Source organism: Lygodium microphyllum, chromosome 13 (genome assembly GCF_053477565.2).
Source record: "Lygodium microphyllum isolate KBCC chromosome 13, Lygodium_microphyllum_v1.1.10, whole genome shotgun sequence".
In the NCBI taxonomy this organism is placed as follows: Eukaryota; Viridiplantae; Streptophyta; class Polypodiopsida; order Schizaeales; family Lygodiaceae; genus Lygodium; species Lygodium microphyllum.
The window spans coordinates 16,134,146-16,206,234 of NC_141147.1; the positions used below are offsets into that span (position 1 = coordinate 16,134,146).

At 40.4% G+C, this 72,089-nt stretch overlaps 2 protein-coding genes across 8 annotated transcripts; both read left to right on the forward strand.

Moving 5' to 3' along the window:
- The first annotated feature begins 12,347 nt into the window (after positions 1-12,347).
- On the forward strand, positions 12,348-14,389 carry LOC148026373 (uncharacterized). The gene is made up of 3 exons (XM_087690672.1): positions 12,348-12,636; positions 12,775-13,258; positions 14,383-14,389. Exons 1-3 carry the CDS (start codon positions 12,348-12,350, stop codon positions 14,387-14,389), a joined length of 780 nt encoding a protein of 259 aa, XP_087546798.1.
- Positions 14,390-15,600: 1,211 nt separating this feature from the next.
- On the forward strand, positions 15,601-45,562 carry LOC148026374 (Leucine-rich repeat protein kinase family protein). 7 transcript variants are annotated; one of them, XR_015692829.1, is made up of 14 exons: positions 15,601-15,886; positions 16,136-17,103; positions 17,493-17,757; positions 18,002-18,134; positions 18,210-19,083; positions 19,192-19,612; positions 34,074-34,249; positions 34,472-34,634; positions 34,723-34,947; positions 35,045-35,398; positions 43,392-43,493; positions 43,622-43,895; positions 44,865-44,959; positions 45,037-45,562. XR_015692829.1 is itself a non-coding variant. In XM_087690814.1 (13 exons), the coding sequence occupies exons 2-13, from the start codon at positions 16,391-16,393 to the stop codon at positions 44,879-44,881; spliced, it is 3,717 nt and encodes a 1,238-aa protein (XP_087546940.1). In that variant the 5' UTR covers positions 15,601-15,886; positions 16,136-16,390; the 3' UTR covers positions 44,882-45,562. The 7 variants fall into 7 exon arrangements, 5 of the variants coding, with proteins under 5 accessions (XP_087546940.1, XP_087546941.1, XP_087546939.1 ...); XR_015692830.1 differs by having other exon boundaries at positions 44,871-44,959; XM_087690814.1 differs by having other exon boundaries at positions 44,865-45,562.
- The last annotated feature ends 26,527 nt before the right edge of the window (positions 45,563-72,089 follow it).

The following is a 72,089-nucleotide window of genomic DNA, read 5'->3' on the forward strand; positions in this document are numbered from 1 at the left end:
TAGCTAGGCGGAAATCATAGACAAAACATTTTTGTGGCAAAGCAAGGAGCAAGCTGGTTGCGGAGTGGGACTCAGCAAAAAGGCAAGCGTAACGATTTTGTCATGAAGAGGCGTGAGAACCTCGGAAAGGCTTGAGCTTAAAGATTTTGTCATCAAGCAGGACTCCGCAAAAAGGAGAGCGACTCATGCCCCTTTCGACCGAGCATCGTGAGATGTGGAACTCTAGTTTTGACTAATCTATACTACATTATTATTTGAGCTACAGGTTCGGGAAAGTGTCGAACCACCACAGTGCTCCCGAACCTGGCTCCCAAACCAAACCAAAGTGACCATTAATGTCACATGATTAGGAGCAGAATGAAAGGTAAGTGACCATTAATGTCACATGATTGGGAGCAGAATGGAACGTGGTCTCCTTCCACCACCTTCTCTTCTTCTCTCACTCTCACTCTCATTCTCGCTTTCACTCTCACTCTCACTCTCACTCTCACTCTCACTCAGGAGGCAGCAAGTGCAAGTAGCAGGAGGCAGGCCAGCAACAAGCAGCAGGAGGTCAGTCTCTCTCTCTCTCTCTCTCTCTCTCTCTCTCTCTCTCTCTCTCTCTCTCTCTCTCTCTCTCTCTCTCTCTCTCTCTCTGGTTGACGTATGATAGACGTCAGAGAGTCTGTCTCTCTCTGACGTGTGTGCCAGTCACGTCGCAGCGTCGAGATGCTCTGACGTGTGTGCCAGTCGCGTCGCAGTGTCGAGACGCCAAGAAACACGTCAGAGGGTTGGGCGGGGGTTGGTCTCTGATAGCTTCAGAACGTTTTGGACGGCAGGCCAGAGAGAGAGATTTACGGTGTGTGTGTGTGTCTGCACTGTGTACGTAGGTACTTCATCAGAAACCTGCATTGAGAAAGGGCGCCCTCCCTCTCTCTCTCTCTCTCTCTCTGTCCCTCCGTCCTTTGAAGAAAGAAGAAACCAACTTAGAAGCAAAAGGACCACTCGTCGTTTCCTCAGAAACAAAAGGACCACTGGGCGCCAGTCTCTCCGTTGTCGTCCTTTGCTCCTGATACTCTCCATTGCTTCAGGATCCGTCCTTCCCCTCCCGACACTTCCCATTCGATACAGGCACGGTGCACTGCGTCACGTTTAGCTTGGCAAGGATCACTCCTGACCACCTGTGGCATGTGCATCGAGTAAAACGCTCTCTCTCTCTCTGACGTCCGTCAGAGAGAGACTCTCTGACGTGTCGTAACACGTCAGAGGACGTCAGAGAGAAATCTGGCGTGTTACGAGAGTCTCTCTCTGACGGACGTCAGAGAGAGAGACGTCTCTGACGTGTTACGACACGTCAGAGAGTCTCTCTCTGACGGACGTCAGAGAGAGAGAGAGAGAGAGAGAGAGAGAGAGAGAGAGAGAGAGAGAGTAAAGCTGTGTTTACTCTCTCTCTGTCTGACGTGTCGCGTATATTCATCTGCCATAGTCTTGCTAACTTTAATCATTCAGAAATTTTCAGTTATTGCTACTTTAAAATCATGAAAGAAGACTTCTCACAATGACCATATATTGAACGTACAAACTAAACCAGATGACAGATATACAAACTAAACACAGCTTTACTCTCTCTCTCTCTCTCTCTGACGTCCGTCAGAGAGAGACTCTCTGACGTGTCGAGTCAGCTCTTCAATGATTATAAAGCGCAATTCTTTTTTTTAGATTATATTGGTTTGAACAAATTAAATGGACCTTTGCTCTCTCTCTCTGACGTCCGTCAGTCAGAGACTCTCTGACGTGTCTGATGTGTCGCACGTGAGAGAGAGAGAGAGAGAGAGAAGCGCATTTATTGGTTTAGTTTGATGTATTTATTGGTTTAAATAGTTAGTTTAGTTAGTTAATTAGATTGTTGGTTAGTTAATTAGGTTATTGGTTTAAATAGTTAGTTTAGTTAGTTTTGGTTGTTTATTTTAGTTTTGTTAGTTTGTTTTGTTAGTTAGTTTGTTTGTTTGTTTTGTTAGTTAATTTAGTTAGTTATTTAGTTAGTTTTGGTTGTCTGTTTATTTAGTTAGTTTATTTAGTTTATTTGGTTTTGTTAGTTTATTTAGTTTATTTGGTTTAGTTAGTTTATTTGGTTTAGTTAGTTAGTTTGGTTAGATTTGTTTAGTTAGTTAGTTATTTAGTTTAGTTAGTTTGTTTAGTTAGTTGATTAGATAAGTTAGTTTGAATTATTTTTGTGTGTTAGTTACTTTGCATTTAGTTTAGGGTTAGTTTATTTTATTTAGTTTACTTGGTTAGTTTAGTTAGTTGTGTTAGTTTAGGGTTAGTTTATTTAGTTAAATATGAAGTAAGTTAGTTAGTTAAATAGGTTGTTAGTTAGTTTAATTTATTTAGTTTAGTTAGTTATTTAGTTTACTTGGTTAGTTTAGTTAGTTGTGTTGGTTTAGGGTTAGTTTATTTAGTTAGTTAGTTAAATAGGTTGTTAGTTAGTTTGATTAGATTTGTGGTTAGTTGGTTTAGTTAGTGTTGGTTGTTTATTTAGTTTAGTTGTTTTATTTAGTTAGTTATTTAGTTTATTTAGTTCATCTCTGTTCGTCATCTTTGATTGAATCAACAATCCTGTTTAGTTAGTTGTCGAATTAATTAGTTAGTTTAGTTAGTTGTGTTGGTTTAGGGTTTGTTTATTTAGTTAGTTTAGTTAGTTAAATATAGTAAGTTAGTTAGTTAAATAGGTTGTTAGTTAGTTTGATTAGATTTGTGGTTAGTTGGTTTAGTTAGTTTATTTAGTTAGTTTAGTTAGTTAGTTAAATAAATATAGTAAGTTAGTTAGTTTGGTTAGATTTGTGGTTAGTTAGTTTAGTTAGTTTTGGTTGTTTATTTAGTTTAATTGTTTTATTTAGTTAGTTATTTAGATTATTTAGTTAATAGTTTAGGTTTAGTTTGTTTATTTTAGTTTTAGTTGAGAGAGAGAGAGAGAGAGAGAGAGAGAGAGAGAGAGAGAGAGAGAGAGAGAGAGAGAGAGAGAGAGAGAGGTTGCTTTGCTTGGTATTGTCTAATTTATTGGTATTTTCTAATGTATTTATTGGTTTAAATAGTAAATTAGTTAGTTAATTAGGTTGTTGGTTAGTTAATTAGGTTATTGGTTTAAATAGTTAGTGTTGGTTAGTTTGTTTAGTTAGTTAATTAGTTTGTTTTGTTAGTTAGTTAGTTTAGTTAGTTGAATAGATAAGTTAGTTTGAATTATTTTTGTGTGTTAGTTACTTTGCATTTAGTTTAGGGTTAGTTTATTTTATTTAGTTTACTTGGTTAGTTTAGTTAGTTGTGTTAGTTTATTTAGTTAAATATATAGTAAGTTAGTTAGTTAAATAGGTTGTTAGTTAGTTTAATTTATTTAGTTTAGTTAGTTATTTAGTTTACTTGGTTAGTTTAGTTAGTTGTGTTAGTTTAGGGTTAGTTTATTTAGTTAGTTAGTTAAATAGGTTGTTAGTTACTTTGGTTAGATTTGTGATTAGTTAGTTTAGGTTGTTTATTTAGTTTTGTTAGTTTTTTTAGTTAGTTATTTAGTTTATTTAGTTATTTAGTTAGTTTTGGTTGTTTGTGGTTATTTGATTTAGTTTGTTTATTTAGTTATTTTTTTAATTAGTTAGTTTAGGGTTAGTTTGTTACTTTACATATAGTTTAGGGTTAGTTTGTTTTTTTATTTTAGTTTATATATGTGTTATGGGTTAGTTACTTAGTAGATTTTACCTTAGATTAGTTGCTTAGTTACTTTAGAAGATTGTGTCTTAGTTTAGGGTTAGTTTGTTTTTTGGTTTTAGTTTATATATGTGTTATGGGTTAGTTACTTTAACTAGAAACTTAGTTAGTTAAATAGGTTGTTAGTTTTGTTGGCTTACTTTAGTTACTTAAGTTTGGCTGATTAGTTACTTACCTTACTTGGTTTAGTTTGTTTAGTTCGTAGGTTCTTTAGTTAGTTTATTTAGTTAGTAGTTACGTTAGATTGTGTGTTAGTTTGTTTTTTTGTTTTAGTTTATATATGTGTTAGTTACTTTAGAGAGAGAGAGAGAGAGAGAGAGAGAGAGAGAGAGTTTAGTTTTGGTTGTTTGTGGTTAGTTAGTTCAGTCAGTTTATGTAGTTATTTTATTTAGTTATTTTTGGTTGTTTAGTTGGTTTAGTTAGTGTATTTTGTTATTTAGTTAGTTTTGGTAATTTACTAAATAGGAAGTTACTTTAGATATAGTTTAGAGTTAATTTACTTTTTTGTTTGTTTATATATGTGTTAGTTACTTAAGAGAGAGAGAGAGAGAGAGAGAGAGAGAGAGAGAGAGAGAGAGAGAGAGAGAGAGAGAGAGAGAGAGAGAGAGAGAGAGAGAGAGAGAGAGAGGGAGGTTTGCTTGGTATGGTTTAATTTATTGGTATTTTGGTTTATTTTGTGCAGTTTGTTTGTCAGGATTGCTATTTGAGGTCGGTGATCTCTCTCTCTCTCTCTCTCTCTCTCTCTCTCTCTCTCTCTCTCTCTCTCTCTTTCAGGTTGTAAATTTGTTTTGATATATTTATTGGTTGTTAGTTAAATAGGTTGTTAATTAGTTTGGTTAGATTTGTGGTTAGTTAGTTTAGTTAGTTTTGGTTGTTTATTTAGTTTTGTTAGTTTGTTTAGTTAGTTATTTAGATTAGTTAGTTTTAGACTATAACTTAGTTACTTTATTTAGTTAGTTAGTTTAGTTAGTTGAATAGATAAGTTAGTTTGAATTATTTTTGTGTGTTAGTTACTTTGCATTTAGTTTAGGGTTAGTTTATTTTATTTAGTTTACTTGGTTAGTTTAGTTAGTTGTGTTAGGTTAGGGTTAGTTTATTTAGTTAAATATATAGTAAGTTAGTTAGTTAAATAGATTGTTAGTTAGTTTAATTTATTTAGTTTAGTTAGTTATTTAGTTTACTTGGTTAGTTTAGTTAGTTGTGTTAGTTTAGGGTTAGTTTATTTAGTTAGTTAGTTAAATAGGTTGTTAGTTACTTTGGTTAGATTTGTGATTAGTTAGTTTAGGTTGTTTATTTAGTTTTGTTAGTTTTTTTAGTTAGTTATTTAGTTTATTTAGTTATTTAGTTAGTTTTGGTTGTTTGTGGTTATTTGATTTAGTTAGTTGATTAGACTATAACTTACTTTATTTAGTTAGTTTTTTTAATTAGTTAGTTTAGGGTTAGTTTGTTACTTTACATATAGTTTAGGGTTAGTTAGTTTTTTTATTTTAGTTTATATATGTGTTATGGGTTAGTTACTTAGTAGATTTTACCTTAGATTAGTTGCTTAGTTACTTTAGAAGATTGTGTCTTAGTTTAGGGTTAGTTTGTTTTTTTGTTTTAGTTTATATATGTGTTATGGGTTAGTTACTTTAGTTTGGCTGATTAGTTGCTTACCTTACTTGGTTTAGTTTGTTTAGTTCGTAGGTTACTTTAGTTTAGAGGTTGGTTACTTAGTGCATTGGTTGGTTGGTTAGGTGTATAGAGAGGGCGAGTTAAACTTTGGTAGTATAAGACATGGTGGTTTTTGCTGTTTTAAAATTTTAAGAATATTTTATATATCCCTCAAGGCTAACGCGTCTTTTTGTCCAGTACGGAGGCTTCTACAGCAAACAAGAATATGTCTGTAGAAGATATTATACAGTGCACTTCTAACGTGCAAATGAATGCACGCAAAATAAAGGAGGCCACAAGGAAAAAGGCTGTTCGTCGTGCATTTAAGCATATTGCAGGGCATGATAGTTCCGTTGGTTCCTTAAGGTTTATTCGTCGCCTGGATGGGATCGAAAAGCAAGTGAAGACACTATTTTGACGTCAAAAAGCTTCGATTTCAATTTTTGAGAACATTGGTGACCGACTACAGAGGATTGAGAGACTGTTGGACGAGAAATATGAAGGGCACCTTGCTGATGCAGTAACTATACAGGGCGAGTTAGAAGAGATCAAGGGTTATATAGGTGACATTTATGAGCATATTCAGAAAAATTGGTGCCCGCGTGCTGGATCTTTGAACGATCAAGAAGAGAAGCTGAAAGATATTCTTGATAGTACAGGTCGTATAGAGGATGGAGTATGTGAGCTGATTGCACACAAGAACGAGAGCTTAGTTGCACCGGAGAACATTGCTCTTGATGTGCAACTTACTTCTTTGAAAGTTTATTTGAATAGATTTTCAGCAATGTTAACGCAGATGAATCGCCGTGCAGGCTCATCTTCTGGCACTGGAGATCATTGCCCTTGATATGCACTAGAGAACGTTGCATCTTTGAATAGTGGTTCACAATAGGTTTTTGGCAATGTTAACCAGTGCTTCTTTGTCGTGGTTTGCTTGGTATATGTAATTCTTGCAAGACTTCTTAAATGAATTGTTTGATGAAAATCTTCATTTTGAAACACATCATATGTGTCTTGCAAATTATAAAACTACTTTTAATCCATTTTAATAGTTCGTCTTTCTCTCTGTTTCTCTATGTTTCTCTCTTGATTACTGAGCAATTTTGCTAATGAACTTTTGTAACTTAGATTGGACTAGATACATAGAATGATTGTAGCTTTGATATGTTACGACGTTTTGTATAGTTTGCCTTCCTCGCTCCTCTCTCTTTGTGTCTCTCTCTCTGCGAATGTGAGTTGGTAAGGTATTGTGTGTCCTATGGGATTGACACCAATAAGTATTTCAAGATTGGGGACACCTTTCTATATAGGAGATGCTCTTTTCTCTCAAGATTGTGCTGATGTACGTGAATGAAGATCGACATGGCATGGCCTTTAGACAATGTATGGTTGGTACTTGGTGAGCGTCATGTGTGCATGATAGCACTCATGTGTAACGTACATATATTCTTTCATGCATTTAGGGTTTGTGGTTGCGAATGTGAGTTGGTAAGTTATTGTGTGTCCTATGGGATTTACACCAATGAGTATTTCGAGACTGGGGATATCTTTCTGTATAGGACATGTTCTTTTCTCTCAAGATAGTGAAGATGTACATGATTGAAGATTCATTGGCAGGGCCTTTAGGCAATGCGTGGTTGGAACTTGGTGAGTGCCATGTGTGCATGATAGTACTCATGTGTAGCGTACATATATTCTTTCACGCATTTAGGTTTTGTGTTTGCGAATGTGAGTTGGTAAGTTATTGTGTGTCGTGTGGGATTGGCACCAATCAGTATTTCGAGATTGGGGATACCTTTATGTATAGGAACATGTTCTTTACTCTCAAGAAGGTTGTGAATGTGTCTATCACTTATGTCTTGACGTTTGGTGTAGCCATGGAACAAAGCGAAGCCATAGGAGATATTCCCGACGTAGTGCTTTCGACTCCATTGAATGTAGTGGATTCAGTTGAAATAAACAAAATGGCAACAACATCATCTCTTCGGCGCTTGCCAGCTTGGGTTCATTCGCATGGGTATGGAAGATAGTTTTGTTAATTGTGATTGCGTCAAAGTGCTACTATTTATATTTTTGAAGATGATTGTTTATATGTTTCATTGCAGCCAACGTATGAGCTCTAATAGAATGAATGTGCGAAAAATGAAAGAGGTGGCAAGGGGACAAGAGATACATGTTGCTAAATGTACAAGAGCTGCAAAGATTCGAAGAAACACAAGGGCTACTTCGGGTGCTTCGGACTTTAGAAAACTTGAGGCCAAGATGAATGAGTTGATGGAAATGCAGACGAGTTTATGTACGCGTGTTGATAGTGCGCTTGCCATGTACTCAATGGAGTTACATGAACAGGCTAAAGGTCTGTATGGTGTTGTTAGCGAGACCAAACACACGCAGGGTGTTCTCCAGCAAGTGTCGACTGATCTGGGTGGTGAAGTAAGGGCACTTTCAGCAATTATTTCTGAGACAAGCAGATTAATGAATCTGCTGGTGAACGATATGTGGGCTTCCGTTTGGGGGCTTGGAGATGACCATGAACTTGTGATCTGCCAGAGGGGTTGTCGGTTGCCGTTCTTGCAGTTTCAAATGAATGTTAGTAGGTTTAATGCTTTGTTGCAACAATTGAGCCGTCAAATGAACGGTCGCATCTAAGGAGACTATGTATATACAAAAATTGCTTAGGGTGGAACTTATAGGTTCAGATTGTGTTGCGTATTTTAAAGTGCATGGGCTAGCACTTTTTATGATAATATTTGCTTCTTTTTTGTAAAGCCTACATGGAAAGTGCTAAGATGTGTAACACTTTTGATATAACAAAGCGTATTTGAGTAAAATGTATTGAGTATGTATGACGTGATGTCTCTTTCTTGATATTTACATGGAGCAGATTTGATACTCCAATGATGGTTGGTATATTTAGATTTGATATATTGTGTACATCGAATGTACGCAATATATTTAGTTTAGAAATCAAACCATGCCTTTGATAAAATGTATTGATAGTCGTTTCTGCAGTTGCATGTTTACTTTCTTTTGTTAATTACCAAGGTTACTTCTATCTTAGTAACCAGTCTCTCTCTCTCTCTCTCTCTTTAATGGGCTGGTGTAGCGTCTTTTTAGACAGATACATTGACTGGGTTGTAGTGGTTTTGTGTCTTGATATTTACATGGAGCAGATTTGATACTCCAATGATGGTTGGTATATTTAGATTTGATATATTGTGTACATCGAATGTACGCAATACATTTAATTTAGAAATCAAACCATGCCTTTGATAAAATGTATTGATAGTAGTTTCTGCAGTTGCATGTTTACTTTCTTTTGTTAATTACCAAGGTTACTTCTATCTTAGCAACCATGCTCTCTCTCTCTCTCTCTCTCTCTAATGGGCTGGTGTAGCGTCTTTTAAGACAGATACATTGACTGGGTTGTAGTGGTTTTGTGTCTTGATATTTAATCTTAAATTTAAATGTGTGCATATGTTGATAATAGGTTTTGTGGCCAAGTGATCAATATGGGGTGTTCGCATCGAGCAACTGGGAGAGACTATGTGTTGCGTGTTCGTAGGGACATGCTTACTTCCACGAGGTATGAGCGACGGCAGGTTGCTAGACTCAGGGCTCGGAAAGGGATTTTAGATCGTGGTAGATCCATTCAAAGAGACATTGAAAACCATTCGTTCCATGAGGAGATTCTAAATGGTCATTGTGAACTAGGCCAACCACAGTTTGGTATAGATGTGGCTAATGTTTTGCCATCACCGGATAGAACCATTAGGGGATTTCAAGCCTAGCGACAGTTTGGTGTGGATTTGACGAATGCTTTGCCATTAGTGGGTGGTTGCAATGGTCTTAATCATGTGACTTTTGAGTCACATGTTAATAATGCTTCAATGTCTATATGCCAACATGGGGGAAATCTTGGCGGAGTCGTTTGTGAGAGTGTGTCTCGCCGTGTTGAATTTGTAAATGGGGATAATGAGCCAGTTGAACAGCATGTTGGTTTAGATTTCGGAAATCACCACAATGTGGAAAATTCCGTGGCTAATGAGTCACGTGTTCATAATATTGCTGTTTTTGATCCCCAAAGTGGTGGATTGTGCTCCATTTTAAATGCTTTGCCTACAACGGATGTTCACCCGGCAATGTCAATACTACTATTTCAAGAGCCGGATGTGCATTCCATGGGGAGTCTTTGTATGATGTGTGAAAGGTGTTCAGCTAAGTTGTGGAGATGCGAGACTCGGGTTTAAGGGTCGATTTTGTTTGGAAGGCACTGTTGTCGAAATGGAAAAGTAATGTTGCCGCCACTGCAACATCCACCGCAGCCATTGCATGATTTGTTGCATGGCATGCACCCTCAGAGTAGGATATTTAAAAACAACATACGAGCATACAACAGCGCTCTTGCATTTGTATCACTCGGAGCTAATGTTGATGAGCTGCCCATTATCGGGAATGGTTACACCTTTAGAGTGCATGGCTCTGTTTATCACCGTATAGGTACTTTGCTTCCTGATGTGCAGCGTCAAGAAAGGCCAAGATTTGCACAACTGTATGTTTATGATACCGAGCATGAGTTGCTTAATAGATTGGGGGTTATGCATGATTTATTACCAAACTTGCTAGGGGAGCTTCAATGTATGATGCATCGACACAACATATATGCACGTGCTTTTAGGTCAGTGGGTTTGCAATTGCAAAATAACCCCGTGGAGGAACTAAGAATGAGTATTTTTGGTATTCAAAGAACCAGTAAACAATACTCTGCTCCTGCAGCAACTGAGGTTGCAGCTATCATGCCAGGGCAGGGTGATGAGGGTACTCTTGATCGTCGGGATATTCATGTTTACACTCGGGGTGGTCGATGTGTTGCTATTTGAAACTTGCATAGGGCATATATGCCAATGCTATATGTCCTCCTTTTTCCTATGGGGGATGATGGTTGGCATGTAAAGGTTCCCTATAGTAATGTTAGTATTCCTGTTAACATATATGAATTGTCCAATAAAAATTGTGTTATCCAGATGCAGTTTTATGCATTTCGTCTTCAAGTGTGTGAAGATACTGAGGTATGCATATTGCGTGCTAGTCGACTATTGCAACAATTTATTGTTGATGCTTATTGTAGTATAGAGCAATGGAGGTTAACTTGGTGTCGCCAGAATCAATCAGTGTTATGATCGGAGGCCTATAAAGGCTTGGCAGACATGGTGGGGGCAAACGATGATGGGACAATGCCGATTGTTGGTGCCTCTATTGGCAAGAGGATAGTTTTACCGTCGTCATTCACAGGTGGACCAAGGCACATGTATCAATTATATCAGGATGCCATGGCTATAGTGCGATGTAAGGGAAAACCTGACCTTTTTATAACAATGACATGCAATCCAAAGTGGTTGGAGATTACTAATGCTTTATTGCCTGGGCAAAGTGCTTATGATCGTCCGGATTTGACTGCTCGCGTGTTTCATAAAAAGCATGCTGATTTGATGTGTATGTTGTTGCGGAAGGATCTCTTTGGAAAGGTTGCTGGCTATGTTACTGTGATTGAATTCCAAAAGAGGGGGCTACCACATTCTCATACTTTGCTAATTTTAGAGTCGTCTTTCAAGCCTTCTGAAGCATGTCACTACGATAGACTGGTTTGTGCTGAGTTACCCAATAGAGTTAAGTTTCCAGCCTTATTTGAGACAATTTCAAAGTGTAACATTCATGGCCCCTGCGGAGGATTGAACCCCAAGAGTCCCTGTATGGACAAGGGTAGATGTACTAAAGATTACCCACGAAAATTAGTGGGCACGACGACAGTTGATAGTTCTGGCTATCCCGTTTATCGAAGACGAGATGATGGAAACTCTGTGATCATAAATGGTAATGTCATTGATAATCGATGAATTGTTCCATATAATCCATTCTTGAGTAAAAAATACAACGCACACATAAATGTAGAGGTTTGCTCGACAATTGCGGCTGTGAAGTATTTGTATAAGTATGTGTACAAGGGGCATGATCATGCAACCGTCAAATTTTCTATTGGGGTTGATTCAATCCGGAATGGTGGCGATGCTCACGAGGTGGACGAGATACAAAGTTATTTGGATGCACGATATGTTTCTGCCTCTGAGGCATGTTGGCGGATCTATGATTATGCATTGCACGATGAAAAGCCTGATATACAGCGTATGCAGGTACACTTACCTGGTGAGAACTATGTGGTGTTTCGGGATACAGATAGTATACCAGATGTTGTGTAGAATGAAGACCTCCAAAAAACTACTCTTACTGAATGGTTTGTGTGCAACCACATTCATCCAGAGGCTAGGACTATTCGTTATCAAGACTTTCCAGTGTATTGGGTATGGAATGCACGACATAAGATGTGGACTAGAAGGAAGCGTGGGAATACATGTGGTCGGATGTATTTTGTGGCGCCTACCTGTGGTGAGCTCTACTATTTGCGGATGCTTTTAACAGAGTGTCGGGGATGTACTTCTTTTGAAGATTTGCGTACTGTTGATAGCGTGATCTGTGATACTTTTAGGGATGCTTGCATTGCAAGGGGCATGTTAGAGAGCGATGATGAATATGTTGTGTGCTTAAAGGAAGCTGCCTCTGTGCAAATTGGTGCTCAACTCCGAACTTTATTTGTTGCAATTTTGGTCTTTTGTGAGCCAGCTCGGCCTGGCCATCTATGGGAAAGATTTATGGTGCCAATGGTAGAGGATATCATGTATAGATTGCAGTTACAGCACGTGCATGCCTCTCTTGGTGTTCTGCAGTATGAGGCATCTAACATGGCTTTGTTGCATCTACAAGACCTTTTACGTCATGTAGGACGAAGACTTTGTGATTTTGATGGGTTGCCTGAACCTCATCAACCAAAATCACAACTGCATGCTAACCCTCTTTTGCAAGATGAATATGCATACAACATATCAGAACAACATAGGGTTTCTGAATCCATGGAGGGAATGTTGAATGAAGGACAAAGAATTGCCTTCGGTGCAGTCATGGAAGCTGTTGATACAGATACTGGGGATGTATTCTTTTTGGATGGTCCTGGTGGGTCTGGAAAGACTTTCCTATACAAATGTTTGCTTGCGAAGGTACGCAGTGGTGGTCGCATAGCATTGGCAACAGCATCATGTGGTATTGCTGCCTTGCTTTTGCCAGGTGGTCGTATAGCTCACTCGCGGTTTAAAATCCCAGTAGAATTAAATAATCGATCCACTTGCAATATTCCTGTTCAAAGTGACCTTGCTCGGTTATTGAGACAAACAAGCCTTATTTTGTGGGATGAGGCTCCTATGACCCATCGATATGCCTTCGAAGCGGTTGATAGAACTCTAAGAGATGTTATGAGCTGTGATAAGCCATTTGGTGGAAAAGTTGTTCTGTTTGGGGGAGATTTTAGACAAGTCTTGCCTGTTGTGGTAAAGGGAACACGTGAGGATATTGTTAATGCTGCATTGTGTTACTCTGATTTGTGGCGTTACATAAGGGTGCTAAGGCTATCTGGCAATATGCGAGTGTCGACAGCTGGTAGTGTGGTGGACAATGGGTTCATCTATTGGATTCAAGGAATAGGAGATGGAGTGGGTGTTACCGAAAGTTGTGATAAGTTGTGTGTCCCACCTGACATGATATTAAAAGGGCACTCTATCGAAACACTGATTGATAGTGTCTACAGTGACGTGTCCAATGTGGGTGACTACACGTCGTATTTTAGTGAGCGAGCTATACTTGCCTCGCGGAATACAAAGGTGGCTACTTTGAATGATCGTGCATTGCAACTAATGCCAGGGGAGGTCAGACAGTATTATAGTGCAAATTCAATTGCAGAGACCGACGACTCATTTTTGTACTCTGTTGAGTATTTAAATACATTAGACCTTGGAGGTGGATTTCCTCCTCATTTATTGCTGCTGAAGATAAATGCACCTATTATTCTTCTTAGAAACCTAAATCCAGGAAGTGGTATGTGTAATGGTACGCGATTGATATGTAGAGCTTTCAATAGGAAAGTGATAGATGCTTAGATAATAACAGGGGCAAATGTGGGTGAACGAGTTTTTATTCCCTGTATTACTTTTGTTTCGAATGCTACACATTTGCCATTTACTATGAAGCGGAGACAATTTCCTATCCGGTTGGCATTCGCTATGACAATCAACAAGTCACAGGGGCAGACTTTGTTCATTGTTGGGCTTTATCTAAAGGCACCAGTATTTACACATGGTCAACTGTATGTTGCATTTTCAAGGGTAAAATCTTCGCATGGTGTGAAAGTGCTATTGGGTGAAGAGGATGGGGGTATGACCACAAACATTGTATATAAGGATGTTCTTCGAAAGGTGCAGTAATGTGCATTACTTTCTTTGCGGAGATGTAGTTATTGACGACCATGTAGGGACATTGGTTTTTGCATATATATGACCATGTAGGGACGTTGGTTTTACATATGTGTGAATTGCTCTCTATGCCCTGTTTGGTTGGCATATACTCTTGGAAGTATAATTTTTTTATATTTCACTGTTCATTTAACTTTTGCAGATGCCTACCCTAGAGTGGCACTATTACCTAGCTTCTGACTATCAAAAGGAGCTGCAATGCACATTACTCACTATAGCTCCTGATAATATCATAAGAAGGACACTTGCAAGGGTCATCGAGCGTTTATATGATGATGTTAATATCGACATCAAGCTCCCAGTTTTTATTGAAGTTGTACATTGTGGATACACGCAATGTTTTCGGGTGCATATGTACGAGGTTGACCATAAGAAGAGATTTCAACTCTCCCATACAGATAAGATACCGAGGCATTGGTTTAAGTATGGGTTCAAAGATTTGGGTTGTTTTGTGACACTGCATCAACGTTTGTCAGTACCTACGGAGTGGTTCACAAATGTTCGACCAGGTATTATTATTATTGGGATGGAATGATCTTTGTTAGTTATTCCATGTACTTATATTGTGATTTTTGTTCTAATGCAGGTGGTGAAGAGGGAGGTAGGACCGTTGCATCGCCCATGCGATTATCAATGGAAACTGTGGAATCGTTCCATGCTTCACCTTCACATATTTTGCTCAAGGAGGAGGATTTTGTTAATGATTCCTCGAAGAAAAGGAAGATTTCTTTTCATTAGGCGTCTTTGAGACATTGTCTTTTTTTGTAGACATCGGCCATTTGCCTATGGTACTTGGAAATACGTCGGTGCCTTATGCTTGGCCTTTGTGGCTTCATTTTGACTAGGTCTCTTATAGAAATTATTTTTGTGGTGCTTGGTCTCTGCCTCAATTATGACCCGCTTTAGTGTAACATTGTTATTCCACGTACTTACTTATACCGTTGCATTGCCGATGTGATTACCAATGGAAACTATGGAAGCATTCCCGGCTTCGCCTTCTTATGTTTTTCTCAACGAGGAAGATTTTGTTAATGATTAGTCAAAAAGCTTTGTTTCTATTAGGCATCTTCGAGACACTGTCTTTTTTTGTTGGCATCGGCCATTTGCCTATGGTGCTTAAAAACACTTGCGTACCTTATACTTGGCCTTTGTGGCTTCGTTTTTCAGTATTGTGCTGTTGTTTCTAATTATCGCATGTGCAAGCATATAATTTCTTACATTTATGTCGAGAGGAATGTTTGTAGATATGGTGCATGTGTGTGTGTGTGTGACATAGAGAGGGTGCTTAGAGAGAATTGGAGAGAGAGAGAGAGTGTGTGTGTGTGTGTGTGTGTGATTGAGTGAGTGAGTGAGTGTGGATACAGAGGGGGGAGGTGTAAATGGAATCAAAGATAGAGGGGTTGTGAGTAGAGGAGAGTAAAGTATGTGATGTTTTTGTGATAGCATTTCCCACTGTGCGATAGGGAAGTGAAGCTGCCGTGCGATCCCTCGCACCTCGCTTCGCGGAGCGGGATAGCGTTCGCGCGCAAGGAACGCTAGTATGTAGATATTGTCATTGAGTGGGACTCAGGGGATAGGAGTGGGACTCATGCCCCCTTTTGACTAAGCAATGCGGGTCATGGAACATTGGTTTTGATTAATATACGTATCTACCTTGCATTAAGAAATATATATATTTTATTTCTCCATTAACGTATGATCACGTGGTCACATTGAAAAGAGACTCTAGCGATTGGGTGCGCGTTCAAACAAGCTAGTCCAGTTCAAAACCTGTCTTTCCCGAGGGAAACTGCTCGGTTCTTAGAAACAGTGTAAAACTATTGGAGTCTGGAGACTTTTATGAAACGCACCGCCCAGGCAATACATACACATACGCTAAAGTGTCTACCAGTCTCCTCTAGGGCTTGCTGAACCATGACGAAATTACTCTGCCTCTTCTCTTTTCTTCGAAAAACACAGAGGAGCGAGCGAGCGAGCGAGCGAGCGAGACACAGAGAGACAGACAGACAGATGGCGAAGCCGAGGCCTCCATTGAGCTGAATTGCCGCTTGCGAGCCTAAATTCAGACCCATCGTCGATTGTTTTCTTAGGTAGATGCCTGCCTGCTTTCCTTCCCTTTGCTAATTCATTCAAATTCAGTTCTTGTCTACTCAAGTTGCAAATTTTTATGCCCCTCCAGCCATGAATCATTCGGATATGTTACAGTCGTTCTGTACCCTTTAACAAGTTACATGAGCGTGATTATGTTATGCTGGATGTTTTGCAGCATTCGCCTGTAGTTTTCAGACTTAATAAGGCGCCTGACAGGACTTAGCATCTGCTTGTTCGGTTGCTTTCAGCTGCAGTACTTAGCCATGGCAAGAGATTCTCGATGATAGCTGACCATAAGCTCACGAGCTGGAATGTAAAGTATCGGTCTCCATACAAAGTCGGTTTCTCTCAGGTGGTTTTATCTATGAGGATGCGGACTGGTTTATATGCAAATTGATGTCACAGAGGTTGTGACCCCTCATCGGTTGTACTGCATGCCTAATCCATGGTCGGACATATTCAGCACAGTCGTTCGTGGAGTGCAGATATTTTAAGTTAAAATCATGGATGGCAGTGAAAATGATTCCCGCCCAGGTACCCAAGATGTCATGGCAAGTAGTGCAAACAATGGGACAAACAGTGAAGTGCCTTGGGATGGTTTTGGAGACATTAGCTCTGGCAAGACACTTCCAACACCTAGCATGCCTGATGATTCATCTGAGATTGCAGCACACGACACTGAACAGCAGGATGCTGATGGAGGCACTGAAAACTTGAAGGAACATGTTTACGAAGCTAAAGTGGTTCCAAATGAATCTAGCAATGATTCGCCTAAAGATTGTGTGGGTGCTGTAAGTGGTGATGAAGTGGTGGTCGATATATCCCCAAATGGGTACTCTGTCACTGCATTGGACTCATACCTGAGTAATGGTTCTGAATATCTTCACCATGCAAAGAACATGTATATTTTCGACAACACATTTACTATAATGCCCAGATCTGTCAGCAGACTCCTAAATCTTCGTAATTTGAAGTTCTTCTCGAATGAGGTAAGACTTCTTCCAGATGAAGTGGGTGAGATTGCAGCACTGGAGCATTTGCACATGAAGCTATGTCCGTCTGGCCTGGGAATTTTACCACCACTTGCTAAGCTGATTAACCTGAAGACACTTGAGTTGCATCAAACACCATTGAGGCATTCCGTGCTTTCTTTGCCACCTGAAATTTCCAATCTGCAGATGTTGACGAGACTGGCAGTTTGCAACTTCTCAATTTCGTGAGTGTACCTTCCTCATACTGATGGAGATAGGGGCATTGTATGCATCCTAATATTGCCTTGTTATAACCATGGTAGTCTTTTCTTCAATAGGGAGTCTAGTGTCTGCTTCATCTATGGGTTAAAAGTCAGTTTTTAAATATTTTCTTGTCCATCACATTACCAATCTCATTTCTTACTGGAATTCTCTTTCCTAAATGACGTACATATGAGACTAAAAAATAGCGAGTCCATGGTGGTTGATTGGGGCATGACTTCCTTAGTACAATGTCGAAACACAACATGACTTCCTTAGTACAGAAGTTTTTCTCTGGGTTATCTTCAATAAGCTGATCTATCTTGTTGAGGAAGTTTATTTGATGGATCTTTTACTTGATCAATATCTGCAGATATCTTCCTCCTGGAATTGGGGATTTGAAGAGTTTGCAGGAGCTTGATATCTCGTTCAATAAGTTAAAATCATTACCAAACACAATCTGCAGCTTAACAGCTCTTAAACATCTGCGGGCAGAAAATAATAAGCTGGTTGAGTTGCCTTCAGGACTGTCTAGTCTTCCAAATCTAAGCTCAATTGATGTGGCCCATAACAAGTTGACGTCATTGGTTTCGCTTGGATTATCTGCAATGACCTCTTTGAAGGCCCTCAATGCCAAGGTTAATAAACTTTTCCTTTGCTTTGGCCCTTGGGATTGCCCCACGTTATGTGATATTCATCTTTAGCGTAGATTCTTTTAGCCTGACGTGTCTTCAACTTGCTTTTACAGTATCATATGCTGCCTGTTTTAGTCGATTATGTTATTGGCCATTGATACAGGTCACATACATGCCTCTGTTGAGCTTTTGAAGGGTGCTGTAGTGTGACATAAAGAGTTAATGCATTATCATGTGACATTTTCAGTTTAATAAGCTCCGAAGTACATGCCAAATACCTGAATGGATTACTTGCAACCTCGAAGGAAATCCTTCCCCATCTGTGCAAGTTACCTCTTCCAGTGAACTAGATGCTGAGGTGCTACCAAGTGCTCCAGAAGGTATGGAACTTCTTTGGGACCAGTTTAGTGTGTGCATTTTTCAGTTTGCTCAGCATCAATGCCTTTCTGTTTCAGGTGATGATCTTTCTTCTCAGCCACCAATCTCACCATCTGCTAAGGAGTTAATGTTGCCAAGAAGCATGTCCCATAACAGAAGCAAGCAAGGCTGGAAAAGGCATGATGTTCAGCAGCTACAAGCAAGACAGGACAGATTGAATCTTAGCAGGAAGCTAAAAGCAGAATGTAAGGATGATCTAAATGGTGGTGGTAGTGAAGAGTCTGCAGCAGATGTATCAAGACAAGCCATGCCCAAGTCAGCTAGGCTGTTAGATGGTGGTGCTCAAGAATGCCTAGGAAGTGAAGAAAGAAGAAAAGATGACGGGGAAAGAGACACGCAATCAATTAAAGATGGAGGTGGCATGCAATCCACAGAGGACATAGGGCAGGAATGTTGTTGTAAACAAAGTGGCAATGGTCCCGAGTCTCCCAGCTCAAGAAAGGATGATATTTCTGTGAACCTTGTACCTGAAATTCATGAAAATAGTGAATACAGCTCTGCAGTCCAGGGTATAACTATAGATAGTCGAAAGGAGGTTTTAAATGATGATAAGGCTAACCAATCTGTCAACGCCACCTTAGGAGAAGAGGAAGGTGGCTCTGATGACATCTTCGTCTTTAAATCTAAACAAGATTTGGAGACTGATCTGGTGAATGGTCGTCGTAAAGGAGGTCTCTTAGATAGGAATCCTAAGCCAAAGAAAAGGAGAAAATCTACACAATCGTTCTCAGAGGTGTCATTGACATACTGTACTCAATCCCTTTGTGGTGTTGATCACTATCTAGAAGATGGATTCTATGATGCAGGGCGTGAACGTCCTTTTTCTTCTTTGGAAATTTTGGAAAGTGAGCAGCCATGTCTTGACACCCGTGAGGTGATTGTGGTAGACAGGTAAGGATGAGCTGGCTGTGCTCTCCCCTATTTTATGTTTCTTTGCAAGCTTTCCATAGTGTTTGATCATTGATACATTACTGTTGTCCAATTCTTTTTTTGGTCCAGAGAACGAGATGAAGAGTTGGATGTAATCGCTGTGCTAGCACAACATTTCCTTACCAGACTAGAGTTAGCGGGGCAGAATCTTGGACATGCTGAATGTCTTGGATTCAATGCCTTCCAAAAGGCTGCCATCTTATCTCTTTTTGTTTCTGACTGCCTTGGTGGGAGTGACAAGACGATGAATGTTACAAACACTCGAAGGTCTGCTCTTGGAAGTCATGCAGGTGTCCCTTTTGTGTGCTCTTGCAGTAGTCATTCGACAGCCATGTCCAGCTCACATGAGACTGCTAGCGATGCTATTCCGACTGTCAATATGCTTTGTGAAAGGGCAGTTAAGCTTCTTAAAGTTCAAAGACAGTCAAATGTAATACCACTTGGTTCACTTCCATATGGTGTTTGTCGGCATCGGGCAATTTTGTTCAAGGTAAATAACTGCATCCCAATTGTAGCTGCTCTAATTTTACATTCAATTATGCAAAAACTGAGTTAACAGCTGAATTTTTAATGAGCTCTGGTTCTTGCCGCTCTCTGTCTGTCTCTGTCTGTCTCTTGTGTCCTCTTGCACATGTGGCAATGGCTGGAGGGGCGATGATGGGCTTTGGGAAGAGCAGACTGCATGTTGTGAATTTGTTTCACTTAGAGAATGAATGAATGAACCATATTAGTCATCTTGAATCGAATGTTTTGTAGTTGATTGTAGATGGTAACAGCTCTCATGGTCAACGGAGCTTGGTACATAGAGTTGTAATATAGGACATAACCATCAGGAGAACATCCTTCAAGACGCACCAAAGAAGCATTGTATATGCTTTTGCATTGTCATTGTCTTGATGAAGGGTTGCTTTCTCATAATTGCCCATCTTTCAGATTTGGTAAGATGGGGAAAGATACCTTCCTTGGATTGCTATTTTAATTTGCTCCTAGGTTTGGCCCAAACGGATGGAAGAGAGGGTTTTTTTGGGATGCAAGGCATATCTTCAAACAACATACAAGAGTTTCTTTTGCTCAAATGAGACCATTACCATTTCTCTCAAAGTTAGATAGTCATGGCCTTTAAGCTTATCATCATTGCTGCAATGTGGAGGAGCCATTTAGATGATATATAGAGAGGATAAGTAGGGGCATTGAGAGAGAATAGACACTTATGATTAACAGCACAATACCAAGAGTTCAAGAGTTTTTTAAAAAAGAAAAGAGTTCAGATTAAGGCAAGATAGAGAAACATAGTGTGAAGTGATTGTAGTGCAATGAGGATGAAAACATAGGTAGAAGAGGTTGATGCCTCTTTAAAAAAAGTGAAATTGATTCTGGTGGATGGCTAGATGCACCATGAATTGAGGTATGTGCCGATGAAGGGGAGTACATTGCAGTGGATGAGGGTGGCAATTGATGGGGTGTCAGTATTTGCAAAACATGATTGACTCATGGCTAGGCAACCTCTTCATTTATAGACATGAATCCCACCAAAAGTTTGGGTGTTTGCTTATGGGACATATACCGTGGTAATTTTGGGTTTTTGGCCTATTTAAATTGAGCTAATGAAGATTTAATTGGTAATGCACCTTATTTTGTTGGTAAGTCACCTTTTTTAGCTTAATACACCCTCTTAGGCCTAAAAATAGAACCTAGGAGGGGCTACAAACATTGTAAGAGCATGCACTTCTTGGACAGGTTGGTGGCCTAGATGGATAGTATGGGTAGGGTAGACATTGGTACGGGTAGTACCATGAGGATGGTAAGTGGGCAACAGGTTTTGAGTAGTCTTGGCGATGAGCAACCTCTTCGTAGGTAGCAGGCAAGCATAGTTGCCAAGAAACCCATTTCATAAGGTTAGGAAACTCGTTTCATACCTAGGTGTTTCATAAATGTACAAAACACCTATTTTTAGCTTTCACAAATGCCATATCCTAGATGTCTTGGAACTTTTGTAATCATCATTTATCATAGATTTACTTAACATGTTGACATGGATATTGGCATTGATTGCCGCAGTTTTATTTTGAGTTGTTATCCATGATGATTGCATATATTGATGGCTACTTTTACAACTAAAGTTGATGTTGGGCATGGATAGTTGACCATGATGCATGCAAATGTTGATGCTATGTTGAATGCTCATTTGCATCGTATAGAATAATGAATAATGTCAATTTGTTTTTTCTATGGCACAAGTCATATAGTATATGTTTATAAAACTTTTATATTGTTTGATATCTTGAATGAAACCCGTTTCTAACATTTTATGAAACTTGTACGAAACCTATGAAACCCGTTTCATACCTCTCGTTTCAGAAACCCTTGGTAGCTATGTGGGCAGGGCAATTGGATGTTTGGCAAGGAAAGATGGCGGGTAGGGTTAGTCAAGGGGCAAGGTAGGGCTAGTCAAGAGTCGGCTAGCCAGCCAACCAGGAAGCTGATGAGGTTTGTCTGATTGGACCAACTTCGGTGGCCAACTACATCATCTTCCTCTCCTTTTTTTGGCTATTTAGGCATGCACATTGGTTGCAATCTGTCATTTGTGGTGTACGCATTGTGAGGTCTTGAACTCTCATACATGTAGAGTATCTTGCACTCAATTTTTTGCCTTGGTTATTCAATATTCAGTGTTCAACATTCTCAGCATTCTTCTCTCTCTCTCTCTCTCTTCCCCCCCCCCCCCCCCACACACACACACACACACACACCCCCCTTCGTCACATTCGATTTGATTGAGCACATGCTTTTGCATTGCAACACTTTGATATGATATTAGAGTGGGTTTGGGGCTGATCAAGCATGGACTGACTTGAAGAGGAGGATTTTGTGCAACAGAAAGGCTACACTTCCAACACATGGCTGTAATTGGGAGGCTGCACATCAAGACAAGGCTAGAGCAAGCAAAGGCGCGAGTGAAAGGATGCTTGTTTGTTGCTTGTGCAGGAAGGATTGTCAAAGAATGAAAAATTGTTTTTGGCAGTAAAGTTCTTGTGTGAACAAGCAAAGGGAGTCTCATTTGACTGCCTTTTAGGAGCTAGAGGGATGCTATCCCATATGTGTGAAGTTATTCAAAAGTGAATATGATATGTTTCGAGGTTGACATGGAGTTCTAAGCCCTTATGGACCACAAGCTCCTAGTTTGACCGGCTCTCCTCTAGGATTAGAAACTCGATGTAGTAGCATTTGGCATATGATGATGGATGCTATCTTGCAGTCCTATGATTTGGTGGAGCTCATGACCAAAGCCATTGACTATTTGATAGTCAAGGGGTCTTCAACTCTTTTACAAACTGAGAAATTGTAGCTGAAAAAGACAAGCATAGTGAGATTGTTAGCCTACCTTATTTTGTCGGTCTGTCATCTCTTGGTTGTGAGCCCTAGTTAGAGTCTGATAGGGACACTTGGACCTCTTACTATGTTTTCTTCGTGTTTAGCGTGCTTTTCTTGTGTTTGCTAATTAGTGATTTTTTTTCAGCATTCTGTGATTTTCTCAGAGTGGCCACCGTGGCATTTCTGCATTATTTTATTGCTGCTGACTGCATTAAGTGCAGTCAGCCAGCTTTTTTGGCCATTTTGGCAGCTGGTTGGCCAGTTTGGCTGCTCAGCTATATATAGCTGATCAGTTTGGTTGGGTTAGACACTCACATTGTCTTGCAGGTTGTCCATTAGGTGGCTGCAATCTTCTGTGTGTCTGTCGTGGTCAGCAGGCTGCACCTCTGTCTCTGTCACTGTCACTTTCTCCATCATCGTCAAAGGTGATGTCATCATTATTCAGCCTGATTTGGTGCCCTCACTGACACCTTGGGCTAGGTGTAGGGACTGATCAGTCCTCATTGTATTCAGCCCTCTTCTTTGTTCAATGTAGATCATTCTTCTCTTCTTGCTTTCTCTTCGTCTTTCCTTTTCTCTCTGTGTTCGTGATTCTCTTCTATTGCGCACTCTCATACGGTATCATTGCCAAAGCGAGGATATAGAGGTTTCCCCATCAAGAGAAGACCTCACAAGCTGCAAATTTTTAACGATCTGTTCCTTGTTGACAACATAGATATTTTGTAGGCGACCAGTTCATACGACTCAAATGGGACATCCATAGTCTTTCCTTCGTGATAAGTGTAGCTGATTTCCATTGTTTGGGGCCATCTAGAGTAAAACACTTATTTTTGTGGGTGTTTGCAAGTGTTGAAGACGTCTTACCTTGTGTTACATGGCTATGAAAACTTTGACGAGAAGATTTCTCATCACTCTTTACAAGTAGTGACCATGGCCAAGACTAGAGGTCTTCAAGTCCTCTTGTTTGGTTTCATTGCTAAGAGTAGCATTCTCCACCACCACATCACACTTAGTAAGAGAAGCAGGGTGGTGGCAACCAATCTCATGGGCTGCATAAAACTTAGTCTCACGTTGCCACTAGTCAGCCATCACAGTTGACAACGTTCTCAACGCTAGAGGGCTCGTCTAAGTAGTTTGTAGAGGTCCACATTGTCTCTTTAGAGGCATCAGAGGCGAGTCTCGTCCATATCTGTGAGCTGTCTTCCAAGAAAACGGTCACAGAGGTCCATTTGTCACAACCAAGCACTTTTGCTTCTACTTGGATTGTGGACAGTGGAGCTACTCATCACATGATTCCTATTGATGACATTTTTCTCACTAGACATCTTGCAAATGGGAGAGTAGGGTGTTGGTGAGCTCAGCTGAGAGTGACAGAAGTTCGAGGAGCACGTACAACACTTTGGCGAGTTTCAATATGAGATCATTGATCAGGCGATCTTGGATTTTCAGCAAACGATAAGAAAAGTTAATATTAATCATGCATTGTACTCGCAAGCTAATTGAATACCATATACAAAAAGATTGGGTGTGACTGGCAAATTTTCTATCCAAGGAGGTGACGTCTGCAGTGGAAACATTGTGAAGGTCAATAGCATAGCTACACCTTGTAATCCAAACGGACCAAGCAATGATGTTCATTACATAGATGGAAAATACTAAAATGTCATTCTTGAATCCTAGAGAATACATAATGACTCACCCTCGCCAAAGCTTAGGTGTGTCAGAAGTGGAGCAGCGGTGGAAGCATAAACATGTGCTGAAATAAACTGCTGAAACACAAGACAAAAAGAGAAAGAAAGAACACGATAGAGATAAAAACTCAGATGTATGCACGGGAAATGGAATCCATATATCTGAACACGAGACGGTCGCATACAACAGTGAGTCACTGGCTGCATGGGCACTGGCACTGGCTCTGGCTCCTCTCTCCATAGAGTCTGCAGATGGTGAAGATGATGATACTGACTGAGGAGGAGCACTGAGTATAAATAGACTGAAAAAGTGGGGAGCAATAATGCTGGTCGGACAGCATTAATGTTGGCCGACTGGTGCATAAAAATACTCCACTGGCATAAAATGCCACATCAAAAAAATACCTAATAAAAATGCCCAACCCAGATCAAGCTCAGACTCACACATGAGCTGACAAATACTCTGCTAACACCCTCTCTCAGATCATGAGTGATCTGATACAATACAAGAGTACAATGAAAAGGAATCAGAAACTATACAACATAGAACCACCAAGTAGAACCATGGATACCCAAGCAGTGGGTGATCAAGCCACCACCAAGGTGCCTCGGAGAGAACCTGATGTCGATGTCGATCGTACCAGACACCTGAAAATAGAGAAGATCATAGCATGTCTCTGTGTCCATCACCAATGTCTCGCAGTAGCATACAAGACCATCCTGTCAAAAATGCCCCTGAACATAGGTGACCATGGATTCCCCGCCTTTGGCCAGACCGCCAAAGTGTCCCCTCATGTGAGCTCCAGACGAAAGCCTCCCGCTCTCTGTCAGATAACCAGCTCATTATGAACCTGGATGTCAATCCCAGCTCCAGGATTTGATTCCGCCAGATTGAAGTCGATGCGTCAGGGACGTCCCTCTCTGGAACCTGTGCACCTGTAGAAAAGTATAGATGAGGCGCGGCTGCCCCATCTGAACACCCGCTCACACTCCCTCTCTGGCACAAGAGAGTCGTGAGGGATGACCTCATCACCACCACTAGAAAGCAGCGGAGGAAGGGGCCACCAAGCCCTTCCCGAGATCCGAAGAAGAGGATCCCTTCCGCACCTTGGACTTCACCTCGGTCGGAGGATCTGAGTCGGAGTCTGATGAAGGAGATGTCTCATCGATAGAGTCAACATCCCGCTTCTTCTTCTGCTCCTTCCTGGAAGCCGCTAACGTCTTGCAGTCCTTCTGCAAATGTCCCTTCTTGCCACAGTGGTAACACGGGGCCTTCGACTTCTTCTTCCCGTCACCCCTCTCTGAAGCTACATAAGCCTCACCTCCATAATGTGCCGGAAGCCACCCCTGTAATCTCAAGGATGTTTCATGCTCAAGAAGCATCGAGGTCATATGTGTAAAACTGACAGGAGTCGATGATGTCTGCGCCCGTAAAGCATTGGCCACTCCATCAAACTTCGGGGGGAGCTTGTAGAGGACCGTCCCGACGAGATGCGCCTCGGGAAGTGCAGACTGCATGTGCCGAAGCTGGTCCTGTACCTGCGTAACACGAAGAAGAAAATACTGAATAGTATCTTTCGGCTCAAACTTCATTTGCTGGAGCTGGCCATAAAGTGTGACGGCCCGCATGGTGGAAGGTGTCTCGTACATCTGCTGCAACTTCTGCCATACTTCAGGAGATGTCCTACAGGAGGTAACTGCCGGTAAGACTGCTTTAGAAATACACCGAAGCAACGCCGAGTAAGCACGGGCATCGTCCGAGTCCCATGTGAGCACCGCTTCCTCATGGTTGTCCTCATCAAAGTCTTCAGGAAGAGGAAAAGGACGGAGAGGTCGAGCAATAGCTCCACAGACGATGTACCATAACCGCTTCTGCGCAAACCAAGCTTTCATGACAGCACTCCATGTGAGATAATCAGGTCCATGTAACTTATCATCAGTGGAAGTGCACGGAGGAGCCATATGGAAGGTAGAGAGGAAACACAGCCAAAACACAAGCACAGACTGCAGAAAATGAGAGTTCACATGCAATATAACCCAAAATCTGATCAATAGAAGACAAAATCTGCTGCAGAAAGTCAAAAAATCAGTCGAAAACTGCCAAAAACAGCAAAAACGGCCTGAATTAACAGTTACCCAGCTACGAGAGACGCTGAATCAGCAAAACGCAGGCTGTAAACTGGAGAAAAACAGGTAGAAAACTGTCGCCAGCAGCTGCAGATGAAAAACGCAGGCAGTAGAGGGTGTGTAGGCAGCAGGCGATGGCAAAACTGCAAAAAACGCAGGCTGAAAACAGCCCCAAAATAGATCGCCTGGCTGCGACAGCAGTCGCTTGATCAGCAGGGGTACAAAACAGTCCTGAAATCAGCAAGAAAACACAGCAGGAGCACAGATCCTGAAATCTGATACCATGTCAGAAGTGGAGCAGCGGTGGAAGCATAAACATGTGCTGAAATAAACTGCTGAAACACAAGACAAAAAGAGAAAGAAAGAACACGATACAGATGAAAACTCAGATGTATACACGGGAAATGGAATCCATATATCTGAACACGAGACAGTCGCATACAACAGTGAGTCACTGGCTGCGTGGGCACTGGCACTGGCACTGGCTCTGGCTCCTCTCTCCACAGAGTCTGCAGATGGTGAAGATGATGATACTGACTGAGGAGGAGCATTGAGTATAAATAGGCTGAAAAAGTGGGGAGCAATAATGCTGGTCGGACAGCATTAATGCTGGCCGACTGGTGCATAAAAATGCTCCACTGGCATAAAATGCCACACCAGAAAAATACCTAAAATACCTAATAAAAATGCCCAGCCCAGATCAAGCTCAGACTCACACATGAGCTGACAAATACTCTGCTAACAAGGTGTCCATAGCGGGCATGCCATAGCTCCGCATTTTGCATAGCGGGCAAAAGAGTAGCGATTGCTAAAGCATCATGGGATTGTCTGTCGTATGTATCCAACAAAAATAGACCCTTATGCAAGGTGCCAGATAGCCTAAGTGCATAATCCATCTCTCTGTCTCTAACAATGCATTTGTCATCCTCAAAGATGACCTAAAAGCCATGCTTGTTAAAAGTAGAGATAGACAATAAGTTATTTGTAATGCCAGGTACAAACAAGACATCTAGAAGCATGAAATCACAATCATCTGCAGCAGTAATAGTGACTGTCCCAATGCCACATACATCATAGCTGCTGTTGTTGGCACATGTAACATGCTTCCCAGCAGGGGTTGAATGCAAAGGGTAAACAAACACTTCCTGGAAGTAATGTGCTTTGATGCCCCACTATCAAAATACCATGTTTGCTGCATTTCAGCAGCATTAAATGCTGAATCAGCCATTGAAGAATCATAACTGCATGTGAGAAATGCATAGTCCTCTTCTACAAGGTTGATTGAAGTATCATCATCAGTAGATTTGCTGGCTGATGTTTCTTGGACAGCCAAACCGGAGTTCTTTTTCTTCTCTTTGGCCAATCTCTTTCTGTATTCATCGACATAGTGACCGAGCTTTTTGCAATAATGGCATTTCCCCTTCTTTTTAGTATTTTCGGTGTCTTGGACAACCTTATTTGATGACTGTCCAGTATCACCTTTTTACTGATTTTTTACATTTTGCTTGACTTTTCCTTTGCCTTTGAACTTGGAAAGCATAGCCACATCACCTGAACGCAATGCCGCATTTTTCCAAGTTTGTTCCTCTTGCAGCAAGAGGCCTTTCAACTCCACAAATGTAAGGGGCTGCTGCCCCCCCCTCAAAGACAACATCAAAACGGTGTGGAAACCAAGATATGACTCTGGAAGGGAGTTCAATGTGATGCTTACCAATTCAGCATCCTGAATGACCTCATCAACATTGAGTAGTTGCTCACGCAAATCCTGTATGTGAGTAAGGTGCTTTGTCATGCTATCACCTTCATCCATGGTCACATTGGCCAACTCTCCACGGAGATAGGATATCCTGGTCTCATTGCGTGCTGCAAACATACGCTCAAGTACATCCCATGTTGATTTTGAGGTCTTACAAGACCGAATGTGTGGAATAATTGCCCTTTTTACTGACAAGGTAATCAAAGAAAGTGCATGTGCATCTTTTGAGTCTCATTTCCTCTGATCCTTGGTAGGAGGGAGAGAAGGGGCAGCAGCAGTAGTAGCACCAACAACTTGTCCTTGAGCGTTGCGTTGAGGTGTCTGGGGTGCAAGACCTCCTGGTCACTGCAAATCACCTGTAACATAGTTCCACAAGTTCTTCGCCACAAGAAGGTTACGTACCATAAAACTCCACAGTGGGTAGTTTGAGCCATCAAGTTTGTCTTTCTAAGTGAGGACACCAAGGATGTTGCTCTGATCATTATTCCCTTGGCGTGCCATGCTATCAATGGTAGATAAAAATTTGCTGCCAAATACTTCAATGCTGAAGTATAGAGTATACTCAAAGTACCAAGATCCCCCACAGGATTAAGAAACAAGTACCAAACTGTCACTCAAATGCCAAAGTGTGCACAATGCCACCCAAATCAGCACTCAGCCAGTAAATTACAACACTAAATTGCTGTACCACACCCGCCTCGAAACATGTGCCCACAAAAGTACAAAATACAGCAACTTAATACCGATTCTTGTAAAAATTTATTGAAATTTCCCTAAATTCTCTACCCAATCTGACTGTAACAGCAATTAAATGCTGTTGTACTGCTTGTTGCTTGCCTTGGAGTGCGTGTCGGGCAAAAGCCCCAAATTTCTCTCTAAAATTTCAAAGAAATTGAAGAAATTTGTACCTTACAGTTGGAATTTTTGCAGAAATGTTGCCTCAGGAGGCATGCTAGCAGTCAACAGCAGCTGAAATTTGCATCGTGATGCGTGCCGGATCCAAAAAACTGAAAAGCCCCAAATTTTCTTGAGCCAATGTGGAAGAAATTGCACAATGTTTATGAGTTTGGTAACAAATTGCGCAAAGGGCCTCCAATCGGGCAAAAGCCCCAAATTTTTGGTGGGAATGTCCAAGAAATCGAGAAATTTCTTCGAATTGGTTGTCAATTCAAACTCCGGGAGCAAAAATTAGCAAAAGCCCCAAATTTTGGGCAGCACAAGTTGAGATTCAAGAAGAGAGGGCTGAAATAGATTGGAAATTCCAGAAATTTCGAGAAAACCCCAAATCTGACAATTAGGGGTTTTGCACTTTTTAGGGTTTGCAGAAATTGGCGGGCAGGACTGAGAAAATGGCGGGCAGAGCTGAAAATAGCAGCAGCTCTTCCAAAACAGCAGCTCCTTGGGCTGCGTGCAGGGCTGTGTGTGGGACTGCGTGTTGGACTGTGTGCAGGCTGAAAACAGCAAATCTGGGGCAGATGACTGAGCTGGACAGATCTGGAGCAAATGGACAGATTTGGAGCTGATGGCTGAACTGGACAGATCTGGAGCAGATGGACAGATCGGGAGTAGACAAGAGACGGCTCAGCTATAGCTCCTCCTCCACTTTAGCAGCACCTCACAGCAGCTGAAAACTCTTCCTCGAGTTGAGAACCAAGCTGGCAGCAATAGGACCTTGGGCAGGATGGCACCTGCTGACGGTGGCTGAACGGAATTCGCGTGTACGAGCTGCTATGATACCAAGGAAAATGGCAGCCAGCTATGGAGAGAGAGAGGAGAGACAATGACAACAAGAGAGTGAGCTGAAGCAAAAAGAGTAGAGTGTACTTCCTAGAATGAAAGATAGAGTGAAAGTACAACTTATGTTTAGGTCAAGGGTTGACCTAACCAGCCTTTCACCAACTAACTAGAGTTAGGTTTATTTTACTCTAGAGCCTAGTGTCGCTACTTTAAGTTTCTAAGACACTAGGTGTACACACCTTACATTGATACTTTAATAAGTGTCCATACCACACAAATTACATTGGGCATTGTCCATAGAATCTGCAAATTTTAACATATAGGTGCATTGCGTGTATCGGCGCCTACTCAGTCTCCCTCCTAGTAGAATGAGCCTATTTGGATTCCTTGGTGGTACCGACAACTCATGCAAGATTTAGGCGTTTCTCACTTTTTTGTTTCTCCTATAAGTCCATGTAGATTAGCTAACTTACAAGCCTAGTGGCTGGTTCACTTTGTGTGAACTATGGTTTTCTGTCATATATTTTTCATGCTGGTAAACCTACTACAGTTGAGGAGGCTCTTTGATAGGATATTTGGTGTTAGGCCATGCAAGAGGAGCTCGATTCTATCAAGTGTAATTAGACTTGGGAATTGGTTCCATGTCCCTTGAAGCGGAAGGTGATAGATGTGAAGTGGGTCTATAAGACCAAGTACCTTGCAGATGGTTCCTTGCACAAAGGTAGGCTTGTAGCTACGGGTTTTGCTTAGAGGATAGGTTTGGATAATTTTGAGACTTTTGCACCTACAACTTGGATATCTACCATTCAGGTTATCTTGGCTCTTGCAGTTCACCATTGCTGGCCTATTTATCAGATGGATGTAAAGTTTGCCTTCTTGAATGGTATTTGTGAGGAGGAGATTTATGTTTCACAGTCTCTAGGTTTTCTTATGCAAGAGAAGAAGGACCATATCTACAAATTGTGGAAGGCTCTCTATGGCCTAAAGCAAACTTCTTGTAATTAGTATTAGAGGATTGATTGATTCTTTTTGTAGAGTGGCTTTCATCGATCAGCTCATGACCCCAACCTATACTTCAAGGTTAATGATGATAGGTGTGTTTTGCTCATCTTGTACGTGGATAGTCTTATCATTACAGGGAGCTCTACTCAGGAGGTTGATCGTACTTGAGAGATTTTACGATAGGACTTTGACACGATGGATCTTGGGATCCTACATTTCTCATTGGCTTGGAGATCTATCAGATGACACAATGCATTTTTATTTTGTAGCATAGGTACATTTTTGATCTTCTCTTGGAGTTTGGTATGGTTGATTGTCGGTTTGTTTCTTGCCCCATGGACCTAGAGTTCAAGCTTTTGGCAGTCAGAGCTCCCCTTACAGATGCCACCCATTATAGGTGTATTGTTGGCTCCCTCATTTGGCTTATTCACACTTGGCTGGATGTTTCTGTTGTTGTGGCATTGTTGTCTTCTCTCATGAAGGCTCCTATAAGAGCATTGGAGAGTAGTCTTATGTATTCTTTGTTATTTATAGGGGCATGGATCCTATGGGATATTGTATGGAGAGGGGGTTACTCTCTCTGGTTGGAGTGATTTTGATTGGATAGATGATGTGGATTCACGCTGATCCACTACAGGTTATGGTTTCTCCCTTGGATTGGGAGTTATCTCGTGGAGCAATAAGAAGCAGCCTATTGTGGCCCTTTCTTCTACAAAGGTAGAGTATTGTGCATTATGTTCTATAGCAATGGAGGCGGTTTGGCCTCACCACTTATTGGCAGAGATTGGCTTTATTTAGGTTGGACCTACGGTGGTGCATGTGGACAACCAGATTGCTCTTGCTTTGGCAAAGAACCTTGTGTTTCATGCTCGTACAAAGCACATCGAGGTTCAGTATCACTATGTTCAAGAGCAGATTGTGGATTCTGAGTTAGTGGTGGTGTACTGTCCCATGGAGAATAGTGTAGCTAATCTCTTCATGAAGCCTTTACCCTAGGCTTCTATGCTTCATCACATGAAGATGTTGGGTCTTTAGACACCCCTAGGATCTGAGAGGGGGTGTTAGCTTGCCTGTGTTAGCTATATTACTGTGTCATCTCTTGGTTGTGAGCTTTTGTCAGACTGTGATGGAGACATAGGAGCTCTGGCAATTTAGAAGCATTTACTTTATTTGTTGGCTTCTTGTGTGCATTCTTAGGCCAATTTTAACTTTCCATAGTTTGCCTACACTTGTCAGACATTGTCATTGTCATTTGGGATTTTTCCGCGGTCTCCCCTATTTCTTTTGGCATTTTCTTAAGTGACCAGCTTTAAATGCTGGTTGGCCAGCCTTTTTGGCACCTACTGGTGCAAGTCGGCCAGATTTGGGCATTTATGGTTATTTATAGCTAGCCCCTCACTAGGCAAACATACACAGGCTTAAGTCTTCCCTTTGCAAGTGCACACTTCGACACTCCGATTCACTGTGCTTGGTGTTGCCATCGTCATTAGCTTGATCTGGCGCCCTCACTGACGCTTTGGGTTATGTGCAGGGATTGATCAGTCCATCATCATTGTATCAGCATTCTTCTTCAATTTGTGCAATATTCCTCTTTCATCTTTTGCTTCCTTTCTCTCTCCCTCTCTTTGTGCTTCCCTTTGTGTTCGTGTTTCTCTTCCGTTGCGCACTCTCACACTGTCTTTATCATTAGACCAAAGAAATTGGACTCTGGTGATCCATTTATCCTTCAAAGTGTTTGTACAAACACACAAAGACACTATTGCATTTTGATACTAGGTTTCTTGAATGGTGGAGTAATCAGCTACATCGTTGCAACACAAGTTGTAAATGCTCCAGCCTGAACAGGGCAAGAAAAATTGCATTTAATGAAGCTGTGGTTGTTGAAGGTTGTCTCCAACAAAAATAGGCAGCAGTCTCAAATGGGTGATTTGTGCACAAAACAGCAAGCGACTATGGTCTCCTCTTCATAGAACCTTTGGGTTCTCTCTTTTGGCGATGATACCATGTGAGAGAGCACAACAGAAGAAAAACAGAACATGGAGAGAGAAGGGAAGAGAGATTGACATAAACACGGAAAATGGAAGGAAAGAACTGCACTGATCTGAATAGAATGCTGTATACAAAGTGGATTGATCAGTTCTTGCATGCTGCCCGAAGCGTTAGTGAGGGCACCAGATTAGATTGATGGTTGAGAATGCACCTTATGATGGAGAGACTGTTGAACCTGCAAGTATTGAAGCAACAATGTGCTACCAAGTGAGATAGGGGCTGCACTTTGATAATATGTCAGTTGGACTGATCTGAAAATAGGTTGCTTGTGGGCAGCATGCAGCTGGTATATAGTTGCTAAGGGCTTTTGAATGTGAGGTATGAAACAGGTTTCATAGGTTTCACTTGAATTTTGTAAAATTTTAGAAAGGGGTTGCAGTCAAGATAGGAAAAAACTATGGAACTTTATATGGTTGTAGAAAATGACTCATGAATGTAGCAGACACAATATGATTGTAATTCATGATTCTGTACAATACAAATGAACATTTGATATAAAATCAATGTTTACATGCATCATGGTCCATTATCCATCACCAAATTGAATTATAGAAGCAGCCATCAATCTATGCATGCATCATGGACAACTCCTCAAACAAAATTCTCGCAATCAATGGCAATATCCGCATGAACATGTCGAGTGAATCCATGATAGATGTTAATTACTAAAGTTCAAATACATTATTTAGGGCAGGCCTTTTTTTGAAAGCTTAAAATTGGTGTTTCATAAATTTATGAAGTGGCCAGGGATGACCCTAGTTTCCTAACTTTATGAAACAGGCTTCTTGGCAACTATGGGCCAATAGAATCAACAAATGTAGCTGTAGAGTGTCTCCAGAACAGGTCGCTTGAGTGAACTATAGCAGTAGTCAGTAGGGCTGTGGGCAGCACTCAAAGAAGGTTCCGTGAACTAACAATGTCCACCGGGAGGGGTATGGGCAGCAGTGGTAGGCTGAGAAAGGGGTGCATTTGTCCTACTGTCAAAACTGAGCCATTATTTTTGTTAAGTTTTCATCAATTGCTTTTGGGGCTGTTTTAAGGAGATTAAACTAGAGGTTAATGTGCCATAATTATGACTGTGTGCACTCTAATATTAGTAGCAGAGAGAGAGAGAGAGAGAGAGAGAGAGAGAGAGAGAGAGTGAGAGAGAGAGAGAGAGCTAACCTTTTACGAAAAAAAAGAAGAGAGAGAGAGCTAACTTTGTGAAGTGAAAGCAGTATCTGTGTGACAGGATTTCCATCCCTTGTGAGCTGGTACGTGGATACCTAGATTATGTCCCACATGCGTGGAATGTGGTTGTAGTAAGCAAAGGAAATAAGAAAGTCCGGATGCTTATTGATTCTTGCCGTCCTCTTGATATACGTGAAGAGGAGGATACAGAATATTTCTGCAGGTAGTTCCAGAGTCCAAGTTACTTATCTCTGTGATTGAGGTCATTGTTCTTCTAATAAAATCTGTTCATTTGATGCTTTGTGATCTGAATTATTATATGTGAAATCAGATATCTTGGAGGGATTTTATTTATGCTAGTAGTACAGCTGATCGACTCTTCTGCTTTAATGATTTGAGTCATGTGAAGTAAGATTGAGACCCTTTATTCTTGTATTTTCTTTAGATATATTCCTTCAAGGTGTTTTCAATCTCGTCCTCTAGACAACAAGTTGTCAACTGTCCAAAGTGAAGATATCATTTCTGTACTCCACGAAGAGATAGGTCGAGGAGCATCAGGATCTGTGGTAAGAAGGTGCTCATTGGGATCCTTTACAGCTGCAGCAAAGGTATTGACATTGAATATGTACAGCTCAGGCTTGGATCTATCCATAAAATGCTTGTTTTTAACCAGAGAGGGTGGTGTTCATTTTTCAGGTGCAGTTGTTTGATCATACCAGTAAGATGCCATATGAAAACGTCCTAGGCAAGTTTCTCAGTGAGCTCCGAATTTTTCGTTGCTTGGGTAAGCATCCTCATATAGTCTCTTTCTATGGTCATGAAATTATATCTGTGGCTACACTTCCACCTGATGCTGAGAAAAGGAATGAAGCTGTTCAGCTGGTGATGTTTATGGAGTATGTTCAAGGCTTCTCCTTGGAGGTATAGTTTCAATTTCCCTGAACATTCTAGTCTTTTATGCTTCTGTGTTTCAAAGTAGTGCTGCAGAAGCTTACAGTGTTGTGGTTTTTCTTTGCAGACTGCATTGGCTCAATATTTGAAGGATGGCAGAAAACATATGCCTGCAAGAGAAGCAGGTTGCATTGCACAAGCTGTTGCACATGCTCTTTCACATGTCCATTCTAAAGGAATCATACACAGGGATGTAAAGAGCAGCAATGTGCTAGTTGACCTCGAAATAAATGTGGTAGATGGGACACCTTCAATAAAACTTTGTGATTTTGATAGTGCAGTTCCTCTCTCATCATCCTCTCTACACAACTGCTATCTGGCACATCGTGGAGTGCCTCCTGTGGAAGTGTGTGTTGGTACTCCTCGCTGGATGGCACCAGAGGTTTTCAGAGCCATGTACCGTCAGTACCCATATGGACTGGTAAGTTTGGTGCTGACTGTTAATCCTAAAATTTTATTGTCATTAGAATCAGTTTGTCATAAAGATTCTTGCTTTGCATTCAAACTTGCCAATTGATTTTGGGCTACTATTGTAAGCAAAGAAGCAGGACAATATCATGCTGTTGTGTTTTGAGGTGCCTGTTCTGTCAATACTGAGATCAAGCCTCTCTTTTAGGAGGGCAAGGCATAGGCTATGAGTCAAAACTAGCATAAAAGCCGCTAAATGCAGAAGCCTCTCTTGGGGAATGGAATTTTATGTTTTAATTGACAAATTACAACTTGCCTTTGATTGTTCCTCTTGAGAATATCATGTTTTAGTTGAAAAATCTTGCATTTCACCTACCTCCACCTGTTACAAATATGGTCTTCTACTAGTTGGGTCTATATGTTCAAGAGGGGAGCCTCTTCCTTGTAAGCATAAGCCAAGAGAGTAAGGCAAGGACAATGTTGGCATTCATTCTATACTTGAGAAGGACACTTGTAAGCCAAACAAGCAATATGGCTTTGCCTGGTACAACAGCTGAAGCTTTGCCCAGATTGTGGGAGAAGTCCTGCAAGTGGTGAGGACGGCTGGAAGAACTTTGGAGATGCAACGAAGAAGGGCAGAATATATACATGCATCATCAGTATCCCATGTAAGCATAGCTTCTTTATAGTTGTCCTCATCAAAATCAGTTGGAAGAGGATTAGGATGCTTGGGAAGCTCACAAGCTCCAAATACAACATACCATAACCGCTTCTGCACAAATCAAGCTTTCATAACAACACTCCATGTGAGATAATTAGGGTCATGCAATTTGTCATTAGGCAACAATAGGGGGGAGCCATCTAGAGAGGATATGAATAGAAAAAAAACAAAAGAAGGAAATGAGAGAGAGGGGACAGCCAGCCAACGGGGCAGACTGCACAAAAACAGAGTTCACAAGCAGTGGACACAAGCTGATCACAATGATTGATTGCAAAAGATGGAATACACAGCCAAAAAACATTGTCAAATAGCAGAAGAAGATGCTGCCTAGCCTTGAGAAGTATTAAATGCTGTAAATGCAGTAGCTGTCCATAAAAATGCAGGGATCAGCAAGAAAATAATAAAAAATTCAGAAATGCAGACAATTGAGACCAAAACGCAGTCTTCAAAAGGTGGGGAATAGAGCGATGACAATACAAAGCGGTTGCCACATCGGCAGATTGTTGATGAAGACCTGAAATTAGCAGAGAAATATAGGAGTATAGATCTTGGAATCTAATACCATGTCAGAATTGGATGCAACAATGGAAGCATGAAAGAATGTTGAATTAGATTGCAGAACACAAGACAAAGGCAAGAGGAAAGAGAAAATAGAAGAGCACTACAAAAGAATAGAACTTAGAAGAATGCTCACGAAATGGAATCCATATACCCAACATGAGAATGACACGTATAACAATGAGTCACTAGCTATGGGCATTGGCACGGGCTCCTCTCTCCAATAGGATCTCTAGGTGATAAATGCACCAACTAAGGAGGAGGAGCACAGATTATATAGGCCATAAATATGTCCTAAATAACAAGTGGTTGGCCAGCATTAAATGCTGATCGAACGGCATTAAAATGCCCTAAAATGCCATAAGTATTGCACAAAAAAATGCCTAAAATATTTGATATGTGCCCAACCCAATCTGGCATGCACAAACACACACATGAGCTAACATATTGCTAACAACAGTAGGGGTTAGGCATTATAACCTTGGGATCCTTTATTCCTTCCTTGGTTTGGAGACTATCAGATGACATAGGGCATTTTTATCTCCTAGCACATACAACTTGGAGCTTCTTTGAGAGTTTGCTATGGTTGAGTGTAGGTCTATTTTTTGCCCCATGGACCTTGAGTCCAAGTTGGTTACTACCATATCCCCTTCTTGCTTGTTACGTCCTTGGACATCTGGATGGGTGGTAGTAGCATTGGTCACCATGGTCATGAAGTGATTGTGTGTGAATTTACGAAGGGCACTTTAGGTGTAGGGTAGCGGAGTCCTATTTATAGGACTCAAGGCCCTATTGTGCACCTTCATTGTGTGATCACCACTCTTAAACTCTTGGCCCATTAGCCAATGTATTTGTATATTGAGATGGTCTGGGTTGGTGGTATGGGATGCGAGCCCTTTCAGGGTTGAGTCCATTTGGCTCTATGGTTGGGAGATGCATTTGTTGTCTAGTCCCATTTATTGTGAGTTTGGCTTTCGTTGAGTCTCGTGTGCAGGTTAGATCCTAGGGGGACATCTCATTGCTGCTACCAAATACAAGTGTCTTGTTGGATCATTGATTTGACTTATCCATAGTAGGCTAGATATCTCTTTTGTGGTGGCTTTGTTGTCTTCTTTCATGAAGACTTCTACTCAACTTCAATGGCGAGTTGCTTTGCGTGTGTTGTGCTACTTATAGGGGACTTGATCTTACGAGATCATCTATGGAGAGGGGGCTACCCTTGCTAGATGGAGTGACTTAGATTGGGTAGGTGATGTGGAGCCAAGACGCTCCACTACAAGTTTTGTTTTCTCCCTTGGATCGAGAGCTATCTCATGGAGCAGTAAGAAATAGCTTATTGTGGGCTAGCCTTCTATGGAGACTGAGTATCGTGCACTTTGTTTTAGAGCTCAAGTTGTAGTTTGGCTTCGTTGCTTGTTGGTAGAGATTGGCTTTCCACAAACAAGACCCATATGGTTGCACGTGGATAACCAAAGTTCCATAGCTCTGGCAAAGAATCTTGTGTTGTCAGAGATTTAGTCATCCCTTGGATTGGCATTCTCAGGCTACAGTTGGTACAATTGGCATTCTCCATTTGGAGATAATAGAGGATGTTCCTTTGACAACGACTAATGCAGCAATGTTTGCCCCACAATCTTGTGAGTGGATTGTGGATAGTGGTGCTTCCTAACACATGATTTCTTCTTTAGATGGTATTGCACGTATACGTCTGATGGATGGGAAACTCTCGTAGTTGACAACTTTTCTATCTTGATTAAAGGCAACGATGATATGCAGCTGATTCCGGATGGGCAAGGCAGTGACCACACATTAGAGGTATTCTAGCTATCGAGTTTAGGGTATCATCCCTTTTTAGTGAGCAAGATCTATGCTTTTGGTTTGAGAGTCAATTTTGATGAGGACTCCTTTTGAGTTCTTTATGGAGTATCTTAATAGATTCTTTGTGTAGGTCATGAGAAGAATGGAGTCTACAAGATGTGGTCTTCATCTTGCCCTCTTTTTCTTCTTTCTTCTTAAACTTAGATTGAGCTATGGCATCCTTGGTTTAACCGCCTCAATTACGAGTACCTTTGGAAGGTAACTCATGGTCAGCTAGTGTAAGGATTGGTGGTGATTGGGGTGAGCCTCCTGCCATGTGTATTGTGTATTGGTGGCAAGGAATATAGACATGCTATTTGATCCATACTCGGGAGAGACTGAGTGGGATACCCAGGCTGCAATGGTTCCGAAAGTGTGTATGAGGTAGGTGGAACACCACCTGATTGAGGGAAGGATGAGGTCCTAAAGGATGTGCCTATGTTTCCATAACCCCCTAGTGTGATGTGCGGTGCGATATGAGGTGTCTGAAATGAAAATGTAAATGGTGTAAATGGAAGTGGTGAAGCAACGGAAGAATGTAGTGGGATGGGTGGTGGATTTTGAAAGTGAGGTGTATGAGATGCCGATTTTTTTTGTTCATTTTTATTATTTAAATACTGAAAATGAAACTGTGAAGATGATGATGCACCATGTAATGAAGCGAAAGGAACACCAAATTCATTGTGATTATGTGAAGTAGACGTCAAAGAAGGAAGGATACTTTTTCTCATAATCCCCGCGACCTGTGTTAACATACAAGAATTGATCCTCAAGAGGACCTTTTCCATAGTCAGTAGACTGGACTCTTTATTCCACATGATCTCTACCAATATATTGCAAAACAGAAGAGGTAAAAGAAGAAGGCACAAAAGACGAATCAAAAGTACCTTGCACCGGAGACATCGGAAGAGTCTGAAAAAATGGAAAATACTCTAGATCTTGCTCTTCAAGAGAGGGGCCCATCCTTGATGGAGGTCTCGACGGCCTTGCAACATCATCAGACTTACGCGCAACATCTGAAGAATGAAAATCATGCATACCTTTATTCAGAAGCTTTTCTTGAAGGGCAATCCTTTGGTTGAGCTCCTCAATCTTCTTTCGTCGATAGGCTATGATCAATTTGTATTCTTCAGAGGTTAGCTTGGCTATCTTTTCTTCCATGTACTCAGATGTGACTTCCACCATGTCGGAACTTTGTGGAGGAAGCTGACCAGTCCACTCTCGCTCGATTCTCGGCATAGGCTGTTCTGGAGACAGAATGGGTGTTGATGTGTTCGAAGTTATTTGAACCTACTGTTGTTTTTGCTTCTTGCGAAGAGCTCTCAGATCAAAGGCCTAGGTTTCTCAGGGAGTACCAGGCTTTGATACCATGTAAAGAAAATATCCTAACACAGAAGCATAAACAGAAACCGTACAACAAAGCACATACTTATAAAAGAACACAATTAGGGTTAGGGTAACTCAGAGACAATGAACACAGTTAATAAATGAAATGATATGACTACTAATAATACGATGCTCATGCAACAAACACAGTATGCAGTGAATGAATACTAAACCTCAAAACTCCTGTATCTCAAGGATCAGGGCAGGGGTAATGAGCAGGAGAGTGTGTCGTACTCCGAACGGATCCCGAATCGCAGCAAGGCAGCCTCCGGATGTCGAACACCAGCAAACACAAGAGTGAGAAGCTGGATTTGATGCAGACAGTAGTGAGGAGAGAGAGAGACTAAAAACGCAGGCAGTAGGTGAGAGAAAGACTAAAAACGTAGGCAAGATAGCCTGCAAGAGAGAGAGACTAAAAACACAGGCAAGACAGCTTGCAGGAGAGAGAAAACTGGAGACGGCAGTTGATAGGTGAGAGAAATACTACAGCAACTGCAGCAGGTGAGAGAAAACTGTCAGGGCAGCAGCTGGAACCTGCAAACGCAGCAGTTTGCTGACGTGGCAGACTGTACGACAGCAGTGCAGATGATCAGCAGTCAGTTGCCAGGCAAAAACAGCAGCAATCAACGTGTGGAGGGTTGGAAACAGGCTCCAGACTGTAGGGAATAGTGATGGAGAGCAAGGGCTGAGATGTCCTCTGCGAACAGGGTGTGGGCAGCAAGTTGATAACACCTGAAACCTGCAAAAACGAGATTTAGAGAAGAGTGGAGGGTTGGCTGCCAATTTATAGAAAATTAGGTTTCTAGATCCTCTCCCACTTAACTCTCTCGATCCGCTCCTTGTTTTAGAGTTTTGGCTAAAATAAGCCTAAAATAAGGATGTTTTGGGGCGGTTTAAGTGGCTAAGAGCAATTCTTACCACAACAAACCCTAGGTCAGTCCTTCAATGCTCTGGTACCATGCTAGAGTGAAGCAATGCGGAAGCAAATGATAGTGACAAAGAGTGAATGGAGAGAGAGAGAGAGAGAGAGAGAGAGAGAGACAGAGAGAGAGAGAATATCTGCGTATGTCTTCGCCTTGAGGACCTCGATCTCCGTCAGCTCCGAGTGCTGTCTCCGTCACCAGCAGGCTGAAATTTATCAGATACAAGTGAGGAAGTTTGCTGGAAACTCAGCCTTAAAAAGGCTGAAAAGAATGCCTAAAAAATGTCCAGAATAGGTAGGTCGGCTGCATTTAATGCAGCTGATTGCAGTTGGACAATTCGACTGCTGCCACGTGGCAAACTGCCATGTGGCAATGCTGACACGGTAGGAGGTGACACTCAACACTAAGGAGCCCTTAAAAGAGTCCCAAGTCGAAGGATAAATTTACCCTCTAGGTTTCATACTTCACGGTTGATTTGGAAGGAAAAATGGGATTTCTAAGAGATTTCCAAGTTGTTCATCATATTGGAGGTGATCTCTAGGAGCCCAAAACCTATAGTTATGGTGTTGGACGAGACCATTGATGTGATATACTGCAAGATAGAGGACAATCAAGTAGATTTGTTTATGAAGGCGCTTCCTTAGGTTGTTCTATGACATCACTCCAGTTCCATCAGTCTTATGCCATGTCTAGGATCTAAGAGAGGGTGTTAGAGATTTAGTCATCCCCTAGACTAGCATTCTCAGGTTATTGCTGGTACAATTTGTTCTCTCAAGCACAGTTACACATTTTCTTGTTGGTTTTTTGGGCATTTTCAGTAGTCACTAGGTGCAGCCACCTTTTACAGGGCAAGGGCAGTGCCATGTGGCAGTACGGTGCAGATTGCCATTTCTTGGCATTTTTATTACAGCCAGTCGACTGCTGGTTGGTTAGTTTTTCTGGCCTCCATTATTTATTGGCATATTTTGTGCTATTTATGCCTTGCCCATCTCACTTGTCTTTCTAGTGGTGGAGAGAAAGATCGGCTCGAGGAGATACTTGAACAACTTGTTTGTATATCTTGCTTTTTCATTCCAGCAGTTATTGATTGCAGATTTCTGCATTCTTGTCTCTTTTCTCTCTCCCTCCTCTCGTGTTCATTGTTTTTCAATCTTGCCCATATGCTTTTGCATTCGCTACACTGCGACATTTCATGCTCGCATGAAGCACATCAAGATTCAATACCAATGTCATTTCTTGGTTGTGAGTTCTACTAGAGTTTGAAGGAGACATTGGAACTTTGATTGTCATGTCCACTCAGTTTAGTGTGCATTTCATTTATCAGTCAGTTCTAGGTGTGCATTTCCTTCATCTACTACGTGCTTGTCAGTTTGTGCAGCCCCTGCAGGCTGTGATCAGCTCCTGATTGCTTCGAACTCTCCAAAGGATGCAACATCAGCATTTTTCGCTGCAGTTCATGCAGTCAGCCAGCATTTATTGCAGTCCATATGCCATGTTAAGCAGGTCTGCCAGTATTGGTGGATTTTGGCCATTTATAGCTCCAATTGGTAGCATAGAAACATTCATCTTTTGTCTTTTGCTGGTGCTACTGGCTGCACACTGTATCGGTCTTTGCTTCCGTTTTTGTCCTTGGTGCTGTCATCATTTCCAGCCTGATTGGGTTTCCTCACCGGCGCTTTGGGCTGCGTGCGGGACTGATCAGTCTATCTTTGAATTCAGCATTCTTTCCAGATTAAGTGCAGATTTCTCTTTCATTCTTGTAGTCTTTTCTCTCCTCCATTTCTCTTTGTGTTCGCGTTCCTCTTCTGTTCCACACTCTCACAAACACAGTCACTTGAAGATGATTTGAAGGAAGACAACTCCTGCAGTAGATTATGTTGATGATGGACAACAGTTGAGATGCAAAAATGCAGCCTCTAGGGTGGGTGGATGGTGGACAGCAATAGATCAATTATGAAGAGTGATGTGGATGATAAAAATTCAGCAATTTAAGGTCCTTTAATAGGCAGGTGACAATAGTAGAAGTGTCAATGGATGCTGATACTGACAAATACAACAGTTGGCAGCCTTCAAGAGGCAAAATATAGCACAGCTAGATACTAGTGGTGACATGCTGGTAGTATAGTAGGCACCTCTAAAAGCTGATGGCGGCAATATCAGAGCAAAGCAATAACTTGCAGGTTGGGTGGACAATTGGACCCTGGTGATGAGAGTATGATGATGATGGAGAGGTGCAATGATCAGGTCAGCCTGTGCCATGCGTTGCATTTTCCTCCAGTTATTGCATGTGCAGGCATGCCTGGGGGATTCGGGCACATTGAGCTCTGGTTCTCACAGTTCAGTTTTGATATCTTTCTGTTGTCTGAGCTCTCTATGGTTTGGCAGATTATTACACTGTTCAAGTGCATGTCTCTACTGATTTTTGGGGAGTAACAATCTGCACCAATTTTAGACATAGTTTAGCCTGCTTGACTTCTGTGAACTAAGGCCTGTTTGCATGTGCAGGAGTGTTTAGTGCACTCCCTTTAGATTACTCAGATACTTGTTTGGCTTTCCTGCAGGAAGCAGACATGTGGTCTTTTGGCTGTATGCTACTTGAAATGTTGACTCTTGAGGTTCCTTATGCTGGTCTTCCTGAGGTTCAAATCCAATCCCAGTTACAGGTATTTTTTTGTGTTTTGTTTCACATGGTTGCTGTGGCGTTATTGTTTGTGTAGTCATTTGTTTAATGTGGGACCTGGGTACATGTTATATGCCTGTAGTCCTAATGATAGTAGTGGATCTGCTGCAGAGTGGACAGCGGCCAAAGCTGCCATCTGAAATTGAGGATTTGTTTTCTGAGGCTACATCTAAAGGTCAGGCTTCAAGTGTTCTCACAATAGAAGACTCGGCCATTATGAAAGTGCTAGTGGATTTGTTCAAGTCATGTACAGAAGCATGTCCTCAGAATCGCCCTACTTCTCTTGAAGCTTATGAAGCTTTATCAAGAGCATTGAACTCCCCCTTATGTGGTGATGTGAATGACTCTTCAAAAATTGTTTGTTTAAATCAACCACCTGTATCAGGTACTGTCAAAGCCCCTTGTCTTGATAAGAGAGGGGCAGATGCATATAGAGAGCACACAGAAAAAAGAACATGTCAAGACAAACATTGATAATCTCTCCATAAAGGGAGCAATAAAAAAGCGAAGCATTCTTTTTAGTGCACTCTCTTGTTTGTATTCTGATGCATCATCTGGCTCATCTTTATGAAGTCTGCCAATTTGATTAGTGCACATTCAGGTCGTCACATGAAAAAACATACTGAACTGCTTCTTGTGGGTGTGGTAATATATAGCAAGGTCCTCAGAAAACAAGCTACAAGAGTGCCATGCTGTTGTTCCCTATGTGAGCAGCTGTGTATAACACAGGCTCAGTGACTTGGTGGAAAAGCTCTCTTTTATTCCTGATTCTGGATTCCAGACATTCTATCATCCTCGTGGAATAGCGTCTTTCATAGCAGCAAAAATTGCATTTCATATTTGATTCCAAAGGTCAATTGAAATGTTTACAGGTTATAACATTCTCATATTATGACTATATTCACAAACCCTGTTCTCTTACGGACTTTCTCTCCTATTGAAGCAGTTCTTCCTCCATAGAACCATCATTTTGTAAATTAGGATCTTTAGTCCAATGTACTTTATTACCAAACCTATTCATCCAATGTGCTTTATTACCAAACCTATCCTTTTTCCAGTTCATATTCCTTTCATTCGGGCATAGTGGTGCTGCTGAATGAACATTTCAGTCGTGGGAATGGTTTGAGACATGAGATCAAAATGCAGACAAACTTTTTTACAAAATGAAAGTTGAGACACAAACATTCTTACAAAATGAAAGTTGAGAAGATGGTTAAGAGTTAACAAACTTAGAGCAGTTGTATCGATATTTTCTATGTGCACCATTCACACATGCATGCATGTGCTTCATGGCCACCTGAGGACCTAAGGTCAGCGCGTTTATCTAAATTGTGTCTTGTGAATCTTGTGCAAGGGGAAGGGATAAGGTGAAAACATCTTTGTGACTTTGATAGCATATCTCCACAAGGAAAGCAATCTACTAAAGGGAGGGAAGGAGAGGCTTTCAAGGTGGGTCTTGAAGTTTTTTTCAAAGGTCCTACATGCTCCATGCAATAATACACTCCTAATTTGAAATTTAGTAGCAGATCATGGTGCTCCCAATTGAGCCCTTATTGAAAGACTGGAGTTACTTTTTGAGCCCTTACTACTGGTGGTAAGCCATAGTCGGGGAATAAGATAACATACGTGGGGATTTACAAGGACTACTGCATATGATTCTTGACAAGATGTCTCTACGAAGCTGCAGGTTGGAGGTCAACTAATTGGTGCTTAAATGCTCAACCAGATAGACCCTTCTTCAGAAGGCTTGCATTGAGCAGCACCTAATGCTTTACAGATTATGCTGATGATACAAGATAGTGTCTATTACTCATGCAAGTGATTTGGGATGATTGTGGACAGGATTAGATCAGAGCTCATGACATCGATAACCTGGGTTATACCATAGTCCATGAGATAAGCTTGGATTTTGTATGGTGTAGGCTTGGCTGTATACGAGTAGGTGATTGTATGCCACGCAAAGCCCTATTTATGTTGTGAACAGTTGGGGATTAATCAGATATAGTTTTTCTCAATCCTTAATGTACAATATCCTTTCTCTACATGGAATATATGATGGAACTTTTGAATCGTTGAAATTTCGCAAACCATGAACATGGAATGGCCATTTGGATTGTGAGTTGTGGTTAAGCACAGTAATGTCTCCTCTTTGGTGAGGAATTCTGAGGGAGGGCAACTGGCTTATTTTCTTAGGATTGATTTGGTTAGGGAAGTTTGCAAAACTGATATGACTGCCATTCATAACAAGAGCCAAAGAGTGGCTACAGTCCTGCTATATATAGAGAGAACCATGAGGAGTAAAAAAATATCTGTGTATTCTTTCATAATGTGGAAATATAATAGAGCAATGCATTAATTAAGGAAGATTTGTAAAAGCATTGAATGAAAAAGGTGGTGCTCAAGAAGATGCAACATCTCTACTTCATTGAATAGCATTTAGTGATAAACCTTATATTCTTGATAATGATTGTGGCCATTATTTCTAACGTTTTCTTAAAAGCAAAAAACTCAAACAAAAACCACGGAAGAAGTTGGAAGTCATTCAAGGATCTGAAAATGTTTATGAAAAGATTTGCCTCAAAGTAGAATCAGTTAAGAGTAATCACGACTAGCCTTGCTTTTTGTCAAGAAAGGGGAATATGTCTAGTTTTCCTTGGGCAGAAAATGCCCCCAAGTGAAAATTCCATTGGTAGTTTATATTTTACAATGCAATTATTGTAGGGCTGTTAGTAGATGGTTAAGTTTATACTTCAGTTATTGTGTATCTATGGTGTCAATTTATTCTTTGAATCTTGAAACGTGGCTTTTAAGAAAAATGAATATTCAAGCATGACAAGAGATGTATACCTTTCAAACTCCATGCATACAAGGAGGGTGTACACCTTGAGCCTTGATCTTTGTAAGAAACTATTTTGTTTGGTGCCCTAGAAGGGGGTGGGGGGTTTAGGGGCGTAGGCCATTGCTCACTCATTTGTGGAAGGAATTGGAATCATACATAAGATTTTATATACATTACAAATGTGGAGCTCTAACCATGAGAATGCTTTGTAGGACACAAAAGATATTAATTACCCTATTTGAACTTTGCTCCTATACATTTTTTTGTATGGATCATATGAGCATGGCATGTATTATGTGCATAGTTGAAGATCCAAATTAGTATGGCCCTCCGACTTAGTTGCAAAGGAAAAAATGCTCTTAGACAAGCATTGAAAGACCTAGAATTGATATTCTCTCCTACATGTTAGCTTATCCATTAAGGATTTGTTGCAAGTAGTCACCTATGTTTTTATGAGATTGTATGGATGTAATAACCTTCAGATAGACCAACAATGCTTTCATGTTTTGATTTTTCAAGGGGGATGTTAGAGAGAATTCATTTATTTTGCTAATATAATTTATACATTTCAAAGATTGGATGGGTAGGATTGATTTATTAGAGATTATTATGAGAAATAAATGGATTGTATGGTTTTTCCTATCATATGAAAGGTGAATTGCCAAGTGCTTGGGTCTCCAATAGCAAGGTGGAAATGCTGTGAGAGACATTAGATGGAGCAATGAAAGTGACCATAATAGAAGAGGTAGCTGATGAATAACGTAAGAAAGAGAGAGCAAAGATGCAAGCAAGAAAGTAAGAAAACCCTTATCCAAAAATTTCACCTTGTAAAAGAGATAGCCTATGGGTAGTTTCTCATAGACCATGCATGTACCTTTAATGCCATTACATTATAATCAACCAAGTAACCAAGGTCACAGGTATGGGTTGTGGTCTATAATCATGCACTAAGCTTATTACTTTCTAGAGTTTGCACCATTCCAAATCCTTGTATGGTCAAAATTGAGATTCTTTCTTATGTAATCTACTCCTTTTAAGTTTTGCATAAGAGATAGAGAGGGACATAATTTGAGAGAGGCTCAAGTAGCCATTAAGCTTTAGCTTCTCTCTCACACTTATCTTTTTTCTCATCTTTGCGTTGGATATACTAGTTGTGTGAAGGGAGTTTTTTCTATAGTGAATTCAATGATAGAAGTAAATGAGCAAGTAGTCCAAGGTCAAATAGCTTATTGATGGAGGTAGTGTGAGCTTGAGGTTATTCTTTGAGCTTCTAGTAGGTTGAATAGATTGATAATTTGGCATGTGATGAGAGCATGATCATTCTATTTACAAGAAGGAAACAATACCATGTGCACAAATAGACACATTAAAACACAAAACACACCCTCCTCCCCCTCTCCCCTAACGAAAAGAAAAGAAAAGAAGAGTATGTTTGTTTGTATATAAATGTGCATGCCTAATGTCTTTATAACCAAATAGCTACTACTTGCGAAATTGCCAGTGAAAATGGAGTTGCAATCATGCATCACAGTACAGTAAGTGTATGATAACAAATTGAATCAACATACGAAATAGCATAACGCGTATTGTCATATTTAAGATGATATTAGGGAATGCAATGAAATGCCATAACAAGATTCACAGTTCCAATAGATACAACAACAAGATTGGTCAAACAAATTTCTTTTATCTATTTATAAATAATCATGGGTGTGAATATACATTGGGAAGCCAAATTGTGCCTTGAATCAAAAGAAAGAATAGAAAAAACCTAAGGTGTCTGCACTTTACAAAAATGCAACATTGGAGCTAGACTATCTCATGTGCTATCATATTCTTAGATCTAGTATCATTGGACCTAGTAGCATCCTTTCCCTCAAATCTAGTATCCTCTTCTCCCTCTTCATTGTCTTATCTTGTACATGTGAGAGCCATCATATATATTAGCATCAAGAAAAAGATTTCAATTCTTATGATAATAAACAACTTAATAATTACATCGTCACATATTTTCATTCTTTTGACACAATGATATTATTTGGGTATTCAAAGCAAGCCAAAATCTCAAAGTATCTCACTAATTGTATCAATGATGATACGATGTCTCCAAGGGAGTAGGAATTCCACCAAGAAGATCAACACGTAAAATAACATCACAAGTATTAGAGGAAATCAACAACAACAAAAACATCTATGGACTTAACAAAGAGAATAGATAGTTAAAAATTCATCCTTGTAGGATAGTTCTTTGCTTGAACACCACTCGCCCTTGTGAGTCCTTATAGATTAAACATGTGGAAAAGTCCTTGCTCCATGTGGAGGAACTCCCTCTATGCTTCTCTTTTTTCCCCTTGTCTTGCCTCTTGAGTAAAGGCCTTTTGTTGGTAAGGGTAGACTTGACCTTACTTCTTGTCCATTTATTAATAAACCTTTGATCCTCAAGATATGGGAACCTTATATGTAGAGCCTTACTGGCTTTCTTATACAAGATTGGCTTTTGATGTTTGAGTTGTACAAAACAATCCTTATAGTTTGAGTGGCACCTCCAAAATAGAGGTAGCTCACGATGTCCTTCCTACATGTCCTTAAACACACCACCCACATTATTTAGGTTGAAGTATGTTCTAATTTTTGAAGGATGTGGTGGTGATACTCAAGAGCTATCCCCACCCCCAAAGTAGCCTCCTATGCATCATCTCCCTCCTTTATTCTATTAGCAATATAGTTAGCTCATGAGTGAGTTTGGGCTATGCCTTAGTGGAACATATATTACTATGTGATTTAGGCATTTTTAATTTTTCATTATGGTGATAATTTTAACATTTGTTGCTGACCAACCATCATTAAATGTTGGTTGATTTGATCATGTTATTGACATTATTGTCCTATATATTTGGGATGCTCCTCCACATCCAATCATTTATCACTTGCAGATTCCAGTGCATGTCCTTTTGGAGAGAGGGATCAGTGCTAATGCCTACGTAACCAGTGACTCACTATTGTACCTATCTTGTGTTTGGTATATGGATTCCATTTCATGAGCACATCTTTGCGTTCTCCTCTACAATGTTCTCGTGTTTTCTATTTTCTTTCTTTTTCATATTGTGTTCAATAGTCTATTTCAACATTCGTTTATGCTTCCATTGCTACATCCACATCCAACATGGTATCAATTTTCAAGATCTACATTTGCATTCTTGTCTCCTACTGATTACTGATAGTTTCTATTTGCTACAGTTGCATGACTAGTTTTTTCAACCATTATAAATTTACGTTTTGCTATTGAATTTATCTTACAAGCTATGCTAATTGCATTCAATGCTATTGTTGACTTTGTTTTTTGTGTTTCTACATTGATCCTACTGCCGATGACTGCATTGACTACCTCTTTGTTTGTATTTTGACATACAACAATTGCATTTATAGTATTTCAGCTCCTAAAGGCTGGGTGACATGGTTTTTAGCCTCGATCTATCTTATCTTGGCTGATTCATTCCGTTTTTGGTAGATTTTGTGATGCATTACCCTCAACACTGTGGGTGAACTTCATTTTGTGTAGTCCCCTACTATGCTTTGGATGTACTCTCTCTCTCTCTCCCCCCTCGTCCTCTTCCTTTATTTTCTCTTCCTATCCTCTCCAGATGGCTCTCCTTGCTATTCTATTGATGACAAACTTTATGGCCTTTATTACCTAACATGGAGTGATGTTATAAAAGAATGGTTTGTCCTTGTTGAGATTTAGGGAATCACACCTAGTATAGCCTCTTTGAGGAGCAGTCTGGGTAAAGGATATGCACACTATTCAGAATCCCATAAGTACAAAATAGGAAAATACTACCTATCCTCAAGCTATAAAGCATTATACTTGTCTCTCATTTTCAATGCAATATGATAGTACTTTTTTCATTTAGTTAAGTGTTTGAGTCATTGTCCAACCACACAAGACTATGTTTATGAGTCCCAGTGTCAATCTTGGAACCTAATTCACTTGTGTCACATTCTACCTTCAACTCTATGTCTTCACGAGTTCACTATATGTCTTTAAGCCACTAGAGCCATGCTCTAGATCCATTCTTTTAACATGGTATCAGAGCTCAGTTGAGCATGGCTAAGCTTCACACAACTCCCTTCTCTGCTCTCTCAGCTCCTCTTCACTTTTGGTGTCAACTCATGAGCTCAGTTTTCACCTCTATTTCCACTTGACCTTCTATGGCAGCCATAGCTAGCATGACATACCTCAATTGGAGCTTCTAGATCTCTCTCTATAGGCCATATCTTCTAGTGATTCCCTCTAGAGATATATCCTTCTACTTAGGGTGCTTCGTCCTGGCACTTCAAAGCTGACATTGGCAACTTGTATCTCCAGCATTGCGCCTGCAACGATTCACTTGCTGATCTATGCTTGTTATTGTTTGTACTACTAGCGCGCTGCATGCATGTCACGATCTTGACGACTACCATAGTGCAATTGAAGAACCACACCCAAGCCCTCTCTCACTCAAAGGGTTTCCCAAATGGCCATCTTTGTAAGCTGCAGTAGTCAAAAAATTAGACCCCTGTCCTAAAAACCCTAATCTGCCATAGCCAACTTTTCTCAAAGCTTTTTTCACTTCACCTTCCCATTGGCTCCAACACTTTGAAGTTCTTGCCACTCAAATCTAAAGTTCCTAGCATCAAATCAAGGAGGGGAAGATTCGGTTTTAGAAGATCTTGAAGGATTTTGAAGATTTGGAAGACTCAAACACGGTGTCTATTGACACTAATCTAGTGCTCTTAGCACTTGTGTCTTTTGATACAATCAACTTTTCTGCTGCTAAAATATGAGAAATTTGTGCTGATTTGCTGCTACTCTAGTCATCCAACATGGGCAGAGATTCACTAACATGTCGATTCAAAGGAGTCGGGTTTCACACATGGAAAACCCGTATTAAGCTCATCTTGATGAAGAAGGGCCTATGGGACATTACCAATGGACAAGAAAAGAAGCCTTAGAATGTAACTGTTGTAGCTACTTGGCAGAAGAATGATGAAAAAGTATAGATCATCATCAAATTGGAGTTGGATGATAGCTACAGTGGATGCTTGTGACACGTCACATGACACTTGGGATAGATTAGATACTTTATTTGGTGCATAGTCCAAGTCCTCAAAGTATGGTTTACTGATTGAAATTTTTTGAATTGACATGAAGCCTATTACATCCGTGGCATCTCATCTGAACTACATGGAAAGTCTCCTAGCCCAGCTTGTAGGAATAAATCTCAAAATGGATGAATATATTTATATTGGTGTTTTGCTAAAAAGGTTGCCTTCTGATTATGATAATGTTTGAACCACCTTAATCAACATACCAAATCCTAAATTGGTTGACATTAATGCCTCTCTATTGGAATAAGAAAATAAGATAAAAAATAAAGAAGAATCAAGTACTTCTAAGGATGAACAAATGTTGCATGTCAATAATAGGAATAAAGGACAAGCTATTTTGTGACTTTTGCAAAAGGACTGGACACACTGAGAAGTTTTGCAATGCTAGAAAGAGGTCTCAAAAGGCCTATCTTGCAGCTGTAAAAGACGAAGAAGATCATGGAGCAAATGAAGAAGAAGAAGAAGAAGAAGAAGACCATTAGGAGGAGAAGGACAAGTCTCACCAGTCCTTCGATTCCCAATTTTCTGATAGAAACTTTTGAAGCCTTGTATAACCTTTCCCTAATGCTTTTGTCATAAGCTTTGTAAACTCCTCATGTAACCTAGTATTACAATCTCTGTACACTTTGTGAGTCTCCTGTTATAGCCTATGGATGTCCACCATGTCTTTGGTACCCATGTCAAGCCTTTTCTGTGATAGCCTTTGGTGTTTACCATGTTTGTGGTGTGCCCACACTTTACAGGTGGTGACTCACTAAAGCCTCTACACACTTTGTGCCTTTGTGGTTGTGATTGAGGAGGGGTGTTGAGATTTAGGCAATCACACCTAGTATAGCCTCTTTGAGGAGCAGTCCAGGTAAAGGATATGTAGGCTATCGAGCACAAAGCAGGAAAATACTACCTATCCTCAAGCTATAAAGCATTATACTTGCCTCTCATTTTCAATGCAAAATGGTGGTCCTTTTGTCCTTTCAGTTAAGTGTCTGAGTGATTGTCCAACCACACAAGACTGTGTTTATGAGTCCAAGTCTCAATCTTGGAACCTAATTCACTTGTGTGATACTCTACCTTCAACTCTATGTCTTCATGAGTTCACTCTATGTCTTCGAGCCACCATAGCCATGCTCTAGATCCATTCTTTTAATAGTCCTCATCGATTAGTGTAGGTCAGGAGTTTGAAAAATGATTATGGTATGTTGCTTCTAGAGCCATTGAGCGTCTTGAGTGCCCCAATCCTCTTCTAATTGATTTCGATGAGGACCACCATAAGGAAGTTGTGCTCACATGGGATTCTAATGATACTCATGCCTATTCTAATCTTCTTCATTGTATCTCTAAAGAGATTATTCTGGCAATCGCCTCATATAGGATTGCTTTAGCAATATGGATGAAGCTTCAAATGTTGTATGAGGTTCCCTTGACCATGTGTGAAGTTACCCTCTATGGATAGCTTCGGCAAATGAAGTTTGAGTTGAAGGATACTAGTCATTCATTCTTGCTTTGTGTTATATAGGTATAGGATTAGCTTCTATATGAAGTCCACCCATCTAGAGGCTCATCTTGTGAGAACTATGCTATACAAGCTCCCTCCAGAGTTTGATGGAGTGACCGATGCTTTGGGGGCCTAGACATCATTGACACTAGTGAGCTTTACCCATATTTCCTCCATGTTGCTTGAGCATGAGGTGTCTTTGCAGTTATAGGGGAGGCTTCCATCTCAATATGGTGGCTCCAATGAGGCATTTATTGCTTCAAAGAGAGGTGATAGGAAGTAGTCGAAGGCCTAGTGTGACACCATTGAGCTTTACCCATATGTCCTCCATGTAGCTTGAGCATGAGGTGTCTTTGTACTTATAGGGGAGGCTTCCATCTCAATATGATGGCTCCAATGAGGCATTTATTGCTTTAGAGAGAGTTGATAGGAAGTATTCGAAAGCCTAGTGTTATCAATGTGGTAAGAAGGGATATTTCACAAGGATTGTAAGGAGTTAGTAGCTTCACAGAAGGAGGAGGAGAAAAAGAAGTAGGATACGGACTCCTCTACTGAGTCATGTGCCTCCTTTGACTCTGACTTGGATCCTCAAGCCAAGGCCAAGGCCAAGGCGTGAAAAGGGCCATCTTCTTTGGATTGAAGGGTCTTCCTTGATACATCGATTGAAGTTTGGGAGGTTTTGAAATCTTGGAGTTGGGTTGACTTTTAAGTTCATGATGGGCTATTATTGGACAGAGAGTGAGATTGGCTCTTGATCGGAGCTCACATGAGGGGATACTTTAGGGGACTTGGCCAAAGGCAAGGAATCTATATTCACATGTGCTTAGAGGCATTTTTGATAAGATGCTCTTGGTATGCTACTATGAGGCATTGTTGACAAACACATAGAGGTGCTATGATTCTTCTCTATTTTTAGGAGCTGGTACAATCGACACCAACATTAGCTTATCTCCAAGGCACCTTGGTGGTGGCTTAATCACCCACTCCTTGGGTATCCATGGATACCTACTCCTTAGGTATCCACAGTCCTACTCTAGTGGTCTTTATTGTATGGCCTATGATGAGTCATTATCATTGTATCCTTGTATTGTGTCAAATCACCCACGATCTAAGAGAGGGTGTTGGTGATATAGTTAGCTCAAGAGTAAGTTTGGGATGTGTCTTAGTGGGACAAGCATTAGTGTGTTATTTAGGTATTTTGTATATTTCATTATGGTGATGATTTTAGCATTTATTGTTGGTCAACCATGCTGGATGACTTGGTCACTTTATTGACATTATTTTATTCTACATATTTGGGCTTCTCCTCCACATTTAGTCATTCATCACTTGTAGATTCTAGTGCATGCACTGTTGGAGAGAGGGAGTCAATGCTAGTGCTACCCACACAACCAGTGACTCACTATTTTATGCGACTTTCTTGTGTTTGGTATATTGATTTCATTTCCCAAGCACATCTTTGCATTCTCCTCTACGGTGTTCTTGTGTCTTCTCTTTCCTTTCTCTTCTATCTTGTGTTCAATAGTCTATTTCATCATTCTTTCATGCTTCCATTATTATTACATCCACTTCCAACACATTTTCCCTATGCATATGCCTACAACATCCAAGACTATTACCGTGGAGATATGAACTTCCACGCAAAAGTGGATGATTGAAAGGATGGAATGAGAGTGGGGAATAGCTGAGTCAATGATAATACTGTGAATGAAAATGACATATGTTATATAGGAGGACCTACCAATGGATATTATATAGTAGAAGGGAATGCCACCAAAGTTTGTGTGGCCATTTGCAACAAGCAAGATGGTTGAGGGTGCTCATATACTCAAACATCTCATCTAGAGTGGGGGCATGCCTAAAGAAACCCTTGCCATGAACTCATCGTGGTTTGTCATCCCTCTTTGATTTTTAGGTTGAGACCATGTGAAGATGATTCCAACCACATCAAAATTTGCAAAAACCCAAGCACAAAACTACAAAAACATATCACGTCAAGATTACTGATTAGGTGAATGAAAACAATCTAAAAACATATGACATCTACATCTAACCTAGTCTAGTCTACGTTGCTTTGGCCTAGCATGTGTCTACTACCTCAACCTCTAGCATAGTCTATGCCTAGGCCCATGTCTAGCCCCCAACCTATGCCTATATCTAGCCTAGCATATGCCTAGCTTATGCATATACCTAGCCTATGTCTATGTCTATGTCTACATATAGTCTCAAACAAAACCTAGCCTAGCCTTAGTGTATGCCTACATGTACACCTATGTCCAACCTAATCAATGTCTATGTCTATGTCTAGACTATCCTATGTATATAGGTGTAGTCTATGTCTATGTCTATGTCTACATCTAGTCTCAAACAAAACCTAGCCTAGCCTTAGTGTATGCCTACATGTACACCTATGTCCACCCTAATCAATGTCTATGTCTATGTCTAGATTATCCTATGCATATAGGTGTAGCCTTGCCTGTTCTACATCTACATCTAAGCTAGCATAGCCTACCTTGAGCCTTAGCCTAGCTCCTACCTCAAACCTACTAGCCTAATCTACATCTACTTCTACACCTACACTATGTCTAGCCTAGTCTGGCACATGATTATGTCTATCCTAGCCCATGTCTATGTCTACCTCTAGACCCAACCTACTGACGCTTAGCTTGCCCTATGGTCGCACTTATGTCTATCCTACATGCACTCCGTAGCCTAGCCTAGCCTATGCCATGCATAATTGAGCCTCAGCTATGCCCTGCATATGCCTGTGCCAGCGTATGTCTACATCTAAGCTTGCGTAGATTATGCTTAGCCTAGGGCATGAAGAAAAATCCCTACTTAAACTCTAACAAGGAGTATACACAAACTAGTGAACTAAAAATGGGAATCACCTATCACAACACATATTGTGGCTCTCTTATGATCATGGGATTGGTCCATTGTTGCACTATCTCAATATGCACATAATTAGATCAAAAATATCCTGTGAGAACCCTAAAAGATAACCCACAACAACAGTTAGTTTACGATTTTGGAAACCTTACTACACTCAATCATGATGAGCCCAATTGCTACACATTGATGTCTAAAAGATAACCCACATTAGCTAGTTTATGATTGGGAAACCTTACTACACTCAATCACAATGAGCCCAATGGCTACACATCGACATCTATCTTTATGCACAACCAAAGCTTCTAAAAATCATCACAATCATGTACAACCAAATCAGTTCTCTATCCATGAACATGATGTGTACATATAGCAAAAAGGTGTACTCATGCACATGGACACATACATATTGCATTGAGTAACTTTTGTTTGTTTCTTTTATTTGCAAAAGCACAGCTATAGAAGCACCTAGCAGTGCATTAATTTACATAGGCACACAACTTGATAGACGTGTCCATAAACATGCTTTTTATAAACAAAAAGTAGAAGAGTCTACAACTCATAAAGAAGAGAGGTAGGCAAACCGTAAATGTCCAATTGCTCTTCAAAACAAGATAAGCATGAAAAAAGGAAAAAACAAAGCAAGTGCAAACAACCAAGAAGAATATAGAGAAACATAGCTTGGCTAGTATGGGTTGAGAAAGGGGTCTTCTAGGATGCTAAGTTGGGTCACATACTCCTTGGCTTATGGATACCACTTGACACAAGTTGGCAAGTTTTCCATAAACAGTGGATGTTCTTGTTGCATTTGGGTGTACAAAGAAGTTATCCATTAGATGAATCTAGAAGTGAAGCACTTTCTAATGTGAATTCGTATGTATACTCCTTGAGTATGTATGAGAGCGAATCTACTTTAGAAACACTTGAAAAAGTATTACGACATTCTTAAGTGAACCATTCAAGGTTCTTCAGGAAGCACATAGAGATTTGACTTCTTCAACATGCATCTGTTTTCTTTTATCATAAGTGTGCAACTCAATCTCCAAACTTTCCTCTATGTAGATTACACACAAAGGAGATCATATTTGCATCCTTCTCAGATATAGAATCCTTGAATGTCAATAATCGCATGGTGGGGGGACTTGCTTGAGCTGTTGCGCCAAACACACACTGTATACACAAGAGGAAGCTCACTCAAGAACAAACAAAGAGAGATGGAGGCTAAAACGTTTTCTTGCTGGTTTCTTCTTCTTCTTCCACACACTATACAATGTACACAAAATATAGATAAGATACAACATAAAGGAAAGTGGTCTACTAAGTCAAACAGTGCATAACCGACTACACTAATCGAATGTCACTATATCTTTGCTAGCTGTAGGTAGATGTAACAAACTAAATATAATAAGTGATGAGTCAGTGGCCATGTGAGTATCATAGTGACCACCAACGTGCTAAGTGTAGACGTGCGGACTCATCTAGCCAGGCGGTCCATCATCAATGTCCGCACGTGTTGAGCTTGCCATCTCAACACTCCCCCTCAAGCTCAATTCTATCTCTGCAACTCCAAGTAAGCTTCGAAACTTTTGAAGCTTCTCTGCACCCAATGCCTTTGTGAAAATGTCAGCTATCTGATCATGAGTGCTGATACATACCAAGTCAATCTCTCCTGCAAGTACCTTCTCTCTCACAAAGTGATAGTGCACCTCAATGTGTTTTGTCATAGCATGGAACAGTGGATTCCTAGATAACTGTATGCTGCTCATGTTGTCACAATGAATGACAACTAGGCCATCTTCTTGCACGTCCAAATTACCTAATAACTTTTGCAGCCATACCACCTCACATGCTGCCATAACAGCACCTCTGTACTCTATAAAGCAACTATAGGTTGCTTTTTGCTGCTCCATGTAACTGTTGCACTACCAAGGGAAAACATGAATCCACTTGTAGATATTTTGTCTGACATGCTACCAGCCCACCAATCTGCATCTGTGTATCCAAAGCCCTGTACATCCTTACCTACCTCATAAAAAAGTCCATAATGTAAAGTGGACTTCGTGTACCTCACTAACTGCATCCAAATGAGGCTTTCTAGGCATCTGCATAAACTGACTGACAAGGCCAACATCATAGCTCAAGTCTGGCCTTGTGATAGTCATGTAAATCAAACTCCCTACTATCCTCCTAAACATATAGTAGGGTCTTCTATCTCATCCCCAACATCAACACTCAGCTTCACATTTTGCTCCAATGGTATTGAAAGAGGCTTACATGCTGTCATACCATACTTGGATAACATATCCAAGCCATACTGCCTTTGGGACAGCTATATACCATCATCACATTTGATCACTTCAATACCAAGAAAGTATCTCAGCTCACCCAAATCTTTCATCTCAAACTTCTTCTTCAAGAAGTCCTTAACTTCAGCAATCCCATTGTCACTATCACCTGTAATAATCAAGTCATCCACATAGATGACTATGATGACCAAACCTGCATCTCCCTTTCTCTTATAAAGTGAGTGATCAATATCAGAAATACAAAATCCAATATTGACAAGATACTCTCCAATCTTGTCAGACCATGCTCTAGGTGCTTGCTTCAGCCCATAGAGCACCTTATTTAACCTGCACACATATGTGGGATGCTCTAACTCCTCATAACCTGCTGGCTGCTCCAAATACACTTCTTCTTGCAATTCACCATGCAAGAAGGCATTCTTAACATCCATTTACTGCAAACTCCAACCTTTGGCTGCTGCCAAGGCAATCACACACCTAACAGTTGCCATCCTAGCAATTGGACTGAATGTCTCTTCATAATCTATGCCATATGTTTGAGCATAGCCTTTTGCAACCAGCCTAGCCTTATACTTGCTAACTGAACCATCTGCATTATGCTTGACTTTGTAAACCCACTTACAGCCAATAACTTTCTTACCCTTAGGTAAGGGTACCAAATCCCCAGTCTTATTGGCTTCTAATGTAGCCATCTCCTCATCCATTGGTGCATCCCAATGAGCATGACCAACAACATCCTCAAAACAAGTGGGCTCAGCATCCTCAACTAGTCTCACCATATAAGCATAATGATGAGCTGCATAACCTTCAAAACCAAATCTTTTAACAGGGCATTTGACCCTACCAGATTTGCATACCACCGGATCACTCAATGGAGCCTTTGCATTACTATGAGCTCTTTGTACACCTGGTGTCCTGACTGAAGGAATACTAAGATCATCATCCAAAATCTTCGAACCACTAGAATCTCCATCCAATCCCAAATGACTGGTAGATGCATCATTACCATCCAACACTTTCTTCTTTCCTTTGTCCTTCCTCCCTGTAACACTTATAGATCCACCTGAAGATGTGGGGCTACTCCTTAGTCTCCTAGACCAAGGGCTCATTGTAGGTATAGCACCAGATGATGTTTCTGGTTCACTAAGACTCTGTGATTTTTGTTTATCTTTCTGCACATAGCTGTCCTGATCATTATCATCATCCAAAATATCACCAGCAGGTGTATACAAACTTCCCCTCTCATCAAAGATAACATCCTTGCTCACTCTGAACTCAAATGTGACAGGGTTATAACAACGATACCCTTTCTGCTCTAAAGGGTATCCAATAAAAACACATTTTTCTGCCTTTGGATCAAGCTTATTCCGTAGCTCATCTGGAACATGAAAGTATGCAACACATGCAAATACTTTCAAGTGCGATACATCAGGCTTCTTGCCAGTAAAGCATTCTTCACGAGTCATCCCATGAACTGCACTTGTGGGAGTTCTGTTCATAATGTAGATAGGAGTATGGATAGCCTTAGACAAAAAATGTTTGGGCATATTCTTTTTATCCATTAATGGCCGTGCAACTTCTGCAATATGCATGTATTTTCTTTCTGCAACACCATTTTGCTGTGGGTATACCTGCAAGTAAATTGCCTCTTTATCCCATGAGTCCTCAAGAAGCCACTTAACTCATTAGAGAGGTACTCTCCCCCTCCGTCTGATCTCAAGCATTTCACTTTTAAGCCTATTTTTGTTTCAACAGCCACCTTAAAAGATTTGAAGTGCTCAAACACATTAATTTTTTTCTTCATGAAATATACCCATAGCTTCCTTGAACAGTCATCAATAAATGTGCAAAGTATTTGCTGCTACCAAGAGATACATTCTGTGTAGCCTCCCAAACATCTATATATACGACATCAAGTATATTTCTACTCACTTCTCTATCATGCGAGAAGGGTTGTCTCGCTTGCTTACTAAACTGGCATGCTTCACAGACGTTATGCAATACTGCAACTCTAAAAGAAGACAGCCCTGTAACCAATTCTCTGGACTGCATTAATTTTAGTCTTTGCACATTTGCATGTCCAATACGTTTATGCCATATTTCAATATCTGCAACTACTCCTTTTCCTTTAGCATACATAGCAGTATCCATTGCAGGAATTCTAGCATCTAAAGTGAACATTTGGCCAACTCTACTTCCTTTTGCGGCCAACGTGCACTTATCATTAAAGTCTTCTACAAAACAACCTTTTGCATTGAATCAGACTTATAACCCCTGCTCTACCATTTGGCCAACAGACACTAGATTCTTTGTAATTGATGGCACATGTAATACATCTGTCAGACTCTTTGTCTGGCCATCATATAAGGACAAGGGAACCTTTCCAATGTATGAAATTGGGTGGCATGAATCATCACCCATCTCTGCACATAACCTGGGTTTTGTAAGTCTTGCATCTCTCCAAACCATTCAACATGATTGATCATATGATTAGATGCACCTGAATCAACATATCATACATCATCATGTGTCCTCTTTCCTGTAACTGCATTCATCATATGCTGCATAACAAACAGGCACTCATTTTTGTCTTCATTCTATCGTGAAGACAATACATAGTTTCCTTGCTGCAATTTACCACTGCGAATATCATCCTTATTTGCATAGCAATGGGTTGCAATATGGCCTGTTTTGCCACAATAATGGCAAAAAATAGCAGAATTTCCAGAACCTCTATTTTGCCATCCACCTCTTCCTCTAGAGCTTCCCCTGTCTCTAAAGTTTCCTCTGCCTCTAGAAACCTGCATTTCACCAAACTGTTGATTGAACCTGTTTTGTTGGTTCGCCAGCACGTCCCATACCACGGCCTCTCGAAGAGGATGTACCATGTTCCCTTCCTGAACTCGAGTAAAATGTTTGGACTTGTTCACCATTTCTTTCAGACAAATCGCCTTGCATATTGATCTCTTCAGTATCATGAGAGAGATCAGCTTATCAAAATCTGGAAATGGCTTCCGTACATATACTAAAGTAATAAATGATTTCCATGTCTTCTCATTGTCAAGACCACTCAGAGTGGATGAAACCAAATCATCATCATCTGGCATTGCATCAATCGCTGCTAAAGCATCTGCAATGCTCCTCACCTTCAACACATACTCATTGACAGACATTTTTCCTTTCTTCAAGGCATTCAACTCTTGCTTGAGTTGAATCTTTCATGCCTTTGTATTTACTGAAAACATGTTTTCAAAAATTGTCCAAGCTGCATGTGAAGTTTCTGCATTCCTGATATGTCCCAGCATAGTATTATCAATGACTGTAGATAGCCAATACATCATCTTTTTGTCTTTCGCATTCCACTCTTTTCATGCTTTTAACTCATTTGCAATCAGAGGGATACCTAGCTCTGGCTCATTTTCTTCACATGAAACAAACTCATAAAGGCCCTTTCCAATGAGAAAGTTCGTCATATGAAACTTCCATGAAGAGTAGTTGTTCTTGTCGAGCTTCTCAATAATAGGATTTCCACTGTTCTCTGCCATTATCACAAACAAGGATATAACACAGCAAGTTAGTCTTCTGCAATCTTTCACAAGACGTGCACAGCAATACACCAAGCAACCTTTTTCACTGATTGCTCAATAGTACATGTAATCTACAACCTGTTTGCAGATAAACCTTATGTTTGCTTCCTGTAAACACCTCAAAAATTACAGATTTGCAATCTGTAACCTGCGCACCCACTTTTAGTCAATGCAACCGAAATCACAGTGTACCCTGAAACTGCTGTCCGCAACCTTGCGGCTCTAAAATGGGGCCTGAAACGGCCTCAGATGCCCAAAATAATTGCGAAAAAGCCCTAAAGGGCTGGTATGCAGAATATATAGTGATCTGCTCGCACACCAAATCTCACAACAATCTGAGATTTTTGCTCGACCTTGCTTCCGGTGCCTCCACAAGCACTATCCAAGAGAGAGAGTGGAAAAATGGGAGAGCTTCTTACCCGTTGCTTGCCTGCTCAAACCTTGCTTCTTCTCCTTCACTTCAACCTTCAAAACCAGCCTTTCTCAGTGGCACAGCTCTGATACCATGTCAAGAATCGCATGGTGGGGGGACTTGCTTGAGCTGTTGCGCCAAACACACACTATATACACAAGAGGAAGCTCACTCAAGAACACAAGAAGAGAGATGGAGGCCAAAACGTTTTCTTGCTGGTTTCTTCTTCTTCTTCCACACACTATACAATGTACATAAAATATAGATAAGATACAACATAAAGGAAAGTGGCATACTAAGTCAAACAATGTATAACCGACTACACTAATCGACTTGCATTATATCTTTGTCAGTTGTAGGTAGATGTAACAAACTAAATATAATAAGTGATAAGTCAGTGGCCATGTGAGTGTCATAATAACCATCAACGTGCTAAGTGTAGACATGCAGACTCATCTAGCCAGGCGGTCCATCATCAATGTCTGCACGTGTTGAGCTTGCCATCTCAACATTGAAGTCTACATTTCACTTCCAACTTCTGAAGGGTTTAGATTGGTAGGTCTCTATTATACTTAAGACAATCAAAAGAGATTGATACTCTAATTCACTTGCACCGGCTAGAACCAAAATTGAATGAGAGGAGTAAAATGGCATAATATGCTATTTTATATGGAGTAGAACTTGGAAGTACGTGAAACACAAAGGAGTTAGCATTGGATATTAGTAGACTATAACGTTGCCTCTTGCCCATGTAGCATGTCCTTCTCCCATGAAACCCTCCTCTTCCACTCCCAAGGACATCACGACCTCATCATCTACATTGACTACATTGTCATCATCCGCCGTTGCAGTCTTACATCGTCCTCCCTCACACTCATGAGTCACCCTTTAGCCGCCAAAACCATGCTTTAGATTCTTCCCTCTCTCTCTCTCTCTCTCTCTCTCATCCTTACCTCATATAGCAAGGACTTGGCCTCATAATCAAAGATGGAGCTTCTTATAGTAATTGCAATACCCTCCAAAATGGTGGATCCTATGTTAACCAGCCTAAGGATTGATGAGACAAGTTCAACGAGCATCTGTAGTGCATTCATTCTCTCCTTAGACAAGTTGTAGTCATCAATTTTAACTATAATATTACAATCTAATGGTCTCCAATGGTCATTACATGAATGCTTCCAAAGCACATATCATGGAATTTATTTTCTTTTTTAATATCATGATGTTAAGACGTAAAACGGGCCTCGGTACTAGCTCTCAAAGGCTCTAGCTGGATGGGTTCTTAAACTCTCCAAAACAACCCCCACAATCTCGCGGGCCGAGCTCGTCTGGATAATATGAAATGACCTATCTATCAAATGTATTTGTAGACATGAATTTCAAACTGTAATCCAACTTATTTCCCATCCCAACTCCAAGCAAATGGAGTATCCCATACATATAGGTGGCTAATACCTCCTCATACACACAAATAGAGCACCCCTCCAACTAATGGATGTTGTGGGCCTACAACTCTCCTACACCACCCCAGGGAGGATTGGCCCTAGGATGTGCTATCTCAAACATAAAGAATGAATGTGACAAAATTCTCTCACAATACATATAACGACCCATGAATATTTCAACCTTACATATAACGATACATATAACGACCCATGAATAACGTCTCCTGAAAGATCAACGTACTACCCTACAACAAAGGAAACCTTGCACACTCAACGTTGCTCACAACTAGGCATATAAGTGTTATGCATCCGTGAGTTTTCCTTTTGATACCATGTTTAGGTGCAAATAAAACATGCAAGACTCATTGTGTTCAAATAATTTATCTATAAACCAAGTGATGTGGGAAAAAAACCTTATCATAATTTTATTTCTCTAATGTTATGTTGCATTGCAAAGGGACAATACTGAGCTAACCCATACTACTATTCCTCTTCAAACATAAATAAACCAAAGCCTATATGCCAAATGTGCAATAAAATTAAAATTCAGTCAAATCTTATCACTTTTTAACTCTTTTTCCTCTACTGTTTAAGTTTTGCTTTCGTGTATAGGTGTAAAAGAGTTTTGTCATCCTTTTCTAATATAAACATGTAATAAATACACTTTTCTTGCATAAATGGAGATAGGGTAAGGCAAATCCTCATACCCTACCCTCATTATACATCCATACACACTCTCTTAATTTTTGATAATTTTTTGTGCATTAAAACTATTTTTCCTTCAAAAAAACTATTTTTCATGGTTTTTTCATTTATTTGATCATAGATTACTAATTTTTTCTTTATTTTTTGATTTATGTGACTAGTATGGATTGAAATTCATCAGTATACCAATTATTATTCCATGCGAATAGCATTGAACCCTTAAAATCCAACAAAAATCCCATTTTCTCATTAAATCCCGCATCTCGAATTTTGCAATTTTAATCTTTTTTATATAAATAACTAAAAATGACTATGTTTTAATGATTTTAGACATTAGCAAACATTATTCAAGCATTTTCAACTACGTTCGATGATAGACACAAGAGATAGGGCATAATATGCAATAAATTAGTACTTATACTAAATCCCACATATGTGATGCATTGTATTTTGAAAAATAGAGCCACTAACACCATCACACAGCCACTGTTGACACTCACCTTCATGTTTCCTCACTCTATTCCTTGCATCTTGTTATGTATCAACACTAACACCATCACACAGCCACTGTTGACACTCACCTTCATGCTTCCTCACTCTATTCCTTGCATTTTGAAAAATAGAGCCACTAACACCATCACATAGCCATTGTTGACACTCACCTTCATGCTTCCTCACTCTATTCCTTGCATCTTGTTATGTATCAACACTCATTCCCTCTCATCCTCTTAACCCATACAAACAACAATTATGGCGAGAGAGAAAGAGGAGAGAGAAAGATTGAAATATGTAGAATACATCAAATCTCTTGCTGTTCGGAGTGAAGAATTGCAACATCTTAGCCCCAAGAGGAGGTGACATGATTTGAATAGCCACAATGTTTTCATGAAATTAATATTTCTTAAGCTTCATTAACAAATAACTTGCCAAATAACCAGTTCGACCCCATTGTATTCACACTGTTTAGAAGTGGTTTCGGACTAAATGGAGAGGCAAACAACCTAGATTCACGATCTGACTAGACAAGCAGCTTCGTGGCATTGAAAACTATCATTTTGGCCTTTGTCACTTGCTTTCCAATTTTTGGATTAGGTAGTTGCTTCATAATGCCAAACGTTGTGGCCATTAAATGGAGGGTTAAATGGACTCCGATAGACAAACACACACTTATTCTGGATTTTCGATGTTGAAATGCACCTAGAAAGACTCTAACTCCTTGATCTATGATTGATAGATTTTTTGTCAAAAACACCACTTTTGGGACACTTAGGCCACTATTGCACTTTATGTTTAACCTTAAAATTAGCTCTCATTAATGACCACAAGATAGGGTAGCTCAGCCCATCCTATGAACCGACCTACACAACCATGAACCATAAAGAATGTCAAGTTGCTTCAAATAAGATACATAGCATAGCACGACACAGCTCTCACCCTACCTCCTAACAAAATTCAAGGCGAGAATTCCACGAGGGATAGACCAAGTATAATTTGACAAAGAGATCATGAGCTAGCTACAAACCAATCGTTCCAACATAAACCGGCTAAAAGAACTATCAAAGGGGTCAATCCTAAGCGGAGGCTTGACCTGCCTACCTAACCTACAACAACGGGACCATGAACTCCTACTAGGTGAGTATTTATGTAGCCTGTCTCATTTATACTTATTTTCTTTTGAAAAAATATTTATGCTTTATTATTTTATACTCAGATGCGTAAAAAGGAGGGAACTGAGTGTATTGTGATCCAAGGAGAACAAGGCATCGGCCTCAGGTCTAGTCGTAGTACAACCTAAGAACCTACAAGGTGACACAATTTTTCTTTTTGTTCCCACTCACTTCTATTTTCGCTCAAACCATCCTCATATTCTTTTTGGCAAAATTCCACCCCCAAGAAGACAAGGCATGGGAGTCGCAGGTCTTCAACTCATCCCCAAGAACCTACCAAGCTCGCGTGAGGCAATGAACATCAACTCTTTGAATTTTTTTTTCTTTGGATTTTCTTATTTCAGGGGTTAGAACCCCTTTTTACATACCTCCATACTATACATATTTCGGATATATTTATTATTTTTCTCCTTTATTTAACGGGTTTCCCTAGTTGCCTCACAATGAACGTGGATTCCTAGAACCATCTTTCTAGTAGGCTAAAAGGATAGGGTCCCTAGGATTAGCCTCTAAACCAACTCTTTACATGCTTGACAATGTCTTCACAAGAGGCTGACAACTTGCTTAAACCTCTCGAGCCGTACCTAACCGAATCCTGGGACTTCATGCCTTGATTGTTTGTGTAAGAGAGAGAAAATAAAATAATGAGGGTAAAATACCACCTACATTAGCCGATATAAAAGGTGTAAGGGACTTGATTTTTGGGATTATTATTATAATAAAAGTCTCCTTTATCTTCTCTCTTTCTCAGCTTTCATGACTGCCTTCTCTCTCTTTCTGCCTTTCTCTCTCCTTTCCTAATATTTCACTCTCCTCGTCACTCTCTTTCTCTCTCTTCTGCACCTCATCTTCTCTCTCTTCTCTTTCTTCTTGTCCCGTCTACTACGTGACAAGTGGTATCAGAGCTTCTTAAGTTCTTGATCCAATTAGTCATATTTTGTTTAGTTTTCCCTTTTCAACCACACAAATCCAAGAACTTCAGGTACACATGCAACATTGAAGACAGGTAACATTGAAGATAGACATGGCAGGTAGCATTGAAGAGGTAATAGGTTGATCTTGAATCTCAAAAGTGGATTTGCGTGCTGTTGAGGAGTCCTCCTGCTTGGAAGACTTGCTGCTCTCCATCCAAGTCCACAATGGTGGACATAAGCTGTGTATAGGCTTTGTGTATCAAATTAGAAAGCCTCGTAGCAGAAGCTCTAGCTTCTTCCTTCATAGTGTCTATATCCCTACCATCCACAAAATTGCAACGGTCAAGGAACTGCGAGGATTTGTTTGGCTTGTGTTTCAGAGAGTTGAGAAAGTCCATGATCACAAGGAATTGGAGTCTCGCTAGGCTGTGTTGCAGGACACACGAGTTGAGTACTTTAGGGGGAAGGATTTTACTTTATTGCTTTAGAAACATGAAAACCTCAAGAAATTAGAGACTCCAACAATTTCTAAACCTTTTGTTGGAGTGGAAGCTTATCATTCGATGCGATCGCGTTGTCAAAACACCAAGGCCTGGCAAGTCCAAGCTTTCAAAATTGCCAAGACACTTAGAGATTGTTCTTGGAACAAGCATTCTCCATAGATGATGCTTTTTATGCTTGGACCTTTGAGAAGAGACGTCCTTTATATGGTAGACTGCTCTTTCTATCTTGGTTCCTATTGTTACTTTGGCTTGCTGCTTGTTTCCAGTCTTTCCTCATTGGTGCAAGTTGGTCATGCTTTATTTGTGCTTAGCATTTCTTTCAGAAACTTCAGCTTTTCAGCAGAATGGTGTAGGTGAAAGGAACAAAAGTGAAGCTGTTGATGTTCAATCAACTGAAGGAGATGATTTGAGTAGTGAGGATGGCAAATAACTCTCTTTTCAATAACAAGGCAGGAAAATGGAAAGCAACTTGAAAATGCAGGCAGGTGGATCAAATAAGGCTAGACCAAAGATAAAGAGTCCTCCACGCCCTTCAGAGTGCCTGAGAACCTTGCTGAAAGGCTACAGTCAAAGCTCATAGTGGCATAACAGACAAGGGAATTGGAGTAGGAATGCAGGATTCAGGGTTTGCATATGCACATTCAATCTGTCTTCCTGTAGAAGATGCAGGATAGCCCATGCTAGTTATTCATTCTGGAGCCTCTTGTGAGTGCCTCATGTGATTCTTCAGCTAATATGTCATGAGCTCGTACATCTTGCTCTTCACTATTCCCTTCTTGTACATCTTCTTGGTCTTCTTGCTCATCTTCTTGTTGATCATGTTGAAGACAGACATGGCAAGTAGCATTGAAGACATGCAACATTGAACCCCCAGTTAATCCTTGACTCGAAATCGGAACATATGCTGTTGAAGATGAGGCTAATGGTGAACTAGGTGAATCACTCGAGTTGGAATTTGGAAGGCAACCTCCAGAGATAGGCACCCTCTCAAAAAAAAAGAAGGCCAAGAGAATTGCCAACGAAAAGGAACCCAAACCATTAGAGTAAACATTGCTCAGGCTTTTGTGATGCAAAAATGACTTCAAGGGTAATACCAATGGAGCTAAAGCAGGTAGCTCTTGTATTTTTTGTAGCACATACTCACGAGCTACACCTTCAATATGCCGAGTCATAAAATTACCTATCCTTGGAGCCTGGTCTACTATGTCCATAACTTTGGTCTTTGGATTCTAGATGAAATCATTATTTCTCATCCCTCCAATTGTAATATCAATTGCAATTGTGGGTATTGAGAAGGTAGAATTTGTCACTAATCCAAAAGTCTCGCAAAGACACTTTAAAACATGAATGGATGCAATATCCAAGGAGTTGATGCTTTCATGCCATTCATAAGCTCTTAAAGCTGAAGCAAGTTCTTGTATAAGTGAGGCTAATGCTTGTGCAATAGACAAGTTCTCTGAAGAAGGCAGCCTAGGTGCATTGATAATAGCTAGATCAACATCACTGTGCTGCAAACACAAGTCAATTTTGCAAAGGACAATTTGATAGTTCTCTATGAAAAGAATAGACATAGCTACACGCAGTTAGTTGCTTCATCTAAAAAAGAAAAATTTACACATGATTCAGACAGTCAAGGTCAATAGAATACTGGGATAAGTAAAGGAAGGTCTAAAGTGAATAGAAAATCTCCTTCTAGAGTAGATGATACCAAACATTGTTCTTCAGCTTGTTGATATTCTTATCTTTACTATTCACAACAAAGTTGGGGCTCTGATTCTCATCAACCTACTTATGTAGAGATACTCCAATACTTTGTCATTTTGCAACATGCATTTATTGCCACATTTGAATGTGTTGGATGTATTATGCAGCATTGTGTAGATGCTGGGAATGCTTCATCAAGTCCATTTTTTCCTGCTGTGCTTGTAATCATGGAATGGTTGGCATGCATGCTTGAGATGGCTTTGGGAATAGAGATTAAGGAAAGAGAAGGAAATTGAGGAGCACTTTGCAGAGGAAAAAAGGGATCCTCATTTGGATCACTTGAACGCAATGTCACAGCAATCATGCCTTGAAGTTCACCATGACTTAACATATTATCATTGTCCCTATCGATTTTCTTGAACAGTTCTTTAGCAACAACTTCATTCAAATCTCCCTTCTCAGTATAACAAGATTTTGGTCTAATCCTCAGCATTTTTGAAGTTTTTCAAGTGCTAAAAATTTGATCACCTGCTTTTGAGTTATTTCTTTCCTTCACTGTTGTATCCATATCGTGAAAACTTGGTATAGACAATATATAGCAAGTCCATCCAATGCAAGTATACAAGCTACCAATACAAGAATGTTTCCCATTGATGAAAAGTGAAATAGCATTGGCAGTTGAGCTACAATAAATGGGATAATAGAAACGGTCATAATTCAAGTCGACATTCTTGTCAGCCCATCTGTTTCAACTCCAGTTTATGTGAAATTCCACATTTTTGGTAAGCTAAGCTTCATGTGTACGATACTATTTTGATGGTAAAAACAATGTTCCATCAAGACTATAAGCCTCCAAAACAGTCACAAGATGGGTCACATGATGTTATTTACAAGGTTAGAAATGTCTATAATTTTTGAAAATTGCACTAGAGTCTAGATGCGACTTCATCTAAGAAAGTAAACTATTGCCTATTGCTCGCAAAGATGGAAGAAAAATTGAAGCATTGGAGGGCTTAAGGCATTTGTTTTGCTGATATGACCTATGCTGAGACAACTTGTTGAAAGAATGATAGACTGATGCTTCTTTACACCACTCAATAGCTTGAATTGACTTGAATAAAGAAATGCAACCAGCAAGCAATCAGGGCATTGACATCAGAAATGCAAGTGCTTACTAGTCATGGCAACCACCCCCAAAGCAGCTTGAACCTTGATTGTAGATTTATTAAGTCCTTAGAGAGTGTACAAGAGTTGCTCGGTGGTAGATCATTTTCTATGTTGTAGTCAACTTGAAGGGAAACTAGATGGCAATTGCAGAAGAGGACAAGTTGAAATTAACTTTTATTACTGTCTTTGGTACTTTTGCATACCATGTGATGGCCTTTGGTTTGTGCAATGCACCGGGATCATGGCAACGAACAGCAAACAAGACCTTTGGTGCCATCTCCCCAGATGAGTTGAAAGTGTTTATCGATGACCTGGGGGCAGCCACTGTAAGGGAAAGGATGCTGATTATTTTAAGAAAGTGCTTTGAGCGCTGCAGACAATTTTGCATCGCTCTTAACCCATGGAAGTGTGTCTTTGAAGTGCCTTATGGGCTATTTCTAGGCCATGTGGTCAGTTCAGTAGGAATCGCAATTGACCCTAAAAAGATCAAGGTTATAGTTGCTATGAGTCCACCATGCACGCTAAAAGAGGTTCATAGCTTTTTGTCATTGATAGGGTACTATTGGAGGTTTATAAATGCCTTGGCAGAAAGGATGTTGCCATTAACGAACTTATTATCCTTTAGCTATCTATTTGAATGGAGCGACCCTTGTAAGATAGCTTTTGAGGATGTGAAACAGGAGCTAGTAAAAGCACCTATTTTAAAAGTACCTAAAAGAGGCGAGGTGTTCTCTATATTTTCAGTAGCCACCATACATAGTATCAGCTATTTTTAGCCCAAATTTGGGAGGAAAAGTGGTATCATCCGATAGCTTTTGCTAGTCGAAAATTGGGCATTTCAGAGATCAACTATACCTACATGGAGAAGTTGTGACTTGGGATGGTCTTTGCGACTAAGAAATTCAGGCACTACATCCTCTATGAAAAGGTAGTGCTCTATACGAAGGCGGAAGGGCTTAGATTGCTTATGAACAAGCTGCAACCACCTGATCGTTTGGCAAAGTGGTTAATCACTTTACAGGAGTTCAATTATGAGATTAAGAGTAAGCCACCGAGGTTGCAGGGTATTGTGGAATGCCTTGTGGATTTCGGGGAGCCAAAAGAGACTTTGGTTGAAGGGAGTGATATTAAGGAAATGTTTAAAATTGATACAGCTTCTATCCCATCTTGGTATGCTGCTATTACGCATTATTTATCAACAGGAGAGACAAGAGCTGGTTTATCAAAGTCAAAAAAGAGGAAAATCAAACAACAGGCTTTGAAGTTTTCCTTGATCGTAGGGACACTATATCGACAGGGTGTTGATGATATCTATCGCCGATGTGTGATGCCTGACGAGGTCCCTTTTATCTTAGAAGAGTGCCATGACTTTGCATGTGGAGGGCACTTCGCCGGACGGTTGACGGCACAGAAAGCGTTAAGAGTTGGATATTGGTGGCCGTCCATCTTCCAAGATTCCTTTGAGTATGTTAAGATATGTGATACCTGTTAAAGACATGACAACAGAGAGATTAGGAAACACCCACTTATGCCTATCATGGATATCCTTCCATTTGAGAAGTGGGGCATTGACTTTGTGGGTCCTATCACCCCGTCGTCTACTACTCAGAAGAGGTACATTATAGTAGCAACTGATTATTTTACAAAATGGTCAGAAGCGCGAGCGACGAGGCAGGACAATGCAAAAGAGACTACAAGTTTTCTTTTAGAGTACATTATCTGCCGTTTCGGTCCACCGAAGGAACTAGTGTCAGACCGTGGAACCCATTTTCTGAATAAAGTGATCAAAAGCTTGGCA

Bases quoted from the DNA above. Each gene is read 5' to 3' on its own strand.
- LOC148026373 (XM_087690672.1), top strand. From the start codon at position 12,348: ATGGAGGGAATGTTGAATGAAGGACAAAGAATTGCCTTCGGTGCAGTC. The intron at 12,637-12,774 runs GTGACCTTGCTC...TTGGTGGAAAAG, and splicing joins TTGCAATATTCCTGTTCAAA to TTGTTCTGTTTGGGGGAGAT.
- LOC148026374 (XM_087690812.1), top strand. From the start codon at position 16,391: ATGGATGGCAGTGAAAATGATTCCCGCCCAGGTACCCAAGATGTCATG. The intron at 19,613-34,073 runs GTAAATAACTGC...AAGTGAAAGCAG, and splicing joins ATCGGGCAATTTTGTTCAAG to TATCTGTGTGACAGGATTTC. The intron at 34,948-35,044 runs GTATAGTTTCAA...TTTTCTTTGCAG, and splicing joins TTCAAGGCTTCTCCTTGGAG to ACTGCATTGGCTCAATATTT.